This window comes from Harpia harpyja, chromosome 19 (genome assembly GCF_026419915.1).
Source record: "Harpia harpyja isolate bHarHar1 chromosome 19, bHarHar1 primary haplotype, whole genome shotgun sequence".
NCBI classification, from domain to species: Eukaryota; Metazoa; Chordata; class Aves; order Accipitriformes; family Accipitridae; genus Harpia; species Harpia harpyja.
Window position 1 is genome coordinate 20,255,652 of NC_068958.1, and position 71,051 is coordinate 20,326,702.

The following is a 71,051-nucleotide window of genomic DNA, read 5'->3' on the forward strand; positions in this document are numbered from 1 at the left end:
AACCGACCGACCCACTCTGGTGGAAATCTCAGCGGGAGAAAGTCCTGCAGCAGGATAAAGTGTTGGCAGCTTGGGGCTGGGTGACCCTTCTGGAGCTGGAACAGCAGTTTACTCAGTTTTGGTTTCAGACCTTTCCTCTAGAACTAAGACAGCACAGTGGATTATCAAAGCACGCAAGTGTTTTCTCCCAAAGAGAAAGTATTGACAATCAACTCCGACAACCGATTTTTCCTCTGCCAGCAGCTAATGCCTGAGGGCCCCTGCAGCTTCACAAATCCTCGTAGGAAGAGAAGAGACTCAAGTTCTTCAAAAATTTAAGAAAATCATTCAAAAGGTAGCTGCTAGGGAAAACGATCCCTGGTGGCAGGGTACACAATAGACCCCAGTCTCAGCTGTCTTCTGCAGGGTCACAAATTCAGACCGCACCTCTGACCTGCAGGGAAGTTCAGGACAACTGAGTGCAGATACTGCCAATTTCTACCAGTTCACCTGTGCTTTAAGACTCATTGCAAAACCTCAGCTCGAAAAAGAATCACCTCTGGGTATCCAACAAAGTAATCCGTTTCAATTTATTTATTTCTTTATTTTCAGCCATCAATCAGTTCACCAATTTCCATGAAGAAGTCATCCTCATCATTCTCTGGGTCCACATCCATTTCGTCTTCCTGTTTGCCTCCTGAGATTTCCCAAAGAAACTTCTCAAAGTCATCTTCTACAGAGAAGGGGGTTTCCCAGGCCCCTGAGAAGTTCAACCGGTGTTTCTTTACTGCTACTTGTGAAGAAGCTGAGGTCGAGCTTGTGACCTCTGACTGTGCCACAGAGTCTGCCTGGCTTCCAAGATGCAGTACAGGACTTGGAAGAACAAGAAAGAGAGCAAATCAGTGTATGACATTCCTTAAGCAGAGACATGTTTTCTGCAAACCAGCTCTTAAAACGGTAGTTAATCCCTCCTACACCTCAGCCTTACACAGGGATTGTTATTCAATTAACCTGGGGCTACTTTTAGAGTCCAATGTATCAGCAGGTACATTTTGCAGTTTGGGGATTTATCCGTGAAGACATAGCATCTGGGGTCTGGCAAAGAAGGTTCCATTTTTGTAGCCAGAGGTACTTGGCCACCTTTACTAATTTGACTGCAAAAAGGTTACCAAGTCAACCTCTGCAGGCGTTCAGAAAACCCAAGAAGCCACTGAAAAGCTGTACCAACTTGCAGCATTTTCAGACAAGAATCTGAATAAGCAGTCCAGCCAGCTGCTAGAAGCTTATTCTTTCAGACAAATTTTTCCTCTGCTGGATTTTGGCATGAATTATCTCAAAACCCTAATGTTTCCACGTGTGAAAAAAACACAACTCAGTTTCACGTGAAAGGCACACTGATCAAGAAAAAGAACAAGTTCTAGTTGTTACCTGGCTTGGGGTTCTTCTCTCCCACGTATGGAGAGGAGGCTGTCCTCTGGCAAAGCCGGAACAATGGCCTAGGAAGAAGCAAGGTGGTTTTTATGATACACAGGTCAAAGACTGCTTTGCAGATTCTTCCTCCACTGCTTCTCCTCTGGCATTGCTGAGCCCTAACCAAAATACAGAACCAGGGCACACCTGAAGAAAAGTTAGTATTCCCTTAAAGTTTACTAACGACCTTGGGTCTTCCTAAAGAACACGGCATTAATGGACGTAGCAGAGCGTTATGTAAACACTGCCATTCACCTCGTAAAAAGCAGAAAGGTACTACAAGCGTCCTGTCGACCACTTCTGGATTTAAAAGGGAACAGAGAGCCGGAGAACATTTCAGTCTTCCACCTGTTCTCCAAGAGGAGGGTACAACTTGGGCATCAATTTTACTAGGGACCCACTACTGCCTCAGTCGCTGTCCTTACCACAGCTGCTTTTTTAGCTGAAGGCTCCTTCCCGTCGCCACCAGTGGCACTCAATGGCTTCACAGCCGCCACGGCAGAGGGATGACTCTCGGCTGCCTTACGTTTCAGTGGCTGCTTTGTGGGGAAGGTGGCTTTCCCATCCAAAGGCTTCAGGCACACCTTCCGTTTGGCTAGAGGAAAAGGAAGAGAGAACTGATACCGTCTTGCTCTGCCTCAGGGGAAAAAAAAAACCAAACAACAAACAGGTTCTCTTAACAGTCCCACAATCCTTCTAGGTAAGTGTATTTAGCCAGCAGCTAAAGAGGACAGCTTCAGCACTCGAGCAAGAGGAATCAGGCAGGTGTTTTTAAATTAACTTTTAGGGCTGTATGAAAGCTCATGGAAAGGAAAAAGGTGAAGGCATACTTAATAGCCAGTTCTTATCTGTCTCTGTACTGGTCTGCTCAGAGGACAGTCCTAGCCTCTCCTTCAGAGACCTGGGGACTTGAACTACAAGAGAGAACAGAAAAAGTTAGGCAGACTGCATAAATCTCCATTTGGTGTTCGCATTTCGAAATGAGACCCATCACTTCACTGGGATTCAGAGCTACCTCGAGCCCTCAACCAACACGCAAAAAGAACCGTTAGAAGAAAGGACAAACAGCAAACCTAAACAGAAAATCTGTGCATCAAATCCAGATGTCTGCTTAGTAGCCGTACCTCTCTTTGCTGCTTTGTCAGCACTATCCAGAACCTCTGTCTTCTTCCCCAGCCTGTCAGCAAGGTTGCGCTTTAGCGGAAGGACACTTTTACCAGCTTCAGAAAGAGAGAAAACAAGCAATACTTTAAGAACGTTTCTCTGGAGGAGGATTTTAGAACAGTCAGCCACAAACTTCAATGCTTCCAGGGATCTTTGCTTATATTTGTCTTTCAGCTGCTAACCAAATTTGCCACTTCTGCCATCAACACACATCTCTGCCAAAATGTATTTTCCTCCTGCACGCAGCAAAAATACCCTTAAATATAGTTCACGTTTAGATGAGGGCACCCGAACAACGGCTCACAAAAAGCTCTTACCTGTGGAGGCTTTCCGTTTTCCCATCCTCTCGCCAAGGTTCAGTTGAATCACAGGCTCCTCCCCTAAAACAAAGAATAATCTCTTCAGTGCACACAAACCAGTAGCCAGTAAGAGCATTGTCCTTCTAGCCCACGTCCCAGCAAAAGACACTCTTCTGGTAGCCAAACCACAGAAACGAGTGACTACGAGTAGTAGTAGTGCCACACGTTTTTTGCCTTTCCAAGGAATTTGTGCAGATCCGAACACCACCACTTATACACAGACTCGTATCACGCTACTCTCCGCAAGTGCCACCGTCAGCCTCGTCAATGCTTCAGAAATTGGCTACTTGTATAATACCATCTTCTATAGGTCTTCCCTTTCATTACTCCCCGGGTTTTCCAGTTATCCCCTTATTTGCATACTGACACTTGTATTGACAAACCACTTCTGGATCTTTTATTGCAATACGACAAACTCAGCACCTACAAATGCCAAATATTTGCAATCAAACCAGGGCCTTTAAGCATAAAAGCAGGGTTTTAATTAGAAAAGGCAGCACCAGCAGGCTAACGTGTCTGAATTACCTTAATTATTACTTAACCTTGTGGTTGAGGAGCCATGAAATGGAAACAATAGCATTGGCTATTACCTTGCTTTGTAGACAGAGTCACAGTTCTCACTACCGTCCGTACAATTTCCTTTTCTGGCACAGGAACAGCCCGAGATTGGAGCGGAGGAACAGAAACTCCTGAAGGACCTTCTGATCAGAGCAAGCAAAACATAAGGATGTTCAGGGAAAAAAATAAAACCAACAAAAAACCAACCAACCAACCAAAACAGAAGAACTATCACAAAGACCAAAGACATTAGTTATCCATTACTGTCAAACACACAATGACCACTGCATGTAAATAAGAGAAATGAGCAATTTCCCTCTGATTTGCCCTTGGAATTCCAATCTAGAATATCAGCTGTTTGAGTTTAAGAAAACAGACTGCACGCCAAAGTAGCTCAAGGCCTGCAACTAAGCATGGAAGTCTGTCCCTCAAGCAGCTCTCAGCTGCATACACCTCCCAGTCTGAACCCAACAGCCCCCAAAAATTTCCTTTCTCGTGCCAAGAATTGTATTCACCAGTGCATAGCCAGCTATCCAGGTAGTATCAGAAGCTTAAAAACAAAAACAAAAAAACCAAAAGGATGAAGGTGAACAGAAGGCAGAAGGATAAGAAAGTAAGGGATATTAACTCACCACCTTGGTTTTTTGTTTTTTCCTTTAGTTTCTTCAATTTGATTTCTTTAACTGTTTTTATTCCAAAATTTAAATTGTCCTCTGAAAACAGAAAATCGTTAATGAAGCTGAGGCCTAAAGGCACATGTTGAAGAGCACACATCCTCAAGCTTCTTACAGCTCAGAACCCTTCCAAAGTCTTCCAAATAAACCCTCTCAACACTCCCCACAAGTAAAAAAAGCCATAGAACGGATGGGCATTTTGGTAAGCAATTGGCACCCCTCCTCCCATCCTACAGAGTAAAACCTGCACTTTTAAGCGTTTTAATCCATCTACATGATATTCGATTCCTCCGTCATTAGATATGGCTTCCCACAGTGTTTGAAAGGACACACTTGCAGGCTTTTAAACTCCACGCTGTGGCTCTCTTTTGTTTTACAAAAGTCAACAAGGAGGAGTTGACCTGTCTGACCCAAGGGACATACGACATTATTAGACAGGAATGAGCCCATGGAAATAACTGACTCCATCCAGCTACCCTATGTTCTACCGTACTTTTAGAACATAGTGCTTTGGAGTTAATCGTCAAGTTCTCCTTCCAATCCATCCTACTACAGCTGCTAGAATACCTTGCTTTGTATTACCGCTGCATTTCCTAGTGGAAATTATCCGTGATCCACTAGGGGCTTCTGTTGCCGGTTGCTGGACAGCTGTTTTAGTTTCACCTCCTTCTTCAGAAAGCTGGTCTGAAAGTCCAAAATAAACCTATTCAGTTAGGGAGCAGGGATTATACGAGACGTTTCATGCTTATGTAGCTCGTACAATGACGTTTCAGTCCACGGTTCACATTCTGTTCGTATTCTTAACTACAAGCAACTGTTTGTAGGAGGGTTTTTTTAAACAGCTATATTGACTTGACAAGCTCATATAAGCAAGAGCTATACCGGGGAAAAACTATTTAAGAGTCCAGACTCTCGTCCGTAGCTTTAAACGCTACACAGTTCAGGCATTCTGTCATTTATACATTCACCTCCAGTAGAAATGCCTTCAGGAAGTAAAAAGTACCCATCTTCATCATCATCTGCAGCATTGATTACAACTGGAGGATGCGTAGGACTTGGGACCTTTTCAGAGTTTTCCGCTTTCATCACCCCCCTCAGCGGCGGAGAGGGATTTGACTGGACAGAAAGTTTGTTTTGCTGCAGTGACGCCTGAGCCATTTTCACAGCATCTTCTGCAGACTCAGGGGGACTTGGAAGCGTAGCTAGAGGAAGACGAGGATCATCTCTCATTTGGCCATGTAAAACTTTCACCCCAACCTTGCACTCACTGTCTAGATAGGGTAGATAAGGTACATAACCCACCTGGCTACTGAATTCAGAGTTTCCTATTCCCCACCCCTATGAACACACTAGGAACAACGGCTTCCCTTCACACACTAATCTCGCCACCCTACCATCCAGAAAGGATTAAATGAGGGGAAAGCAACCTGAAGTGCAAAGATCACACAAAGCACAGAGAAGCTGAGCATGAAAGAAAAAATTACATACCAGAATTACAGTCCGTTTAGCTGAGAGCCTGCGACTGCACACTTCTCCCTACACTCATCAGTGAGCAGTTACCTGATGCCTTCTACGGCATTGTACCCACTCCTAAGTAATATTCAAAATTAATTCTTTAATGCTGAAAGAAAAAGGACCCAAGAAACTCACTTTTGCTTGGCGGGAAGAAGCGTCCGTCGACATAACGTCCTTTCGTGTGACGGAACGCACAGTTGGATTTTTGACAGCCAGCTGGTTGATTCTCCCAGTAGCAAGGAATCTCACTGCGTTTTTTCTGAAGACAGAAAGAAATAAAAGCTCATGGTAACACTCGCCTGAGATTTGCTAAGAGACATAGTTACACGTCATGCCAGAGACAGGGCTATTGCAGTGCACTGCGGAAACATCATTCCAAAGGGCAGTTATCACTGAAAGCATTTCAGGGCAGATCGACAAAGTTTGCGTAAGCTGTAACAACTACATATTATCCAGCTTTCCTGTCATTCTGTTGGAGAAGATGGGCGGCTCTCACACATCAGTTCAGGGTGGGTTAAACTAAGACAACGTGCAAAATACTGGGATTATTCAGAGGGAAAAAATGCCTTAAATTGCCTAGCTTGAATCTCTCTCAATTTACCTTTCAGAGCCTTATTTCCTTCCCATCTTCTCCCTCCCCACCCTGTGCTACCCCAAGACCTCAGAACAACGTCAGCACCTAATACAAAAATGTCTTGCTGAGATATACCTAAGAAATTGATTTTTCTTCTCCCAAATTCCTCCCACCCCCCTCCAAGTAACAGAAACCAGTATCATTTCAAAGCAAGTAAAGCTATCGCGTACAAGCACATTCAGTCTACCGACAGCAAGGAAAAATGCTTTCAGGGATTTCGTTTGAGAACACATCTTTAGGCAAACACTCACTTCGACTTCCATGTGTCTGAACCTGCAGCTAGTCCTGAAACAGCGACCCTCCCGCCACAGCCTGCACACTCTCTCATTGCCCAGAGCAGCCTCACAGTGGCGGAAGGAACAGCTGTCTCCCTGTAACCAAAAGGAAATCAACAAAAAGGAAATTAAAACAGTACAGCCTAAAAAATTATCCATGCTAGCAGAACTGGAAGCAGAATCTAACTGCTTATTCAGTTAACAGAAATCTGGATGTCCCCTCCCCCTCTGCCCCCTCCTCTCCTAAAAACTCAACAAGAAACCCCAAAGCAAAAGAAGCCCAAACATACCTTGTTACAGGTGGAATAGAAATAGAAGTAGCAGTCGTCTCCTTGCTTAGACATAATCGACACAGTCTGAGAACGAGCTCAGGTCCTAAGGGTTCGCTCTCAACAGGGACTTCCTCCAGTCCTGGCAAGAGCTGGCTTCGCTCTTTCTTGGACTGAAAGTCAATGCTTGATCAGTCAAATCTTCTTTTTCAAAGTAACCCTAAAGAAAGGTATCAGTAGGTGAAAAAAAAGAAACAGTCCTACTCCCTGGCCTAACCTTCCAGCTTGCTGACCTGCCTTTATCCTGTACCAAAGACCAAGAAGGGAACAAAACTTTGTTTTGCACCCCAACAAACGCACGAGGGGAGTATTATTGCACCTACCTGTGGGTACTTGTGGGTTATAAAGCACAAAGTATTCCACTTGGGCAGTCTCTCTTGCTGCTCTACTTTGTGCCTTTAATCGCTTACAAAAGTATTAAAGATGCTTAACGCCCCCCGTTTATTAGGATAGTCAGATCACAAGGAAGGCAGAGCACCAGGAACTACGTGTTCTCATCCCCCCTGTCAATCCGTCAGCCTTACCCCAGCTGCAAACAGCTGCTGATGATTTACCTGCTTGTTACCGCACTCCACTAGGCTGACAGCGCCCTAGGTGTCACAAGTTACATAGACAATGCTGCGTTATGATGCGTATGCAAACCACCCATCGGGTCGTCTGAAGCACAGAACAAGCTCTTGCTAACACATCTCATCTCTGGATGAGAATCTGAAGCCAAGTTGTCCAAAGCTGAAGCAGAAGAGTCAGAATTTCCACTCTTTACATTTGTTTTAGTCAACTCTACCTGTTAAATACTGTCTGAACATACATACACATACCTGTTTATACACACACCAAGAGCGAGTGACGATAAAGTCAGCAAGAGTGATAGTAAAGATTAGAATGTGGGGCTATTTGCCACAGCAGACTGCATAAAAAGTCTCTCATTTTGAGGGAACCCGTAAAAACAAAAGATTTACAGAACAGTTTGATGAATATGCCTTCAAGGCTGATGCTTTAGAACACGAGTGATTTTAGGGCCAGCACACAAACAGGCATGCCTATGTACACGCGTACAGTATAAACGTATCTATACACACGAGCATGCACAGCATATGTTGTATGATATCCCTATCGAGAGCAACTCTTAGCCCTAATCAGACACGCAGAGTTGCAATCAATTAACAGCAGGAAGACAGCAGATCGAGGATACAGCAAGCTTTGAGAGGCAGGGAAATGCTTCCTTTGCAAGTGGCGTGGCTGCACGGTACCAAGAATTTGGAATTACTTTGATTTTAGGAAAGAATTTGTTTTCTTTTTACATCAGAGCCAATGCTACAAGTTTGCCATCGTACGCTGTTCTCTAATCCATATATCCATCATCACGCATTGCAGCAAGATCACGGAAGGTTTGAAAAGATGGCTTAGGTCCAATTTGACAGCTGATGATTTTTTGGTGCCTCCAGAGCTGAAACTGATCTTCTTTAGCCACAAGCAGGTTTTTTGGATGCAAAGTCAGATACTTTGATTCTTACTGTTCTGAAGATACTAAATGCCACAAAACCTGCAGCCACACCAGATAAAGCTCAAATTCAAGCGGTTCTGACGCCTTCCATTCAGATGCTGCGCATTTCTGTGCAAGTATTTCTGACGCTTTTGGACAAAACGGCATGAAATAGTTCTTACAGCTTAATAACAAAAGGTTGGAACCTTCTACTCACACAAACACTAGCGGATTTTCCAGGATTTTCTTTTTTCCAGCAGGGAATTTTCCCAAATCTGAAATAAAGAGAGGACAAGTTGGGTTCTCATGTTAGTTTCTGGGTTTTGACTGCTTGGCAAAGGGAGTTGTTATGGGTTTGTGTGGCGGGGTTTTGGTAGCAGCGCAGGGGCTGCAGGGGTGGCTCCTGTGAGAAGCTGCTCGAAGCTCCCTCAGCTCGGAGTCGGACCCGCCTCTGGCCCAGGCCGACGCAATCAGCGACAGTGGTAGCGCCTCTGGGATAAACTATTTCAGAAGGGGAACCTGCAGCGAGCAGGGGGATTAGGAATGTGAGAGGAACAGCTCTGCAGACACCGGGGTCGGGGGGCAGGAGGGGCACCTGAGGAGGTTGATGCCCCTGCAGCCCCTGGAGGCGAAGGGTGGAGCAGAGGCCCCCCAAGATGGCCGTGGCTCCATGGGAAAGCCCGCGCTGGAGCAGCGTGTGGCTGAAGACCGGCCCGCGGAAAGGACCCACGCCAGGGAAGTTCGGGAAGAACTGAAGCCCGCGGAAAGGACCCACGCCAGGGAAGTTCGGGAAGAACTGAAGCCCGCGGAAAGGACCCACGCCAGGGAAGTTCGGGAAGAACTGAAGCCCGCGGAAAGGACCCACGCCAGGGAAGTTTGTGAGGAACTGCAGCCCGCGGCAGGGACGAGACCTTCCTGAAGGACAGTCTCCTGTGGGAGGGACCTCGCGGTGGAGCAGGGGACGAGCGCGGAGTCCTCCTCCCCCTGAGGAGGAAGGAGCGGCAGAGACAACCTGTGAGGAACCGACCCCAGCCCCCATTCCCCGCCGCCGGGGGAGCAGGGAGAGAAACCCGGGAGTGGAGTTGAGGCGGGAAGGAGGGAGGGGTGGGGGGCAGGTGTTCGCAGGTTTGGTTTGACTTCCTAATATCCTTGGCTTCTTTGGATTTGTAGTAAACTACATTGATTTTGTTTCTTCCCCAAGCTGAGCCTGTCTTTTGCCCGTGACCATAAGGGGTGAGTGATCTCTCCCAGTCCTTACCTCGACCCACGAGCCTGCCTTATGTTTTCTGCTCATCCCACCGTGGCCCGGGGCGGCAGGGGGAGAGGAGAGTGAGCAAGCGGCTGCGTGGTGCTTTGTTACCGGCTGGGCTTAAACCACAACAGGAGTAAGACCAGTTGTTAAGTGCAAGGTTTTCTTCCCTTCTTCAGTATTGATGGGACTATTCACTTTTGACCCTTAGCACCTTCAAAAACAGGCTCTTGTGTCATACAGATTCCTACGCATCTCCTGCTAGAAATTACTGGCGCTCCTTCAGGTAGAAGTCTGACAAGAAACATTCTTCCAAATGTGTTACTGATGCCATTGATAATTAAATTAAATTTCAAGCACGATTTCTGCAGTTTGCACAAGCCAACGCTTAAATGGATGGCAATTAAGGGACACTGCTTTGCCCAGCAGAGGCATTCCAATACAAATCAGGAGGAATTCACGGTCTAGAAGGCGCCATTTCTTTTCCCTAGGAAGTGAGAGACACCTGTATAGTGCAACTTTACTACATTCACCACCATGGGGGGAACAAGAGAAATCCCCTCAGACCTAGCTCTTTTCAGTGCCCAAGCAGCTCAGCATTTTGCGTGTTGCCTTCCATATTCCTGAGCAGGAGTTCGACTGGACCCCTCCAGCCACCCGGGCTGCAGAAAACGTGCAGCGCAGTCCATCCGTTGTTCCCCACATTTGAAAGACAAAGACTCGCCTCAGGCAGAGGCAGATTCTTTCTCCTTCACGTTCAACAAAACCACCAGCTCAGGAAACAGCAGGAACCGAGACCTAGCCAGTATCTGCTCACTGTACTCCAAACTCAACACTCTTCACACCTTTTGTGCTTTAAAGCCTTGCTACGGGGAAGGCTCACGCAGCCAGGATTCAGGCATCGCTCGGGTTACACAGACACACTGACACACCCAGCTCTTTCCTTGGTTTTGCTTTGGAGTGAATTTCCTCTGCGTCGTCCGGCACCAAGTTCATATATTCATCAAAGCCCTAAAAATCGGCAACAAAAGCCGTCGGTGAGCTACGTCCCCTGCTCTAAACTTCAGCAACAACGACACAAACTATCGTGAGCTGTGCTGACGTGGGCTGGACAATTAAGACTATTAATTGGAGAGGCACGAGGTCTTGCCACCCCCCATGCTAGTTTTTCCTGACAGGAAGAAACAGTTTTACCAATTTGAAGAACAACCAACAAAAACCCCAAGCCAAAGACATCCTGATACTCACAATGATGCAGCCTTCTAGCCCCATGTTCACTTGCTCAGAAAGCCACACCTGGATCCTGGACCTCTGCAAAATGATGGAGGGGGAGAGCACAACAGGAACATAAACACTCCACACAATTTTGTTCTCTCCTGTGCATTAACAACTCCTTGCTGCCGATAGCTTCGTAACACTCGAGGCAGTAACTCTCACGCGTGGTTTCGGTTACATCCTCGGTCATTTTTAAGGTGGTAGACTATTTTGGAAATACTCTCTGCCTTCACTGGCGAACACGCAACAGCACAGGCTTTAAAGACTGTCACGGAAAACATCCCTGCACACCCGACTGCAAGAGCAAACGCCTCTTACAAAGGTAACCCCTTAAGGTGAGGAGGAAAAACGCCCAACTCGGAACTAGCTGGTCTTCTCACGGATCGCAACGACGGCAAGTTCTTCAGTTCAACAGGAACCGGCTCCAAAAACCCCATCCTGAACTCGGAAAGACCCCTCCGGCGTGCCGCCCCGCTCCCCACACGGCTCTAAGGGCCCTGCGCAAGAAGCACCGGGACGTTCCTCTCACACGGGGCCGAAGCCGCGGCAGCCCGGCGGTACTCACGTTCTGCAGGTAGCGGAAGATGAGGATCTGGAGCGGAGCGTTAAGGACGCCCCACAGACAGACCACGCACCCGCACCCTTCCTGCGCCAGGGTTCGTTAAAAACCCTGTTAAGTGCTGTCATGGGGAACAGCTCAACTACCGGCGAAGGCGGAGGAGCCCAGGCTACGTTTAATACAGGACCTTCAGGAGAATACGAATATAAAGAGGGAAGAATAAAATATTTACAGAAACCATGGCGTACACCAAACCCCGTCTCCACGGGCAGAGCCTAGGCCGGGGACAGCGAAGGCTGACGACGGAGCAGGAGGAGGGAAGCAGCGAGGGGGAAGCCTTCCTCGCCGGGCTCTCGCGCGCTCTTCCTCTCTCCCGAAGTCTGCGCAGAAGTCTCAGCGGGAGAAAGTCCTGCAGCAGGATAAAGCGTCGGCAGCTTGGGGCTGGGTGACCCTTCTGGAGCCGGAACAGCAGTTTGCTCAGTTTTGGTTTCAGACCTTTCCTCTAGGAACTAAGACAGCACAGTGGATTATCAAAGCACACGAGCGTTTTCTCCCAGAGAGAAAGTATTGACAATCAACTCCGACAACCGATTTTTCCTCTGCCAGCAGCAAATGCCTGAGGGCCCCCGCAGCTTCACAAATCCTCGTAGGAAGAGAAGAGACTCAAGTTCTTCAAAAATTTAAGAAAATCATTCAAAAGGTAGCTGCTAGGGAAAACGATCCCTGGTGGCAGGGTACACAATAGACCCCAGTCTCAGCTGTCTTCTGCAGGGTCACAAATTCAGACCGCACCTCTGACCTGCAGGGAAGTTCAGGACAACTGAGTGCAGATACTGCCAATTTCTACCAGTTCACCTGTGCTTTAAGACTCATTGCAAAGCCTCAGCTCGAAAAAGAATCACCTCTGGGTATCCAACAAAATAATCAGTTGCAATTTATTTATTTCTTTCTTTATTTTCAGCCTTAAGACTATGCGGTTCAGATGTCCAGCATTTCAGCAAGTTCCATGAGGAGCTCATCCTCATCCTTCTCTGGGTCCGGGTCAATTATGTCTTCCAGTTTGCCTCCTGAGATTTCCCAAAGAAACTTCTCAAAGTCGTCTTCTACAGAGAAGGGGGCTTCCCAGGCCCCTGTGGAGCTCAGCTGCTGTGTCTTTACCGCTACTTGTGAGGAAGCTGAGGTCGAGCTTGTGACCTCTGACTGTGCCACAGAGTCTGCCTGGCTTCCAAGGTGCAGTTCAGGACTTGGAAGAACAAGAAAGAGAGCAAATCAGTGTATGACATTCCTTAAGCAGAGACATGTTTTCTGCAAACCAGCTCTTAAAACGGTAGTTAATCCCTCCTACACCTCAGCCTTACACAGGGATTGTTATTCAATTAACCTGGGGCTGCTTTTAGAGCCCAATGTATCAGCAGGTACATTTTGCAGTTTGGGGATTTATCCGCGAAGACACAGCATCTGGGGTCTGGCAAAGAAGGTTCCATTTTTGTAGCCAGAGGTACTTGGCCACCTTTACTAATTTGACTGCAAAATGTTACCAAGTCAACCTCTGCAGGCGTTCAGAAAACCCAAGAAGCCACTGAAAAGCTGTACCAACTTGCAGCATTTTCAGACAAGAATCTGAATAAGCAGTCCAGCCAGCTGCTAGAAGCTTATTCTTTCAGACAAATTTTTCCTCTGCTGGATTTTGGCATGAATTATCTCAAAACTCTAATGTTTCCACGTGTGAAAAAAACAAAACTCAGTTTCACGTGAAAGGCACACTGATCAAGAAAAAGAACAAGTTGTGGTTGTTACCTGGCTTGGGGTTTTTCTCTCCCACGTATGGAGAGGAGGCTGTCCTCTGGCAAAGCCGGAACAATGGCCTAGGAAGAAGCAAGATGGTTTTTATGATACACAGGTCAAAGACTGCTTTGCAGATTCTTCCTCCACTGCTTCTCCTCTGGCATTGCTGAGCCCTAACCAAAATACAGAACCAGGGCACACCTGAAGAAAAGTTAGTATTCCCTTAAAGTTTACTAACGACCTTGGGTCTTCCTAAAGAACACGGCATTAATGGACGTAGCAGAGTGTTATGTAAACACTGCCATTCACCTCGTAAAAAGCAGAAAGGTACTACAAGCGTCCTGTCGACCACTTCTGGATTTAAAAGGGAACAGAGAGCCGGAGAACATTTCAGTCTTCCACCTGTTCTCCAAGAGGAGCGTACAACTTGGGCATCAGTTTTACTAGGGACCCACTACTGCCTCAGTCGCTGTCCTTACCACAGCTGCTTTTTTAGCTGAAGGCTCCTTCCCGTCGCCACCAGTGGCACTCAATGGCTTCACAGCCGCCACGGCAGAGGGATGACTCTCGGCTGCCTTACGTTTCAGTGGCTGCTTTGTGGGGAAGGTGGCTTTCCCATCCAAAGGCTTCAGGCACACCTTCCGTTTGGCTAGAGGAAAAGGAAGAGAGAACTGATACCGTCTTGCTCTGCCTCGGGGAAAAAAAAAACAACAAACAAACAGGTTCTCTTAACAGTCCCACAATCCTTCTAGGTAAGTGTACTTAGCCAGCAGCTAAAGAGGACAGCTTCAGCACTCGAGCAAGAGGAATCAGGCAGGTGTTTTTAAATTAACTTTTAGGGCTGTATGAAAGCTCATGGAAAGGAAAAAGGTGAAGGCATACTTAATAGCCAGTTCTTATCTGTCTCTGTACTGGTCTGCTCAGAGGGCAGTCCTAGCCTCTCCTTCAGAGACCTGGGGACTTGAACTACAAGAGAGAACAGAAAAAGTTAGGCAGACTGCATAAATCTCCATTTGGTGTTCGCATTTCGAAATGAGACCCATCACTTCACTGGGATTCAGAGCTACCTCGAGCCCTCAACCAACACGCAAAAAGAACCGTTAGAAGAAAGGACAAACAGCAAACCTAAACAGAAAATCTGTGCATCAAACCCAGATGTCTGCTTAGTAGCCGTACCTCTCTTTGCTGCTTTGTCAGCACTATCCAGAACCTCTGTCTTCTTCCCCAGCCTGTCAGCAAGGTTGCGCTTTAGCGGAAGGACACTTTTACCAGCTTCAGAAAGAGAGAAAGCAAGCAATACTTTAAGAACGTTTCTCTGGAGGAGGATTTTAGAACAGTCAGCCACAAACTTCAATGCTTCCAGGGATCTTTGCTTATATTTGTCTTTCAGCTGCTAACCAAATTTGCCACTTCTGCCGTCAATACACATCTCTGCCAAAATGTATTTTCCTCCTGCACGCAGCAAAAATACCCTTAAATATAGTTCACGTTTAGATGAGGGCACCCGAACAACGGCTCACAAAAAGCTCTTACCTGTGGAGGCTTTCCGTTTTCCCATCCTCTCGCCAAGGTTCAGTTGAATCACAGGCTCCTCCCCTAAAACAAAGAATAATCTCTTCAGTGCACACAAACCAGTAGCCAGTAAAAGCATTGTCCTTCTAGCCCACATCCCAGCAAAAGACACTCTTCTGGTAGCCAAACCACAGAAACGAGTGACTACGAGTAGTAGTAGTGCCACACGTTTTTTGCCTTTCCAAGGAATTTGTGCAGATCTGAACACCACCACTTATACACAGACTCGTATCACGCTACTCTCCGCAAGTGCCACCGTCAGCCTCGTCAATGCTTCAGAAATTGGCTACTTGTATAATACCATCTTCTATAGGTCTTCCCTTTCATTACTCCCCGGGTTTTCCAGTTATCCCCTTATTTGCATACTGACACTTGTATTGACAAACCACTTCTGGATCTTTTATTGCAATACGACAAACTCAGCACCTACAAATGCCAAATATTTGCAATCAAACCAGGGCCTTTAAGCATAAAAGCAGGGTTTTAATTAGAAAAGGCAGCACCAGCAGGCTAACGTGTCTGAATTACCTTAATTATTACTTAACCTTTCGGTTGAGGAGCCATGAAATGGAAACAATAGCATTGGCTATTACCTTGCTTTGTAGACAGAGTCACAGTTCTCACTACCGTCCGTACAATTTCCTTTTCTGGCACAGGAACAGCCCGAGATTGGAGCGGAGGAACAGAAACTCCTGAAGGACCTTCTGATCAGAGCAAGCAAAACATAAGGATGTTTAGGGAAAAAAATAAAACCAACAAAAAACCAACCAACCAACCAAAACAGAAGAACTATCACAAAGACCAAAGACATTAGTTATCCATTACTGTCAAACACACAATGACCACTGCATGTAAATAAGAGAAATGAGCAATTTCCCTCTGATTTGCCCTTGGAATTCCAATCTAGAATATCAGCTGTTTGAGTTTAAGAAAACAGACTGCACGCCAAAGTAGCTCAAGGCCTGCAACTAAGCATGGAAGTCTGTCCCTCAAGCAGCTCTCAGCTGCATACACCTCCCAGTCTGAACCCAACAGCCCCCAAAAATTTCCTTTCTCGTGCCAAGAATTGTATTCACCAGTGCATAGCCAGCTATCCAGGTAGTATCAGAAGCTTAAAAACAAAAACAAAAAAACCAAAAGGATGAAGGTGAACAGAAGGCAGAAGGATAAGAAAGTAAGGGATATTAACTCACCACCTTGGTTTTTTGTTTTTTCCTTTAGTTTCTTCAATTTGATTTCTTTAACTGTTTTTATTCCAAAATTTAAATTGTCCTCTGAAAACAGAAAATCATTAATGAAGCTGAGGCCTAAAGGCACATGTTGAAGAGCACGCTTCCTCAAGCTTCTTACAGCTCAGAACCCTTCCAAAGTCTTCCAAATAAACCCTCTCAACACTCCCCACAAGTAAAAAAAGCCATAGAACGGATGGGCATTTTGGTAAGCAATTGGCACCCCTCCTCCCATCCTACAGAGTAAAACCTGCACTTTTAAGCGTTTTAATCCATCTACATGATATTAGATTCCTCCGTCATTAGACATGGCTTCCCACAGTGTTTGAAAGGACACACTTGCAGGCATTTAAACTCCACGCTGTGGCTCTATTTTGTTTTACAAAAGTCAACAAGGAGGAGTTGACCTGTCTGACCCAAGGGACATACGACATTATTAGACAGGAACGAGCCCATGGAAATAACTGACTCCATCCAGCTACCCTATGTTCTACCGTACTTTTAGAACATAGTGCTTTGGAGTTAATCGTCAAGTTCTCCTTCCAATCCATCCTACTACAGCTGCTAGAATACCTTGCTTTGTATTACCGCTGCATTTCCTAGTGGAAATTATCCGCGATCCACTAGGGGCTTCTGTTGCCGGTTGCTGGACAGCTGTTTTAGTTTCACCTCCTTCTTCAGAAAGCTGGTCTGAAAGTCCAAAATAAACCTATTCAGTTAGGGAGCAGGGATTATACAAGACGTTTCATGCTTATGTAGCTCGTACAATGACGTTTCAGTCCACGGTTCACATTCTGTTCGTATTCCTAACTACAAGCAACTGTTTGTAGGAGGGTTTTTTTTAAACAGCTATATTGACTTGACAAGCTCATATAAGCAAGAGCTATACCGGGGAAAAACTATTTAAGAGTCCAGACTCTCGTCCGTAGCTTTAAACGCTACACAGTTCAGGCATTCTGTCATTTATACATTCACCTCCAGTAGAAATGCCTTCAGGAAGTAAAAAGTACCCATCTTCATCATCATCTGCAGCATTGATTACAACTGGAGGATGCGTAGGACTTGGGACCTTTTCAGAGTTTTCCACTATCATCACCCCCCTCAGCTGCGGAGAGGGATTTGACTGGACAGAAAGTTTGTTTTGCTGCAGTGACGCCTGAGCCATTTTCACAGCATCTTCTGCAGACTCAGGGGGACTTGGAAGCGTAGCTAGAGGAAGACGAGGATCATCTCTCATTTGGCCATGTAAAACTTTCACCCCAACCTTGCACTCACTGTCTAGATAGGGTAGATAAGGTACATAACCCACCTGGCTACTGAATTCAGAGTTTCCTATTCCCCACCCCTACGAACACACCAGGAACAACCGCTTCCCTTCACACACTAATCTCGCCACCCGACCATCCAGAAAGGATTAAATGAGGGGAAAGCAACCTGAAGTGCAAAGATCACACAAAGCACAGAGAAGCTGAGCATGAAAGAAAAAATTACATACCAGAATTACAGTCCGTTTAGCTGAGAGCCTGCGACTGCACACTTCTCCCTACACTCATCAGTGAGCAGTTACCTGATGCCTTCTACGGCATTGTACCCACTCCTAAGTAATATTCAAAATTAATTCTTTAATGCTGAAAGAAAAAGGACCCAAGAAACTCACTTTTGCTTGGCGGGAAGAAGCGTCCGTCGACATAACGTCCTTTCGTGTGACGGAACGCACAGTTGGATTTTTGACAGCCAACTGCTTGATTCTCCCAGTGGCAAGGAATCTCACTGCGTTTTTTCTGAAGACAGAAAGAAATAAAAGCTCATGGTAACACTCGCCTGAGATTTGCTAAGAGACATAGTTACACGTCATGCCAGAGACAGGGCTATTGCAGTGCACTGCGGAAACATCATTCCAAAGGGCAGTTTATCACTGAAAGCATTTCAGGGCAGATCGACAAAGTTTGCGTAAGCTGTAACAACTACATATTATCTAGCTTTCCTGTCATTCCGTTGGAGAAGACGGGGGGCTCTCACACATCAGTTCAGGGTGGGTTAAACTAAGACAACGTGCAAAATACTGGGATTATTCAGAGGGAAAAAATGCCTTAAATTGCCTAGCTTGAATCTCTCTCAATTTACCTTTCAGAGCCTTATCTCCTTCCCATCTTCTCCCTCCCCACCCTGTGCTACCCCAAGACCTCAGAACAACGTCAGCACCTAATACAAAAATGTCTTGCTGAGATATACCTAAGAAATTGATTTTTCTTCTCCCAAATTCCTCCCACCCCCCTCCAAGTAACACAAACCAGTATCATTTTAAAGCAAGTAAAGCTATCACGTACAAGCACATTCAGTCTACCGACAGCAAGGAAAAATGCTTTCAGGGATTTCGTTTGAGAACACATCTTTAGGCAAACACTCACTTCGACTTCCATGTGTCTGAACCTGCAGCTAGTCCTGAAACAGCGACCCTCCCGCCACAGCCTGCACACTCTCTCATTGCCCAGAGCAGCCTCACAGTGGCGGAAGGAACAGCTGTCTCCCTGTAACCAAAAGGAAATCAACAAAAAGGAAATTAAAACAGTACAGCCTAAAAAATTATCCATGCTAGCAGAACTGGAAGCAGAATCTAACTGCTTATTCAGTTAACAGAAATCTGGATGTCCCCTCCCCCTCTGCCCCCTCCTCTCCTAAAAACTCAACAAGAAACCCCAAAGCAAAAGAAGCCCAAACATACCTTGTTACAGGTGGAATAGAAATAGAAGTAGCAGTCGTCTCCTTGCTTAGACATAATCGACACAGTCTGAGAACGAGCTCAGGTCCTAAGGGTTCGCTCTCAACAGGGACTTCCTCCAGTCCTGGCAAGAGCTGGCTTCGCTCTTTCTTGGACTGAAAGTCAATGCTTGATCAGTCAAATCTTCTTTTTCAAAGTAACCCTAAAGAAAGGTATCAGTAGGTGAAAAAAAAGAAACAGTCCTACTCCCTGGCCTAACCTTCCAGCTTGCTGACCTGCCTTTATCCTGTACCAAAGACCAAGAAGGGAACAAAACTTTGTTTTGCACCCCAACAAACGCACGAGGGGAGTATTATTGCACCTACCTGTGGGTACTTGTGGGTTATAAAGCACAAAGTATTCCACTTGGGCAGTCTCTCTTGCTGCTCTACTTTGTGCCTTTAATCGCTTACAAAAGTATTAAAGATGCTTAACGCCCCCCCTGTTTATTACGACAGTCAGATCACAAGGAAGGCAGAGCACCAGGAACTACGTGTTCTCATCCCCCCTGTCAATCTGTCAGCCTTACCCCAGCTGCAAACAGCTGCTGATGATTTACCTGCTTGTTACCGCACTCCACTAGGCTGACAGCGCCCTAGGTGTCACAAGTTACATAGACAATGCTGCGTTATGATGCGTATGCAAACCACCCATCGGGTCGTCTGAAGCACAGAACAAGCTCTTGCTAACACATCTCATCTCTGGATGAGAATCTGAAGCCAAGTTGTCCAAAGCTGAAGCAGAAGAGTCAGAATTTCCACTCTTTACATTTGTTTTAGTCAACTCTACCTGTTAAATACTGTCTGAACATACATACACATACCTGTTTATACACACACCAAGAGCGAGTGACGATAAAGTCAACAAGAGTGATAGTAAAGATTAGAATGTGGGGCTATTTGCCACAGCAGACTGCATAAAAAGTCTCTCATTTTGAGGGAACCCGTAAAAACAAAAGATCTACAGAACGGTTTGATGAATATGCCTTCAAGGCTGATGCTTTAGAACACGAGTGATTTTAGGGCCAGCACACAAACAGGCATGCCTATGTACACGCGTACAGTATAAACGTATCTATACACACGAGCGTGCACAGCATATGTTGTATGATATCCCTATCGAGAGCAACTCTTAGCCCTAATCAGACACGCAGAGTTGCAATCAATTAACAGCAGGAAGACAGCAGATCGAGGATACAGCAAGCTTTGAGAGGCAGGGAAATGCTTCCTTTGCAAGTGGCGTGGCTGCACGGTACCAAGAATTTGGAATTACTTTGATTTTAGGAAAGAATTTGTTTTCTTTTTACATCAGAGCCAATGCTACAAGTTTGCCATCGTACGCTGTTCTCTAATCCATATATCCATCATCACGCATTGCAGCAAGATCACGGAAGGTTTGAAAAGATGGCTTAGGTCCAATTTGACAGCTGATGATTTTTTGGTGCCTCCAGAGCTGAAACTGATCTTCTTTAGCCACAAGCAGGTTTTTTGGATGCAAAGTCAGATACTTTGATTCTTACTGTTCTGAAGATACTAAATGCCACAAAACCTGCAGCCACACCAGATAAAGCTCAAATTCAAGCGGTTCTGACGCCTTCCATTCAGATGCTGCGCATTTCTGTGCAAGTATTTCTGACGCTTTTGGACAAAACGGCATGAAATAGTTCTTACAGCTTAATAACAAAAGGTTGGAACCTTCTACTCACACAAACACTAGCGGATTTTCCAGGATTTTCTTTTTTCCAGCAGGGAATTTTCCCAAATCTGAAATAAAGAGAGGACAAGTTGGGTTCTCATGTTAGTTTCTGGGTTTTGACTGCTTGGCAAAGGGAGTTGTTATGGGTTTGTGTGGCGGGGTTTTGGTAGCAGCGCAGGGGCTGCAGGGGTGGCTCCTGTGAGAAGCTGCTCGAAGCTCCCTCAGCTCGGAGTCGGACCCGCCTCTGGCCCAGGCCGACGCAATCAGCGACAGTGGTAGCGCCTCTGGGATAAACTATTTCAGAAGGGGAACCTGCAGCGAGCAGGGGGATTAGGAATGTGAGAGGAACAGCTCTGCAGACACCGGGGTCGGGGGGCAGGAGGGGCACCTGAGGAGGTTGATGCCCCTGCAGCCCCTGGAGGCGAACGGTGGAGCAGAGGCCCCCCAAGATGGCCGTGGCTCCATGGGAAAGCCCGCGCTGGAGCAGCGTGTGGCTGAAGACCGGCCCGCGGAAAGGACCCACGCCAGGGAAGTTCGGGAAGAACTGAAGCCCGCGGAAAGGACCCACGCCAGGGAAGTTCGGGAAGAACTGAAGCCCGCGGAAAGGACCCACGCCAGGGAAGTTTGTGAGGAACTGCAGCCCGCGGCAAGGACGAGACCTTCCTGAAGGACAGTCTCCTGTGGGAGGGACCTCGCGGTGGAGCAGGGGACGAGCGCGGAGTCCTCCTCCCCCTGAGGAGGAAGGAGCGGCAGAGACAACCTGTGAGGAACCGACCCCAGCCCCCATTCCCCGCCGCCGGGGGAGCAGGGAGAGAAACCCGGGAGTGGAGTTGAGGCGGGAAGGAGGGAGGGGTGGGGGGCAGGTGTTTGCAGGTTTGGTTTGACTTCCTAATATCCTTGGCTTCTTTGGATTTGTAGTAAACTACATTGATTTTGTTTCTTCCCCAAGCTGAGCCTGTCTTTTGCCCGTGACCATAAGGGGTGAGTGATCTCTCCCAGTCCTTACCTCGACCCACGAGCCTGCCTTATGTTTTCTGCTCATCCCACCGTGGCCCGGGGCGGCAGGGGGAGAGGAGAGTGAGCAAGCGGCTGCGTGGTGCTTTGTTACCGGCTGGGCTTAAACCACAACAGGAGTAAGACCAGTTGTTAAGTGCAAGGTTTTCTTCCCTTCTTCAGTATTGATGGGACTATTCACTTTTGACCCTTAGCACCTTCAAAAACAGGCTCTTGTGTCATACAGATTCCTACGCATCTCCTGCTAGAAATTACTGGCGCTCCTTCAGGTAGAAGTCTGACAAGAAACATTCTTCCAAATGTGTTGCTGATGCCATTGATAATTAAATTAAATTTCAAGCACGATTTCTGCAGTTTGCACAAGCCAACGCTTAAATGGGTGGCAATTAAGGGACACTGCTTTGCCCAGCAGAGGCATTCCAATACAAATCAGGAGGAATTCACGGTCTAGAAGGCGCCATTTCTTTTCCCTAGGAAGTGAGAGACACCTGTATAGTGCAACTTTACTACATTCACCACCATGGGGGGAACAAGAGAAATCCCCTCAGACCTAGCTCTTTTCAGTGCCCAAGCAGCTCAGCATTTTGCGTGTTGCCTTCCATATTCCTGAGCAGGAGTTCGACTGGACCCCTCCAGCCACCCGGGCTGCAGAAAACGTGCAGCGCAGTCCATCCGTTGTTCCCCACATTTGAAAGACAAAGACTCGCCTCAGGCAGAGGCAGATTCTTTCTCCTTCACGTTCAACAAAACCACCAGCTCAGGAAACAGCAGGAACCGAGACCTAGCCAGTATCTGCTCACTGTACTCCAAACTCAACACTCTTCACACCTTTTGTGCTTTAAAGCCTTGCTACGGGGAAGGCTCACGCAGCCAGGATTCAGGCATCGCTCGGGTTACACAGACACACTGACATACCCAGCTCTTTCCTTGGTTTTGCTTTGGAGTGAATTTCCTCTGCGTCGTCCGGCACCAAGTTCATATATTCATCAAAGCCCTAAAAATCAGCAACAAAAGCCGTCGGTGAGCTACGTCCCCTGCTCTAAACTTCAGCAACAACGACACAAACTATCGTGAGCTGTGCTGACGTGGGCTGGACAATTAAGACTATTAATTGGAGAGGCACGAGGTCTTGCCACCCCCCATGCTAGTTTTTCCTGACAGGAAGAAACAGTTTTATCAATTTGAAGAACAACCAACAAAAACCCCAAGCCAAAGACATCCTGATACTCACAATGATGCAGCCTTCTAGCCCCATGTTCACTTGCTCAGAAAGCCACACCTGGATCCTGGACCTCTGCAAAATGATGGAGGGGGAGAGCACAACAGGAACATAAACACTCCACACAATTTTGTTCTCTCCTGTGCATTAACAACTCCTTGCTGCCGATAGCTTCGTAACACTCGAGGCAGTAACTCTCACGCGTGGTTTCGGTTACATCCTCGGTCATTTTTAAGGTGGTAGACTATTTTGGAAATACTCTCTGCCTTCACTGGCGGACACGCAACAGCACAGGCTTTAAAGACTGTCACGGAAAACATCCCTGCACACCCAACTGCAAGAGCAAACGCCTCTTACAAAGGTAACCCCTTAAGGTGAGAAGGAAAAACGCCCAAATCGGAACTAGTTGGTCTTCTCACGGATCGCAACGACAGCAAGTTCTTCAGTTCAACAGGAACCGGCTCCAAAAACCCCATCCTGAACTCGGAAAGACCCCTCCGGCGTGCCGCCCCGCTCCCCACACGGCTCTAAGGGCCCTGCGCAAGAAGCACCGGGACGTTCCTCTCACACGGGGCCGAAGCCGCGGCAGCCCGGCGGTACTCACGTTCTGCAGGTAGCGGAAGATGAGGATCTGGAGCGGAGCGTTAAGGACGCCCCACAGACAGACCACGCACCCACACCCTTCCTGCGCCAGGGTTCGTTAAAAACCCTGTTAAGTGCTGTCATGGGGAACAGCTCAACTACTGGCGAAGGCGGAGGAGCCCAGGCTACGTTTAATACAGGACCTTCAGGAGAATACGAATATAAGAGGGAAGAATAAAATATTTACAGAAACCATGGCGTACACCAAACCCCGTCTCCACGGGCAGAGCCTAGGCCGGGGACAGCGAAGGCTGACGACGGAGCAGGAGGAGGGAAGCAGCGAGGGGGAAGCCTTCCTCGCCGGGCTCTCGCGCGCTCTTCCTCTCTCCCGAAGTCTGCGCAGAAGTCTCAGCGGGAGAAAGTCCTGCAGCAGGATAAAGCGTCGGCAGCTTGGGGCTGGGTGACCCTTCTGGAGCCGGAACAGCAGTTTGCTCAGTTTTGGTTTCAGACCTTTCCTCTAGGAACTAAGACAGCACAGTGGATTATCAAAGCACGCAAGTGTTTTCTCCCAGAGAGAAAGCATTGACAATCAACTCTGACAACTGATTTTTCCTCTGCCAGCAGCAAATGCCTGAGGGCCCCCGCAGCTTCACAAATCCTCGTAGGAAGAGAAGAGACTCAAGTTCTTCAAAAATTTAAGAAAATCATTCAAAAGGTAGCTGCTAGGGAAAATGATCCCTAGTGGCAGGGTACACAATAGACCCCAGTCTCAGCTGTCTTCTGCAGGGTCACAAATTCAGACCGCACCTCTGACCTGCAGGGAAGTTCAGGACAACTGAGTGCAGATACTGCCAATTTCTACCAGTTCACCTGTGCTTTAAGACTCATTGCAAAGCCTCAGCTCGAAAAAGAATCACCTCTGGGTATCCAACAAAATAATCAGTTGCAATTTATTTATTTATTTCTTTATTTTCAGCCTTAAGACTATGCGGTTCAGATGTCCAGCATTTCAGCAAGTTCCATGAGGAGCTCATCCTCATCCTTCTCTGGGTCTGGGTCAATTATGTCTTCCAGTTTGCCTCCTGAGATTTCCCAAAGAAACTTCTCAAAGTCGTCTTCTACAGAGAAGGGGGCTTCCCAGGCCCCTGTGGAGCTCAGCTGGTGTGTCTTTACCGCTACTTGTGTGGAAGCTGAGGTCGAGCTTGTGACCTCTGACTGTGCCACAGAGTCTGCCTGGCTTCCAAGGTGCAGTTCAGGACTTGGAAGAACAAGAAAGAGAGCAAATCAGTGTATGACATTCCTTAAGCAGAGACATGTTTTCTGCAAACCAGCTCTTAAAACGGTAGTTAATCCCTCCTACACCTCAGCCTTACACAGGGATTGTTATTCAATTAACCTGGGGCTACTTTTAGAGCCCAATGTATCAGCAGGTACATTTTGCAGTTTGGGGATTTATCCGCGAAGACACAGCATCTGGGGTCTGGCAAAGAAGGTTCCATTTTTGTAGCCAGAGGTACTTGGCCACCTTTACTAATTTGACTGCAAAAAGGTTACCAAGTCAACCTCTGCAGGCGTTCAGAAAACCCAAGAAGCCACTGAAAAGCTGTACCAACTTGCAGCATTTTCAGACAAGAATCTGAATAAGCAGTCCAGCCAGCTGCTAGAAGCTTATTCTTTCAGACAAATTTTTCCTCTGCTGGATTTTGGCATGAATTATCTCAAAACTCTAATTTTTCCACGTGTGAAAAAAACCACAACTCAGTTTCACGTGAAAGGCACACTGATCAAGAAAAAGAACAAGTTGTGGTTGTTACCTGGCTTGGGGTTTTTCTCTCCCACGTACGGAGAGGAGGCTGTCCTCTGGCAAAGCCGGAACAATGGCCTAGGAAGAAGCAAGGTGGTTTTTATGATACACAGGTCAAAGACTGCTTTGCAGATTCTTCCTCCACTGCTTCTCCTCTGGCATTGCTGAGCCCTAACCAAAATACAGAACCAGGGCACACCTGAAGAAAAGTTAGTATTCCCTTAAAGTTTACTAACGACCTTGGGTCTTCCTAAAGAACACGGCATTAATGGACGTAGCAGAGCGTTATGTAAACACTGCCATTCACCTCGTAAAAAGCAGAAAGGTACTACAAGCGTCCTGTCGACCACTTCTGGATTTAAAAGGGAACAGAGACCCGGAGAACATTTCAGTCTTCCACCTGTTCTCCAAGAGGAGCGTACAACTTGGGCATCAATTTTACTAGGGACCCACTACTGCCTCAGTCGCTGTCCTTACCACAGCTGCTTTTTTAGCTGAAGGCTCCTTCCCGTCGCCACCAGTGGCACTCAATGGCTTCACAGCCGCCACGGCAGAGGGATGACTCTCGGCTGCCTTACGTTTCAGTGGCTGCTTTGTGGGGAAGGTGGCTTTCCCATCCAAAGGCTTCAGGCACACCTTCCGTTTGGCTAGAGGAAAAGGAAGAGAGAACTGATACCGTCTTGCTCTGCCTCAGGGGAAAAAAAAAACCAAACAACAAACAGGTTCTCTTAACAGTCCCACAATCCTTCTAGGTAAGTGCATTTAGCCAGCAGCTAAAGAGGACAGCTTCAGCACTCGAGCAAGAGGAATCAGGCAGGTGTTTTTAAATTAACTTTTAGGGCTGTATGAAAGCTCATGGAAAGGAAAAAGGTGAAGGCATACTTAATAGCCAGTTCTTATCTGTCTCTGTACTGGTCTGCTCAGAGGACAGTCCTAGCCTCTCCTTCAGAGACCTGGGGACTTGAACTACAAGAGAGAACAGGAAAAGTTAGGCAGACTGCATAAATCTCCATTTGGTGTTCGCATTTCGAAATGAGACCCATCACTTCACTGGGATTCAGAGCTACCTCGAGCCCTCAACCAACACGCAAAAAGAACCGTTAGAAGAAAGGACAAACAGCAAACCTAAACAGAAAATCTGTGCATCAAACCCAGATGTCTGCTCAGTAGCCGTACCTCTCTTTGCTGCTTTGTCAGCACTATCCAGAACCTCTGTCTTCTTCCCCAGCCTGTCAGCAAGGTTGCGCTTTAGCGGAAGGACACTTTTACCAGCTTCAGAAAGAGAGAAAACAAGCAATACTTTAAGAACGTTTCTCTGGAGGAGGATTTTAGAACAGTCAGCCACAAACTTCAATGCTTCCAGGGATCTTTGCTTATATTTGTCTTTCAGCTGCTAACCAAATTTGCCACTTCTGCCGTCAACATACATCTCTACCAAAATGTATTTTCCTCCTGCACGCAGCAAAAATACCCTTAAATATAGTTCACGTTTAGATGAGGGCACCCGAACAACGGCTCACAAAAAGCTCTTACCTGTGGAGGCTTTCCGTTTTCCCATCCTCTCGCCAAGGTTCAGTTGAATCACAGGCTCCTCCCCTAAAACAAAGAATAATCTCTTCAGTGCACACAAACCAGTAGCCAGTAAAAGCATTGTCCTTCTAGCCCACGTCCCAGCAAAAGACACTCTTCTGGTAGCCAAACAGAAACGAGTGACTACGAGTAGTAGTAGTGCCACACGTTTTTTGCCTTTCCAAGGAATTTGTGCAGATCTGAACACCACCACTTATACACAGACTCGTATCACGCTACTCTCCGCAAGTGCCACCGTCAGCCTCGTCAATGCTTCAGAAATTGGCTACTTGTATAATACCATCTTCTATAGGTCTTCCCTTTCATTACTCCCCGGGTTTTCTGGTTATCCCCTTATTTGCATACCGACACTTGTATTGACAAGTAGCCTCTCTCTCTGCTGCTGCTGCACTTAACCCAACCACTACTTCTGCCACATGCTGTCCACACATTAGCTCATTCACAAATCTCACTCAACTTCAGGAACATGAAAGTCCAATTAAGCACATTGGAGAGTCTGTAAGATGCTGTAATACGTGAAGAGCTACGGCTTCATGTCAGGCTGATAAAAAACACTTCTGGATCTTTTATTGCAATACAACAAACTCAGCACCTACAAATGCCAAATATTTGCAATCAAACCAGGGCCTTTAAGCATAAAAGCAGGGTTTTAATTAGAAAAGGCAGCACCAGCAGGCTAACGTGTCTGAATTATCTTAATTATTACTTAACCTTGTGGTTGAGGAGCCATGAAATGGAAACAATAGTATTCACTATAAGTAGGGGATATTAACTCACCACCTTGCTTTTTTGTTTTTTCCTTTAGTTTCTCCAATTTGATTTCTTCAAGTGTTTTTATTCCAAAATTTAAATTGTCCTCTGAAAACAGAAAATCATTAATGAAGCTGAGGCCTAAAGGCACATGTTGAAGAGCACACATCCTCAAGCTTCTTACAGCTCAGAACCCTTCCAAAGTCTTCCAAATAAACCCTCTCAACACTCCCCACAAGTAAAAAAAGCCATAGAACGGATGGGCATTTTGGTAAGCAATTGGCACCCCTCCTCCCATCCTACAGAGTAAAACCTGCACTTTTAAGCGTTTTAATCCATCTACATGATATTCGATTCCTCTGTCATTAGACATGGCTTCCCACAGTGTTTGAAAGGACGCATTTGCAGGCATTTAAGCTCCACGCTGTGGCTCTATTTTGTTTTACAAAAGTCAACAAGGAGGAGTTGACCTGTCTGACCCAAGGGACATACGACATTATTAGACAGGAACGAGCTCATGGAAATAACTGACTCCATCCAGCTACCCTATGTTCTACCGTACTTTTAGAACATAGTGCTTTGGAGTTAATCGTCAAGTTCTCCTTCCAATCCATCCTACTACAGCTGCTAGAATACCTTGCTTTGTATTACCGCTGCATTTCCTAGTGGAAATTATCCGCGATCCACTAGGGGCTTCTGTTGCCGGTTGCTGGACAGCTGTTTTAGTTTCACCTCCTTCTTCAGAAAGCTGGTCTGAAAGTCCAAAATAAACCTATTCAGTTAGGGAGCAGGGATTATACGAGACGTTTCATGCTTATGTAGCTCGTACAATGACGTTTCAGTCCACGGTTCACATTCTGTTCGTATTCTTAACTACAAGCAACTGTTTGTAGGAGGGTTTTTTTAAACAGCTATATTGACTTGACAAGCTCATATAAGCAAGAGCTATACCGGGGAAAAACTATTTAAGAGTCCAGACTCTCGTCCGTAGCTTTAAACGCTACACGGTTCAGGCATTCTGTCATTTATACATTCACCTCCAGTAGAAATGCCTTCAGGAAGTAAAAAGTACCCATCTTCGTCATCATCTGCAGCATTGATTACAACTGGAGGATGTGTAGGACTTGGGACCTTTTCAGAGTTTTCCACTATCATCACCCCCCTCAGCTGCGGAGAGGGATTTGACTGGACAGAAAGTTTGTTTTGCTGCAGTGACGCCTGAGCCATTTTCACAGCATCTTCTGCAGACTCAGGGGGACTTGGAAGCGTAGCTAGAGGAAGATGAGGATCATCTCTCATTTGGCCATGTAAAACTTTCACCCCAACCTTGCACTCACTGTCTAGATAGGGTAGATAAGGTACATAACCCACCTGGCTACTGAATTCAGAGTTTCCTATTCCCCACCCCTATGAACACACTAGGAACAACGGCTTCCCTTCACACACTAATCTCGCCACCCGACCATCCAGAAAGGATTAAATGAGGGGAAAGCAACCTGAAGTGCAAAGATCACACAAAGCACAGAGAAGCTGAGCATGAAAGAAAAAATTACATACCAGAATTACAGTCCGTTTAGCTGAGAGCCTGCGACTGCACACTTCTCCCTACACTCATCAGTGAGCAGTTACCTGATGCCTTCTACGGCATTGTACCCACTCCTAAGTAATATTCAAAATTAATTCTTTAATGCTGAAAGAAAAAGGACCCAAGAAACTCACTTTTGCTTGGCGGGAAGAAGCGTCCGTCGACATAACGTCCTTTCGTGTGACGGAACGCGCAGTTGGATTTTTGACAGCCAGCTGGTTGATTCTCCCAGTAGCAAGGAATCTCACTGCGTTTTTTCTGAAGACAGAAAGAAATAAAAGCTCATGGTAACACTCGCCTGAGATTTGCTAAGAGACATAGTTACACGTCATGCCAGAGACAGGGCTATTGCAGTGCACTGCGGAAACATCATTCCAAAGGGCAGTTTATCACTGAAAGCATTTCAGGGCAGATCGACAAAGTTTGCGTAAGCTGTAACAACTACATATTATCCAGCTTTCCTGTCATTCCGTTGGAGAAGACGGGGGCTCTCACACATCAGTTCAGGGTGGGTTAAACTAAGACAACGTGCAAAATACTGAGATTATTCAGAGGGAAAAAATGCCTTAAATTGCCTAGCTTGAATCTCTCTCAATTTATCTTTCAGAGCCTTATTTCCTTCCCATCTTCTCCCTCCCCACCCTGTGCTACCCCAAGACCTCAGAACAACGTCAGCACCTAATACAAAAATGTCTTGCTGAGATATACCTAAGAAATTGATTTTTCTTCCCCCAACTTCCTCCCACCCCCCTCCAAGTAACAGAAACCAGTATCATTTTAAAGCAAGTAAAGCTATCACGTACAAGCACATTCAGTCTACCGACAGCAAGGAAAAATGCTTTCAGGGATTTCGTTTGAGAACACATCTTTAGGCAAACACTCACTTCGACTTCCATGTGTCTGAACCTGCAGGTAGCCTTGAAACAGCGACCCTCCCGCCACAGCCTGCACACTCTCTCATTGCCCAGAGCAGCCTCACAGTGGCGGAAGGAACAGCTGTCTCCCTGTAACCAAAAGGAAATCAACAAAAAGGAAATTAAAACAGTACAGCCTAAAAAATTATCCATGCTAGCAGAACTGGAAGCAGAATCTAACTGCTTATTCAGTTAACAGAAATCTGGATGTCCCCTCCCCCTCTGCCCCCTCCTCTCCTAAAAACTCAACAAGAAACCCCAAAGCAAAAGAAGCCCAAACATACCTTGTTACAGGTGGAATAGAAATAGAAGTAGCAGTCGTCTCCTTGCTTAGACATAATCGACAAAGTCTGAGAACGAGCTCAGGTCCTAAGGGTTCGCTCTCAACAGGGACTTCCTCCAGTCCTGGCAAGAGCTGGCTTCGCTCTTTCTTGGACTGAAAGTCTCCTGATGGCTTGATCAGTCAAATCTTCTTTTTCAAAGTAACCCTAAAGAAAGGTATCAGTAGGTGAAAAAGAAGAAACAGTCCTACTCCCTGGCCTAACCTTCCAGCTTGCTGACCTGCCTTTATCCTGTACCAAAGACCAAGAAGGGAACAAAACTTTGTTTTGCACCCCAACAAACGCACGAGGGGAGTATTATTGCACCTACCTGTGGGTACTTGTGGGTTATAAAGCACAAAGTATTCCACTTGGGCAGTCTCTCTTGCTGCTCTACTTTGTGCCTTTAATCGCTTACAAAAGTATTAAAGATGCTTAACGCCCCCCCTGTTTATTACGACAGTCAGATCACAAGGAAGGCAGAGCACCAGGAACTACGTGTTCTCATCCCCCCTGTCAATCCGTCAGCCTTACCCCAGCTGCAAACAGCTGCTGATGATTTACCTGCTTGTTACCGCACTCCACTAGGCTGACAGCGCCCTAGGTGTCACAAGTTACATAGACAATGCTGCGTTATGATGCGTATGCAAACCACCCATCGGGTCGTCTGAAGCACAGAACAAGCTCTTGCTAACACATCTCATCTCTGGATGAGAATCTGAAGCCAAGTTGTCCAAAGCTGAAGCAGAAGAGTCAGAATTTCCACTCTTTACATTTGTTTTAGTCAACTCTACCTGTTAAATACTGTCTGAACATACATACACATACCTGTTTATACACACACCAAGAGCGAGTGACGATAAAGTCAACAAGAGTGATAGTAAAGATTAGAATGTGGGGCTATTTGCCACAGCAGACTGCATAAAAAGTCTCTCATTTTGAGGGAACCCGTAAAAACAAAAGATCTACAGAACGGTTTGATGAATATGCCTTCAAGGCTGATGCTTTAGAACACGAGTGATTTTAGGGCCAGCACACAAACAGGCATGCCTATGTACACGCGTACAGTATAAACGTATCTATACACACGAGCGTGCACAGCATATGTTGTATGATATCCCTATCGAGAGCAACTCTTAGCCCTAATCAGACACGCAGAGTTGCAATCAATTAACAGCAGGAAGACAGCAGATCGAGGATACAGCAAGCTTTGAGAGGCAGGGAAATGCTTCCTTTGCAAGTGGCGTGGCTGCACGGTACCAAGAATTTGGAATTACTTTGATTTTAGGAAAGAATTTGTTTTCTTTTTACATCAGAGCCAATGCTACAAGTTTGCCATCGTACGCTGTTCTCTAATCCATATATCCATCATCACGCATTGCAGCAAGATCACGGAAGGTTTGAAAAGATGGCTTAGGTCCAATTTGACAGCTGATGATTTTTTGGTGCCTCCAGAGCTGAAACTGATCTTCTTTAGCCACAAGCAGGTTTTTTGGATGCAAAGTCAGATACTTTGATTCTTACTGTTCTGAAGATACTAAATGCCACAAAACCTGCAGCCACACCAGATAAAGCTCAAATTCAAGCGGTTCTGACGCCTTCCATTCAGATGCTGCGCATTTCTGTGCAAGTATTTCTGACGCTTTTGGACAAAACGGCATGAAATAGTTCTTACAGCTTAATAACAAAAGGTTGGAACCTTCTACTCACACAAACACTAGCGGATTTTCCAGGATTTTCTTTTTTCCAGCAGGGAATTTTCCCAAATCTGAAATAAAGAGAGGACAAGTTGGGTTCTCATGTTAGTTTCTGGGTTTTGACTGCTTGGCAAAGGGAGTTGTTATGGGTTTGTGTGGCGGGGTTTTGGTAGCAGCGCAGGGGCTGCAGGGGTGGCTCCTGTGAGAAGCTGCTCGAAGCTCCCTCAGCTCGGAGTCGGACCCGCCTCTGGCCCAGGCCGACGCAATCAGCGACAGTGGTAGCGCCTCTGGGATAAACTATTTCAGAAGGGGAACCTGCAGCGAGCAGGGGGATTAGGAATGTGAGAGGAACAGCTCTGCAGACACCGGGGTCGGGGGGCAGGAGGGGCACCTGAGGAGGTTGATGCCCCTGCAGCCCCTGGAGGCGAACGGTGGAGCAGAGGCCCCCCAAGATGGCCGTGGCTCCATGGGAAAGCCCGCGCTGGAGCAGCGTGTGGCTGAAGACCGGCCCGCGGAAAGGACCCACGCCAGGGAAGTTCGGGAAGAACTGAAGCCCGCGGAAAGGACCCACGCCAGGGAAGTTCGGGAAGAACTGAAGCCCGCGGAAAGGACCCACGCCAGGGAAGTTTGTGAGGAACTGCAGCCCGCGGCAAGGACGAGACCTTCCTGAAGGACAGTCTCCTGTGGGAGGGACCTCGCGGTGGAGCAGGGGACGAGCGCGGAGTCCTCCTCCCCCTGAGGAGGAAGGAGCGGCAGAGACAACCTGTGAGGAACCGACCCCAGCCCCCATTCCCCGCCGCCGGGGGAGCAGGGAGAGAAACCCGGGAGTGGAGTTGAGGCGGGAAGGAGGGAGGGGTGGGGGGCAGGTGTTCGCAGGTTTGGTTTGACTTCCTAATATCCTTGGCTTCTTTGGATTTGTAGTAAACTACATTGATTTTGTTTCTTCCCCAAGCTGAGCCTGTCTTTTGCCCGTGACCATAAGGGGTGAGTGATCTCTCCCAGTCCTTACCTCGACCCACGAGCCTGCCTTATGTTTTCTGCTCATCCCACCGTGGCCCGGGGCGGCAGGGGGAGAGGAGAGTGAGCAAGCGGCTGCGTGGTGCTTTGTTACCGGCTGGGCTTAAACCACAACAGGAGTAAGACCAGTTGTTAAGTGCAAGGTTTTCTTCCCTTCTTCAGTATTGATGGGACTATTCACTTTTGACCCTTAGCACCTTCAAAAACAGGCTCTTGTGTCATACAGATTCCTACGCATCTCCTGCTAGAAATTACTGGCGCTCCTTCAGGTAGAAGTCTGACAAGAAACATTCTTCCAAATGTGTTGCTGATGCCATTGATAATTAAATTAAATTTCAAGCACGATTTCTGCAGTTTGCACAAGCCAACGCTTAAATGGGTGGCAATTAAGGGACACTGCTTTGCCCAGCAGAGGCATTCCAATACAAATCAGGAGGAATTCACGGTCTAGAAGGCGCCATTTCTTTTCCCTAGGAAGTGAGAGACACCTGTATAGTGCAACTTTACTACATTCACCACCATGGGGGGAACAAGAGAAATCCCCTCAGACCTAGCTCTTTTCAGTGCCCAAGCAGCTCAGCATTTTGCGTGTTGCCTTCCATATTCCTGAGCAGGAGTTCGACTGGACCCCTCCAGCCACCCGGGCTGCAGAAAACGTGCAGCGCAGTCCATCCGTTGTTCCCCACATTTGAAAGACAAAGACTCGCCTCAGGCAGAGGCAGATTCTTTCTCCTTCACGTTCAACAAAACCACCAGCTCAGGAAACAGCAGGAACCGAGACCTAGCCAGTATCTGCTCACTGTACTCCAAACTCAACACTCTTCACACCTTTTGTGCTTTAAAGCCTTGCTACGGGGAAGGCTCACGCAGCCAGGATTCAGGCATCGCTCGGGTTACACAGACACACTGACATACCCAGCTCTTTCCTTGGTTTTGCTTTGGAGTGAATTTCCTCTGCGTCATCTGGCACCAAGTTCATATATTCATCAAAGCCCTAAAAATCAGCAACAAAAGCCGTCGGTGAGCTACGTCCCCTGCTCTAAACTTCAGCAACAACGACACAAACTATCGTGAGCTGTGCTGACGTGGGCTGGACAATTAAGACTATTAATTGGAGAGGCACGAGGTCTTGCCACCCCCCCATGCTAGTTTTTCCTGACAGGAAGAAACAGTTTTATCAATTTGAAGAACAACCAACAAAAACCCCAAGCCAAAGACATCCTGATACTCACAATGATGCAGCCTTCTAGCCCCATGTTCACTTGCTCAGAAAGCCACACCTGGATCCTGGACCTCTGCAAAATGATGGAGGGGGAGAGCACAACAGGAACATAAACACTCCACACAATTTTGTTCTCTCCTGTGCATTAACAACTCCTTGCTGCCGATAGCTTCGTAACACTCGAGGCAGTAACTCTCACGCGTGGTTTCGGTTACATCCTCGGTCATTTTTAAGGTGGTAGACTATTTTGGAAATACTCTCTGCCTTCACTGGCGGACACGCAACAGCACAGGCTTTAAAGACTGTCACGGAAAACATCCCTGCACACCCGACTGCAAGAGCAAACGCCTCTTACAAAGGTAACCCCTTAAGGTGAGAAGGAAAAACGCCCAAATCGGAACTAGTTGGTCTTCTCACGGATCGCAACGACAGCAAGTTCTTCAGTTCAACAGGAACCGGCTCCAAAAACCCCATCCTGAACTCGGAAAGACCCCTCCGGCGTGCCGCCCCGCTCCCCACACGGCTCTAAGGGCCCTGCGCAAGAAGCACCGGGACGTTCCTCTCACACGGGGCCGAAGCCGCGGCAGCCCGGCGGTACTCACGTTCTGCAGGTAGCGGAAGATGAGGATCTGGAGCGGAGCGTTAAGGACGCCCCACAGACAGACCACGTACCCACACCCTTCCTGCGCCAGGGTTCGTTAAAAACCCTGTTAAGTGCTGTCATGGGGAACAGCTCAACTACCGGCGAAGGCGGAGGAGCCCAGGCTACGTTTAATACAGGACCTTCAGGAGAATACGAATATAAGAGGGAAGAATAAAATATTTACAGAAACCATGGCGTACACCAAACCCCGTCTCCACGGGCAGAGCCTAGGCTGGGGACAGCGAAGGCTGACGACGGAGCAGGAGGAGGGAAGCAGCGAGGGGGAAGCCTTCCTCGCCGGGCTCTCGCGCGCTCTTCCTCTCTCCCGAAGTCTGCGCAGAAGTCTCAGCGGGAGAAAGTCCTGCAGCAGGATAAAGCGTCGGCAGCTTGGGGCTGGGTGACCCTTCTGGAGCCGGAACAGCAGTTTGCTCAGTTTTGGTTTCAGACCTTTCCTCTAGGAACTAAGACAGCACAGTGGATTATCAAAGCACGCAAGTGTTTTCTCCCAGAGAGAAAGCATTGACAATCAACTCTGACAACTGATTTTTCCTCTGCCAGCAGCAAATGCCTGAGGGCCCCCGCAGCTTCACAAATCCTCGTAGGAAGAGAAGAGACTCAAGTTCTTCAAAAATTTAAGAAAATCATTCAAAAGGTAGCTGCTAGGGAAAATGATCCCTAGTGGCAGGGTACACAATAGACCCCAGTCTCAGCTGTCTTCTGCAGGGTCACAAATTCAGACCGCACCTCTGACCTGCAGGGAAGTTCAGGACAACTGAGTGCAGATACTGCCAATTTCTACCAGTTCACCTGTGCTTTAAGACTCATTGCAAAGCCTCAGCTCGAAAAAGAATCACCTCTGGGTATCCAACAAAATAATCAGTTGCAATTTATTTATTTATTTCTTTATTTTCAGCCTTAAGACTATGCGGTTCAGATGTCCAGCATTTCAGCAAGTTCCATGAGGAGCTCATCCTCATCCTTCTCTGGGTCTGGGTCAATTATGTCTTCCAGTTTGCCTCCTGAGATTTCCCAAAGAAACTTCTCAAAGTCGTCTTCTACAGAGAAGGGGGCTTCCCAGGCCCCTGTGGAGCTCAGCTGGTGTGTCTTTACCGCTACTTGTGTGGAAGCTGAGGTCGAGCTTGTGACCTCTGACTGTGCCACAGAGTCTGCCTGGCTTCCAAGGTGCAGTTCAGGACTTGGAAGAACAAGAAAGAGAGCAAATCAGTGTATGACATTCCTTAAGCAGAGACATGTTTTCTGCAAGCCAGCTCTTAAAACGGTAGTTAATCCCTCCTACACCTCAGCCTTACACAGGGATTGTTATTCAATTAACCTGGGGCTACTTTTAGAGCCCAATGTATCAGCAGGTACATTTTGCAGTTTGGGGATTTATCCGCGAAGACACAGCATCTGGGGTCTGGCAAAGAAGGTTCCATTTTTGTAGCCAGAGGTACTTGGCCACCTTTACTAATTTGACTGCAAAAAGGTTACCAAGTCAACCTCTGCAGGCGTTCAGAAAACCCAAGAAGCCACTGAAAAGCTGTACCAACTTGCAGCATTTTCAGACAAGAATCTGAATAAGCAGTCCAGCCAGCTGCTAGAAGCTTATTCTTTCAGACAAATTTTTCCTCTGCTGGATTTTGGCATGAATTATCTCAAAACTCTAATTTTTCCACGTGTGAAAAAAACCACAACTCAGTTTCACGTGAAAGGCACACTGATCAAGAAAAAGAACAAGTTGTGGTTGTTACCTGGCTTGGGGTTTTTCTCTCCCACGTATGGAGAGGAGGCTGTCCTCTGGCAAAGCCGGAACAATGGCCTAGGAAGAAGCAAGGTGGTTTTTATGATACACAGGTCAAAGACTGCTTTGCAGATTCTTCCTCCACTGCTTCTCCTCTGGCATTGCTGAGCCCTAACCAAAATACAGAACCAGGGCACACCTGAAGAAAAGTTAGTATTCCCTTAAAGTTTACTAACGACCTTGGGTCTTCCTAAAGAACACAGCATTAATGGACGTAGCAGAGCGTTATGTAAACACTGCCATTCACCTCGTAAAAAGCAGAAAGGTACTACAAGCGTCCTGTCGACCACTTCTGGATTTAAAAGGGAACAGAGACCCGGAGAACATTTCAGTCTTCCACCTGTTCTCCAAGAGGAGCGTACAACTTGGGCATCAATTTTACTAGGGACCCACTACTGCCTCAGTCGCTGTCCTTACCACAGCTGCTTTTTTAGCTGAAGGCTCCTTCCCGTCGCCACCAGTGGCACTCAATGGCTTCACAGCCGCCACGGCAGAGGGATGACTCTCGGCTGCCTTACGTTTCAGTGGCTGCTTTGTGGGGAAGGTGGCTTTCCCATCCAAAGGCTTCAGGCACACCTTCCGTTTGGCTAGAGGAAAAGGAAGAGAGAACTGATACCGTCTTGCTCTGCCTCAGGGGAAAAAAAAAACCAAACAACAAACAGGTTCTCTTAACAGTCCCACAATCCTTCTAGGTAAGTGCATTTAGCCAGCAGCTAAAGAGGACAGCTTCAGCACTCGAGCAAGAGGAATCAGGCAGGTGTTTTTAAATTAACTTTTAGGGCTGTATGAAAGCTCATGGAAAGGAAAAAGGTGAAGGCATACTTAATAGCCAGTTCTTATCTGTCTCTGTACTGGTCTGCTCAGAGGACAGTCCTAGCCTCTCCTTCAGAGACCTGGGGACTTGAACTACAAGAGAGAACAGGAAAAGTTAGGCAGACTGCATAAATCTCCATTTGGTGTTCGCATTTCGAAATGAGACCCATCACTTCACTGGGATTCAGAGCTACCTCGAGCCCTCAACCAACACGCAAAAAGAACCGTTAGAAGAAAGGACAAACAGCAAACCTAAACAGAAAATCTGTGCATCAAACCCAGATGTCTGCTCAGTAGCCGTACCTCTCTTTGCTGCTTTGTCAGCACTATCCAGAACCTCTGTCTTCTTCCCCAGCCTGTCAGCAAGGTTGCGCTTTAGCGGAAGGACACTTTTACCAGCTTCAGAAAGAGAGAAAACAAGCAATACTTTAAGAACGTTTCTCTGGAGGAGGATTTTAGAACAGTCAGCCACAAACTTCAATGCTTCCAGGGATCTTTGCTTATATTTGTCTTTCAGCTGCTAACCAAATTTGCCACTTCTGCCGTCAACATACATCTCTGCCAAAATGTATTTTCCTCCTGCACGCAGCAAAAATACCCTTAAATATAGTTCACGTTTAGATGAGGGCACCCGAACAACGGCTCACAAAAAGCTCTTACCTGTGGAGGCTTTCCATTTTCCCATCCTCTCGCCAAGGTTCAGTTGAATCACAGGCTCCTCCCCTAAAACAAAGAATAATCTCTTCAGTGCACACAAACCAGTAGCCAGTAAAAGCATTGTCCTTCTAGCCCACGTCCCAGCAAAAGACACTCTTCTGGTAGCCAAACCGAAACGAGTGACTACGAGTAGTAGTAGTGCCACACGTTTTTTGCCTTTCCAAGGAATTTGTGCAGATCTGAACACCACCACTTATACACAGACTCGTATCACGCTACTCTCCGCAAGTGCCACCGTCAGCCTCGTCAATGCTTCAAAAATTGGCTACTTGTATAATACCATCTTCTATAGGTCTTCCCTTTCATTACTCCCCGGGTTTTCCGGTTATCCCCTTATTTGCATACCGACACTTGTATTGACAGTAGCCTCTCTCTCTGCTGCTACTGCACTTAACCCAACCACTACTTCTGCCACATGCTGTCCACACATTAGCTCATTCACAAATCTCACTCAACTTCAGGAACATGAAAGTCCAATTAAGCACATTGGAGAGTCTGTAAGATGCTGTAATACGTGAAGAGCTACGGCTTCATGTCAGGCTGATAAAAAACACTTCTGGATCTTTTATTGCAATACAACAAACTCAGCACCTACAAATGCCAAATATTTGCAATCAAACCAGGGCCTTTAAGCATAAAAGCAGGGTTTTAATTAGAAAAGGCAGCACCAGCAGGCTAACGTGTCTGAATTATCTTAATTATTACTTAACCTTGTGGTTGAGGAGCCATGAAATGGAAACAACAGTATTCACTATAAGTAGGGGATATTAACTCACCACCTTGCTTTTTTGTTTTTTCCTTTAGTTTCTCCAATTTGATTTCTTCAAGTGTTTTTATTCCAAAATTTAAATTGTCCTCTGAAAACAGAAAATCATTAATGAAGCTGAGGCCTAAAGGCACATGTTGAAGAGCACACATCCTCAAGCTTCTTACACCTCAGAACCCTTCCAAAGTCTTCCAAATAAACCCTCTCAACACTCCCCACAAGTAAAAAAAGCCATAGAACGGATGGGCATTTTGGTAAGCAATTGGCACCCCTCCTCCCATCCTACAGAGTAAAACCTGCACTTTTAAGCGTTTTAATCCATCTACATGATATTCGATTCCTCTGTCATTAGACATGGCTTCCCACAGTGTTTGAAAGGACGCATTTGCAGGCATTTAAGCTCCACGCTGTGGCTCTATTTTGTTTTACAAAAGTCAACAAGGAGGAGTTGACCTGTCTGACCCAAGGGACATACGACATTATTAGACAGGAACGAGCTCATGGAAATAACTGACTCCATCCAGCTACCCTATGTTCTACCGTACTTTTAGAACATAGTGCTTTGGAGTTAATCGTCAAGTTCTCCTTCCAATCCATCCTACTACAGCTGCTAGAATACCTTGCTTTGTATTAGCGCTGCATTTCCTAGTGGAAATTATCCGCGATCCACTAGGGGCTTCTGTTGCCGGTTGCTGGACAACTGTTTTAGTTTCACCTCCTTCTTCAGAAAGCTGGTCTGAAAGTCCAAAATAAACCTATTCAGTTAGGGAGCAGGGATTATACAAGACGTTTCATGCTTATGTAGCTCGTACAATGACGTTTCAGTCCACGGTTCACATTCTGTTCGTATTCTTAACTACAAGCAACTGTTTGTAGGAGGGTTTTTTTAAACAGCTATATTGACTTGACAAGCTCATATAAGCAAGAGCTATACCGGGGAAAAACTATTTAAGAGTCCAGACTCTCGTCCGTAGCTTTAAACGCTACACAGTTCAGGCATTCTCTCATTTATACATTCACCTCCAGTAGAAGTGCCTTCAGGAAGTAAAAAGTACCCATCTTCATCATCATCTGCAGCATTGATTACAACTGGAGGATGCGTAGGACTTGGGACCTTTTCAGAGTTTTCCACTATCATCACCCCCCTCAGCTGCGGAGAGGGATTTGACTGGACAGAAAGTTTGTTTTGCTGCAGTGACGCCTGAGCCATTTTCACAGCATCTTCTGCAGACTCAGGGGGACTTGGAAGCGTAGCTAGAGGAAGATGAGGATCATCTCTCATTTGGCCATGTAAAACTTTCACCCCAACCTTGCACTCACTGTCTAGATAGGGTAGATAAGGTACATAACCCACCTGGCTACTGAATTCAGAGTTTCCTATTCCCCACCCCTACGAACACACTAGGAACAACGGCTTCCCTTCACACACTAATCTCGCCACCCGACCATCCAGAAAGGATTAAATGAGGGGAAAGCAACCTGAAGTGCAAAGATCACACAAAGCACAGAGAAGCTGAGCATGAAAGAAAAAATTACATACCAGAATTACAGTCCGTTTAGCTGAGAGCCTGCGACTGCACACTTCTCCCTACACTCATCAGTGAGCAGTTACCTGATGCCTTCTACGGCATTGTACCCACTCCTAAGTAATATTCAAAATTAATTCTTTAATGCTGAAAGAAAAAGGACCCAAGAAACTCACTTTTGCTTGGCGGGAAGAAGCGTCCGTCGACATAACGTCCTTTCGTGTGACGGAACGCACAGTTGGATTTTTGACAGCCAGCTGGTTGATTCTCCCAGTAGCAAGGAATCTCACTGCGTTTTTTCTGAAGACAGAAAGAAATAAAAGCTCATGGTAACACTCGCCTGAGATTTGCTAAGAGACATAGTTACACGTCATGCCAGAGACAGGGCTATTGCAGTGCACTGCGGAAACATCATTCCAAAGGGCAGTTATCACTGAAAGCATTTCAGGGCAGATCGACAAAGTTTGCGTAAGCTGTAACAACTACATATTATCCAGCTTTCCTGTCATTCCGTTGGAGAAGATGGGCGGCTCTCACGCATCAGTTCAGGGTGGGTTAAACTAAGACAACGTGCAAAATACTGGGATTTTTCAGAGGGAAAAAATGCCTTAAATTGCCTAGCTTGAATCTCTCTCAATTTACCTTTCAGAGCCTTATCTCCTTCCCATCTTCTCCCTCCCCACCCTGTGCTACCCCAAGACCTCAGAACAACGTCAGCACCTAATACAAAAATGTCTTGCTGAGATATACCTAAGAAATTGATTTTTCTTCCCCCAAATTCCTCCCACCCCCCTCCAAGTAACACAAACCAGTATCATTTTAAAGCAAGTAAAGCTATCACGTACAAGCACATTCAGTCTACCGACAGCAAGGAAAAATGCTTTCAGGGATTTCGTTTGAGAACACATCTTTAGGCAAACACTCACTTCGACTTCCATGTGTCTGAACCTGCAGGTAGTCCCGAAACAGCGACCCTCCCGCCACAGCCTGCACACTCTCTCATTGCCCAGAGCAGCCTCACAGTGGCGGAAGGAACAGCTGTCTCCCTGTAACCAAAAGGAAATCAACAAAAAGGAAATTAAAACAGTACAGCCTAAAAAATTATCCATGCTAGCAGAACTGGAAGCAGAATCTAACTGCTTATTCAGTTAACAGAAATCTGGATGTCCCCTCCCCCTCTGCCCCCTCCTCTCCTAAAAACTCAACAAGAAACCCCAAAGCAAAAGAAGCCCAAACATACCTTGTTACAGGTGGAATAGAAATAGAAGTAGCAGTCGTCTCCTTGCTTAGACATAATCGACAAAGTCTGAGAACGAGCTCAGGTCCTAAGGGTTCGCTCTCAACAGGGACTTCCTCCAGTCCTGGCAAGAGCTGGCTTCGCTCTTTCTTGGACTGAAAGTCTCCTGATGGCTTGATCAGTCAAATCTTCTTTTTCAAAGTAACCCTAAAGAAAGGTATCAGTAGGTGAAAAAGAAGAAACAGTCCTACTCCCTGGCCTAACCTTCCAGCTTGCTGACCTGCCTTTATCCTGTACCAAAGACCAAGAAGGGAACAAAACTTTGTTTTGCACCCCAACAAACGCACGAGGGGAGTATTATTGCACCTACCTGTGGGTACTTGTGGGTTATAAAGCACAAAGTATTCCACTTGGGCAGTCTCTCTTGCTGCTCTACTTTGTGCCTTTAATCGCTTACAAAAGTATTAAAGATGCTTAACGCCCCCCCTGTTTATTACGACAGTCAGATCACAAGGAAGGCAGAGCACCAGGAACTACGTGTTCTCATCCCCCCTGTCAATCTGTCAGCCTTACCCCAGCTGCAAACAGCTGCTGATGATCTACCTGCTTGTTACCGCACTCCACTAGGCTGACAGCGCCCTAGGTGTCACAAGTTACATAGACAATGCTGCGTTATGATGCGTATGCAAACCACCCATCGGGTCGTCTGAAGCACAGAACAAGCTCTTGCTAACACATCTCATCTCTGGATGAGAATCTGAAGCCAAGTTGTCCAAAGCTGAAGCAGAAGAGTCAGAATTTCCACTCTTTACATTTGTTTTAGTCAACTCTACCTGTTAAATACTGTCTGAACATACATACACATACCTGTTTATACACACACCAAGAGCGAGTGACGATAAAGTCAGCAAGAGTGATAGTAAAGATTAGAATGTGGGGCTATTTGCCACAGCAGACTGCATAAAAAGTCTCTCATTTTGAGGGAACCCGTAAAAACAAAAGATCTACAGAACAGTTTGATGAATATGCCTTCAAGGCTGATGCTTTAGAACACGAGTGATTTTAGGGCCAGCACACAAACAGGCATGCCTATGTACACGCGTACAGTATAAACGTATCTATACACACGAGCGTGCACAGCATATGTTGTATGATATCCCTATCGAGAGCAACTCTTAGCCCTAATCAGACACACAGAGTTGCAATCAATTAACAGCAGGAAGACAGCAGATCGAGGATACAGCAAGCTTTGAGAGGCAGGGAAATGCTTCCTTTGCAAGTGGCGTGGCTGCACGGTACCAAGAATTTGGAATTACTTTGATTTTAGGAAAGAATTTGTTTTCTTTTTACATCAGAGCCAATGCTACAAGTTTGCCATCGTACGCTGTTCTCTAATCCATATATCCATCATCACGCATTGCAGCAAGATCACGGAAGGTTTGAAAAGATGGCTTAGGTCCAATTTGACAGCTGATGATTTTTTGGTGCCTCCAGAGCTGAAACTGATCTTCTTTAGCCACAAGCAGGTTTTTTGGATGCAAAGTCAGATACTTTGATTCTTACTGTTCTGAAGATACTAAATGCCACAAAACCTGCAGCCACACCAGATAAAGCTCAAATTCAAGCGGTTCTGACGCCTTCCATTCAGATGCTGCGCATTTCTGTGCAAGTATTTCTGACGCTTTTGGACAAAACGGCATGAAATAGTTCTTACAGCTTAATAACAAAAGGTTGGAACCTTCTACTCACACAAACACTAGCGGATTTTCCAGGATTTTCTTTTTTCCAGCAGGGAATTTTCCCAAATCTGAAATAAAGAGAGGACAAGTTGGGTTCTCATGTTAGTTTCTGGGTTTTGACTGCTTGGCAAAGGGAGTTGTTATGGGTTTGTGTGGCGGGGTTTTGGTAGCAGCGCAGGGGCTGCAGGGGTGGCTCCTGTGAGAAGCTGCTCGAAGCTCCCTCAGCTCGGAGTCGGACCCGCCTCTGGCCCAGGCCGACGCAATCAGCGACAGTGGTAGCGCCTCTGGGATAAACTATTTCAGAAGGGGAACCTGCAGCGAGCAGGGGGATTAGGAATGTGAGAGGAACAGCTCTGCAGACACCGGGGTCGGGGGGCAGGAGGGGCACCTGAGGAGGTTGATGCCCCTGCAGCCCCTGGAGGCGAACGGTGGAGCAGAGGCCCCCCAAGATGGCCGTGGCTCCATGGGAAAGCCCGCGCTGGAGCAGCGTGTGGCTGAAGACCGGCCCGCGGAAAGGACCCACGCCAGGGAAGTTCGGGAAGAACTGAAGCCCGCGGAAAGGACCCACGCCAGGGAAGTTCGGGAAGAACTGAAGCCCGCGGAAAGGACCCACGCCAGGGAAGTTTGTGAGGAACTGCAGCCCGCGGCAAGGACGAGACCTTCCTGAAGGACAGTCTCCTGTGGGAGGGACCTCGCGGTGGAGCAGGGGACGAGCGCGGAGTCCTCCTCCCCCTGAGGAGGAAGGAGCGGCAGAGACAACCTGTGAGGAACCGACCCCAGCCCCCATTCCCCGCCGCCGGGGGAGCAGGGAGAGAAACCCGGGAGTGGAGTTGAGGCGGGAAGGAGGGAGGGGTGGGGGGCAGGTGTTCGCAGGTTTGGTTTGACTTCCTAACATCCTTGGCTTCTTTGGATTTGTAGTAAACTACATTGATTTTGTTTCTTCCCCAAGCTGAGCCTGTCTTTTGCCCGTGACCATAAGGGGTGAGTGATCTCTCCCAGTCCTTACCTCGACCCACGAGCCTGCCTTATGTTTTCTGCTCATCCCACCGTGGCCCGGGGCGGCAGGGGGAGAGGAGAGTGAGCAAGCGGCTGCGTGGTGCTTTGTTACCGGCTGGGCTTAAACCACAACAGGAGTAAGACCAGTTGTTAAGTGCAAGGTTTTCTTCCCTTCTTCAGTATTGATGGGACTATTCACTTTTGACCCTTAGCACCTTCAAAAACAGGCTCTTGTGTCATACAGATTCCTACGCATCTCCTGCTAGAAATTACTGGCGCTCCTTCAGGTAGAAGTCTGACAAGAAACATTCTTCCAAATGTGTTGCTGATGCCATTGATAATTAAATTAAATTTCAAGCACGATTTCTGCAGTTTGCACAAGCCAACGCTTAAATGGGTGGCAATTAAGGGACACTGCTTTGCCCAGCAGAGGCATTCCAATACAAATCAGGAGGAATTCACGGTCTAGAAGGCGCCATTTCTTTTCCCTAGGAAGTGAGAGACACCTGTATAGTGCAACTTTACTACATTCACCACCATGGGGGGAACAAGAGAAATCCCCTCAGACCTAGCTCTTTTCAGTGCCCAAGCAGCTCAGCATTTTGCGTGTTGCCTTCCATATTCCTGAGCAGGAGTTCGACTGGACCCCTCCAGCCACCCGGGCTGCAGAAAACGTGCAGCGCAGTCCATCCGTTGTTCCCCACATTTGAAAGACAAAGACTCGCCTCAGGCAGAGGCAGATTCTTTCTCCTTCACGTTCAACAAAACCACCAGCTCAGGAAACAGCAGGAACCGAGACCTAGCCAGTATCTGCTCACTGTACTCCAAACTCAACACTCTTCACACCTTTTGTGCTTTAAAGCCTTGCTACGGGGAAGGCTCACGCAGCCAGGATTCAGGCATCGCTCGGGTTACACAGACACACTGACATACCCGGCTCTTTCCTTGGTTTTGCTTTGGAGTGAATTTCCTCTGCGTCGTCCGGCACCAAGTTCATATATTCATCAAAGCCCTAAAAATCAGCAACAAAAGCCGTCGGTGAGCTACGTCCCCTGCTCTAAACTTCAGCAACAACGACACAAACTATCGTGAGCTGTGCTGACGTGGGCTGGACAATTAAGACTATTAATTGGAGAGGCACGAGGTCTTGCCACCCCCCATGCTAGTTTTTCCTGACAGGAAGAAACAGTTTTATCAATTTGAAGAACAACCAACAAAAACCCCAAGCCAAAGACATCCTGATACTCACAATGATGCAGCCTTCTAGCCCCATGTTCACTTGCTCAGAAAGCCACACCTGGATCCTGGACCTCTGCAAAATGATGGAGGGGGAGAGCACAACAGGAACATAAACACTCCACACAATTTTGTTCTCTCCTGTGCATTAACAACTCCTTGCTGCCGATAGCTTCGTAACACTCGAGGCAGTAACTCTCACGCGTGGTTTCGGTTACATCCTCGGTCATTTTTAAGGTGGTAGACTATTTTGGAAATACTCTCTGCCTTCACTGGCGAACACGCAACAGCACAGGCTTTAAAGACTGTCACGGAAAACATCCCTGCACACCCAACTGCAAGAGCAAACGCCTCTTACAAAGGTAACCCCTTAAGGTGAGAAGGAAAAACGCCCAAATCGGAACTAGTTGGTCTTCTCACGGATCGCAACGACAGCAAGTTCTTCAGTTCAACAGGAACCGGCTCCAAAAACCCCATCCTGAACTCGGAAAGACCCCTCCGGCGTGCCGCCCCGCTCCCCACACGGCTCTAAGGGCCCTGCGCAAGAAGCACCGGGACGTGCCTCTCACACGGGGCCGAAGCCGCGGCAGCCCGGCGGTACTCACGTTCTGCAGGTAGCGGAAGATGAGGATCTGGAGCGGAGCGTTAAGGACGCCCCACAGACAGACCACGCACCCACACCCTTCCTGCGCCAGGGTTCGTTAAAAACCCTGTTAAGTGCTGTCATGGGGAACAGCTCAACTACCGGCGAAGGCGGAGGAGCCCAGGCTACGTTTAATACAGGACCTTCAGGAGAATACGAATATAAGAGGGAAGAATAAAATATTTACAGAAACCATGGCGTACACCAAACCCCGTCTCCACGGGCAGAGCCTAGGCCGGGGGCAGCGAAGGCTGACGACGGAGCAGGAGGAGGGAAGCAGCGAGGGGGAAGCCTTCCTCGCCGGGCTCTCGCGCGCTCTTCCTCTCTCCCGAAGTCTGCGCAGAAGTCTCAGCGGGAGAAAGTCCTGCAGCAGGATAAAGCGTCGGCAGCTTGGGGCTGGGTGACCCTTCTGGAGCCGGAACAGCAGTTTGCTCAGTTTTGGTTTCAGACCTTTCCTCTAGGAACTAAGACAGCACAGTGGATTATCAAAGCACGCAAGTGTTTTCTCCCAGAGAGAAAGCATTGACAATCAACTCTGACAACTGATTTTTCCTCTGCCAGCAGCAAATGCCTGAGGGCCCCCGCAGCTTCACAAATCCTCGTAGGAAGAGAAGAGACTCAAGTTCTTCAAAAATTTAAGAAAATCATTCAAAAGGTAGCTGCTAGGGAAAATGATCCCTAGTGGCAGGGTACACAATAGACCCCAGTCTCAGCTGTCTTCTGCAGGGTCACAAATTCAGACCGCACCTCTGACCTGCAGGGAAGTTCAGGACAACTGAGTGCAGATACTGCCAATTTCTACCAGTTCACCTGTGCTTTAAGACTCATTGCAAAGCCTCAGCTCGAAAAAGAATCACCTCTGGGTATCCAACAAAATAATCAGTTGCAATTTATTTATTTATTTCTTTATTTTCAGCCTTAAGACTATGCGGTTCAGATGTCCAGCATTTCAGCAAGTTCCATGAGGAGCTCATCCTCATCCTTCTCTGGGTCTGGGTCAATTATGTCTTCCAGTTTGCCTCCTGAGATTTCCCAAAGAAACTTCTCAAAGTCGTCTTCTACAGAGAAGGGGGCTTCCCAGGCCCCTGTGGAGCTCAGCTGGTGTGTCTTTACCGCTACTTGTGTGGAAGCTGAGGTCGAGCTTGTGACCTCTGACTGTGCCACAGAGTCTGCCTGGCTTCCAAGGTGCAGTTCAGGACTTGGAAGAACAAGAAAGAGAGCAAATCAGTGTATGACATTCCTTAAGCAGAGACATGTTTTCTGCAAGCCAGCTCTTAAAACGGTAGTTAATCCCTCCTACACCTCAGCCTTACACAGGGATTGTTATTCAATTAACCTGGGGCTACTTTTAGAGCCCAATGTATCAGCAGGTACATTTTGCAGTTTGGGGATTTATCCGCGAAGACACAGCATCTGGGGTCTGGCAAAGAAGGTTCCATTTTTGTAGCCAGAGGTACTTGGCCACCTTTACTAATTTGACTGCAAAAAGGTTACCAAGTCAACCTCTGCAGGCGTTCAGAAAACCCAAGAAGCCACTGAAAAGCTGTACCAACTTGCAGCATTTTCAGACAAGAATCTGAATAAGCAGTCCAGCCAGCTGCTAGAAGCTTATTCTTTCAGACAAATTTTTCCTCTGCTGGATTTTGGCATGAATTATCTCAAAACTCTAATTTTTCCACGTGTGAAAAAAACCACAACTCAGTTTCACGTGAAAGGCACACTGATCAAGAAAAAGAACAAGTTGTGGTTGTTACCTGGCTTGGGGTTTTTCTCTCCCACGTATGGAGAGGAGGCTGTCCTCTGGCAAAGCCGGAACAATGGCCTAGGAAGAAGCAAGGTGGTTTTTATGATACACAGGTCAAAGACTGCTTTGCAGATTCTTCCTCCACTGCTTCTCCTCTGGCATTGCTGAGCCCTAACCAAAATACAGAACCAGGGCACACCTGAAGAAAAGTTAGTATTCCCTTAAAGTTTACTAACGACCTTGGGTCTTCCTAAAGAACACGGCATTAATGGACGTAGCAGAGTGTTATGTAAACACTGCCATTCACCTCGTAAAAAGCAGAAAGGTACTACAAGCGTCCTGTCGACCACTTCTGGATTTAAAAGGGAACAGAGACCCGGAGAACATTTCAGTCTTCCACCTGTTCTCCAAGAGGAGCGTACAACTTGGGCATCAATTTTACTAGGGACCCACTACTGCCTCAGTCGCTGTCCTTACCACAGCTGCTTTTTTAGCTGAAGGCTCCTTCCCGTCGCCACCAGTGGCACTCAATGGCTTCACAGCCGCCACGGCAGAGGGATGACTCTCGGCTGCCTTACGTTTCAGTGGCTGCTTTGTGGGGAAGGTGGCTTTCCCATCCAAAGGCTTCAGGCACACCTTCCGTTTGGCTAGAGGAAAAGGAAGAGAGAACTGATACCGTCTTGCTCTGCCTCAGGGGAAAAAAAAAACCAAACAACAAACAGGTTCTCTTAACAGTCCCACAATCCTTCTAGGTAAGTGCATTTAGCCAGCAGCTAAAGAGGACAGCTTCAGCACTCGAGCAAGAGGAATCAGGCAGGTGTTTTTAAATTAACTTTTAGGGCTGTATGAAAGCTCATGGAAAGGAAAAAGGTGAAGGCATACTTAATAGCCAGTTCTTATCTGTCTCTGTACTGGTCTGCTCAGAGGACAGTCCTAGCCTCTCCTTCAGAGACCTGGGGACTTGAACTACAAGAGAGAACAGGAAAAGTTAGGCAGACTGCATAAATCTCCATTTGGTGTTCGCATTTCGAAATGAGACCCATCACTTCACTGGGATTCAGAGCTACCTCGAGCCCTCAACCAACACGCAAAAAGAACCGTTAGAAGAAAGGACAAACAGCAAACCTAAACAGAAAATCTGTGCATCAAACCCAGATGTCTGCTCAGTAGCCGTACCTCTCTTTGCTGCTTTGTCAGCACTATCCAGAACCTCTGTCTTCTTCCCCAGCCTGTCAGCAAGGTTGCGCTTTAGCGGAAGGACACTTTTACCAGCTTCAGAAAGAGAGAAAACAAGCAATACTTTAAGAACGTTTCTCTGGAGGAGGATTTTAGAACAGTCAGCCACAAACTTCAATGCTTCCAGGGATCTTTGCTTATATTTGTCTTTCAGCTGCTAACCAAATTTGCCACTTCTGCCGTCAACATACATCTCTGCCAAAATGTATTTTCCTCCTGCACGCAGCAAAAATACCCTTAAATATAGTTCACGTTTAGATGAGGGCACCCGAACAACGGCTCACAAAAAGCTCTTACCTGTGGAGGCTTTCCGTTTTCCCATCCTCTCGCCAAGGTTCAGTTGAATCACAGGCTCCTCCCCTAAAACAAAGAATAATCTCTTCAGTGCACACAAACCAGTAGCCAGTAAAAGCATTGTCCTTCTAGCCCACGTCCCAGCAAAAGACACTCTTCTGGTAGCCAAACCACAGAAACGAGTGACTACGAGTAGTAGTAGTGCCACACGTTTTTTGCCTTTCCAAGGAATTTGTGCAGATCTGAACACCACCACTTATACACAGACTCGTATCACGCTACTCTCCGCAAGTGCCACCGTCAGCCTCTTCAATGCTTCAAAAATTGGCTACTTGTATAATACCATCTTCTATAGGTCTTCCCTTTCATTACTCCCCGGGTTTTCCGGTTATCCCCTTATTTGCATACCGACACTTGTATTGACAGTAGCCTCTCTCTCTGCTGCTACTGCACTTAACCCAACCACTACTTCTGCCACATGCTGTCCACACATTAGCTCATTCACAAATCTCACTCAACTTCAGGAACATGAAAGTCCAATTAAGCACATTGGAGAGTCTGTAAGATGCTGTAATACGTGAAGAGCTACGGCTTCATGTCAGGCTGATAAAAAACACTTCTGGATCTTTTATTGCAATACAACAAACTCAGCACCTACAAATGCCAAATATTTGCAATCAAACCAGGGCCTTTAAGCATAAAAGCAGGGTTTTAATTAGAAAAGGCAGCACCAGCAGGCTAACGTGTCTGAATTATCTTAATTATTACTTAACCTTGTGGTTGAGGAGCCATGAAATGGAAACAATAGTATTCACTATAAGTAGGGGATATTAACTCACCACCTTGCTTTTTTGTTTTTTCCTTTAGTTTCTCCAATTTGATTTCTTCAAGTGTTTTTATTCCAAAATTTAAATTGTCCTCTGAAAACAGAAAATCATTAATGAAGCTGAGGCCTAAAGGCACATGTTGAAGAGCACACATCCTCAAGCTTCTTACACCTCAGAACCCTTCCAAAGTCTTCCAAATAAACCCTCTCAACACTCCCCACAAGTAAAAAAAGCCATAGAACGGATGGGCATTTTGGTAAGCAATTGGCACCCCTCCTCCCATCCTACAGAGTAAAACCTGCACTTTTAAGCGTTTTAATCCATCTACATGATATTCGATTCCTCTGTCATTAGACATGGCTTCCCACAGTGTTTGAAAGGACGCATTTGCAGGCATTTAAGCTCCACGCTGTGGCTCTATTTTGTTTTACAAAAGTCAACAAGGAGGAGTTGACCTGTCTGACCCAAGGGACATACGACATTATTAGACAGGAACAAGCTCATGGAAATAACTGACTCCATCCAGCTACCCTATGTTCTACCGTACTTTTAGAACATAGTGCTTTGGAGTTAATCGTCAAGTTCTCCTTCCAATCCATCCTACTACAGCTGCTAGAATACCTTGCTTTGTATTAGCGCTGCATTTCCTAGTGGAAATTATCCGCGATCCACTAGGGGCTTCTGTTGCCGGTTGCTGGACAACTGTTTTAGTTTCACCTCCTTCTTCAGAAAGCTGGTCTGAAAGTCCAAAATAAACCTATTCAGTTAGGGAGCAGGGATTATACGAGACGTTTCATGCTTATGTAGCTCGTACAATGACGTTTCAGTCCACGGTTCACATTCTGTTCGTATTCTTAACTACAAGCAACTGTTTGTAGGAGGGTTTTTTTAAACAGCTATATTGACTTGACAAGCTCATATAAGCAAGAGCTATACCGGGGAAAAACTATTTAAGAGTCCAGACTCTCGTCCGTAGCTTTAAACGCTACACGGTTCAGGCATTCTGTCATTTATACATTCACCTCCAGTAGAAGTGCCTTCAGGAAGTAAAAAGTACCCATCTTCATCATCATCTGCAGCATTGATTACAACTGGAGGATGCGTAGGACTTGGGACCTTTTCAGAGTTTTCCACTATCATCACCCCCCTCAGCTGCGGAGAGGGATTTGACTGGACAGAAAGTTTGTTTTGCTGCAGTGACGCCTGAGCCATTTTCACAGCATCTTCTGCAGACTCAGGGGGACTTGGAAGCGTAGCTAGAGGAAGATGAGGATCATCTCTCATTTGGCCATGTAAAACTTTCACCCCAACCTTGCACTCACTGTCTAGATAGGGTAGATAAGGTACATAACCCACCTGGCTACTGAATTCAGAGTTTCCTATTCCCCACCCCTACGAACACACCAGGAACAACGGCTTCCCTTCACACACTAATCTCGCCACCCGACCATCCAGAAAGGATTAAATGAGGGGAAAGCAACCTGAAGTGCAAAGATCACACAAAGCACAGAGAAGCTGAGCATGAAAGAAAAAATTACATACCAGAATTACAGTCCGTTTAGCTGAGAGCCTGCGACTGCACACTTCTCCCTACACTCATCAGTGAGCAGTTACCTGATGCCTTCTACGGCATTGTACCCACTCCTAAGTAATATTCAAAATTAATTCTTTAATGCTGAAAGAAAAAGGACCCAAGAAACTCACTTTTGCTTGGCGGGAAGAAGCGTCCGTCGACATAACGTCCTTTCGTGTGACGGAACGCACAGTTGGATTTTTGACAGCCAGCTGGTTGATTCTCCCAGTAGCAAGGAATCTCTCTGCGTTTTTTCTGAAGACAGAAAGAAATAAAAGCTCATGGTAACACTCGCCTGAGATTTGCTAAGAGACATAGTTACACGTCATGCCAGAGACAGGGCTATTGCAGTGCACTGCGGAAACATCATTCCAAAGGGCAGTTATCACTGAAAGCATTTCAGGGCAGATCGACAAAGTTTGCGTAAGCTGTAACAACTACATATTATCCAGCTTTCCTGTCATTCCGTTGGAGAAGATGGGCGGCTCTCACACATCAGTTCAGGGTGGGTTAAACTAAGACAACGTGCAAAATACTGGGATTTTTCAGAGGGAAAAAATGCCTTAAATTGCCTAGCTTGAATCTCTCTCAATTTACCTTTCAGAGCCTTATCTCCTTCCCATCTTCTCCCTCCCCACCCTGTGCTACCCCAAGACCTCAGAACAACGTCAGCACCTAATACAAAAATGTCTTGCTGAGATATACCTAAGAAATTGATTTTTCTTCCCCCAAATTCCTCCCACCCCCCTCCAAGTAACACAAACCAGTATCATTTTAAAGCAAGTAAAGCTATCACGTACAAGCACATTCAGTCTACCGACAGCAAGGAAAAATGCTTTCAGGGATTTCGTTTGAGAACACATCTTTAGGCAAACACTCACTTCGACTTCCATGTGTCTGAACCTGCAGCTAGTCCTGAAACAGCGACCCTCCCGCCACAGCCTGCACACTCTCTCATTGCCCAGAGCAGCCTCACAGTGGCGGAAGGAACAGCTGTCTCCCTGTAACCAAAAGGAAATCAACAAAAAGGAAATTAAAACAGTACAGCCTAAAAAATTATCCATGCTAGCAGAACTGGAAGCAGAATCTAACTGCTTATTCAGTTAACAGAAATCTGGATGTCCCCTCCCCCTCTGCCCCCTCCTCTCCTAAAAACTCAACAAGAAACCCCAAAGCAAAAGAAGCCCAAACATACCTTGTTACAGGTGGAATAGAAATAGAAGTAGCAGTCGTCTCCTTGCTTAGACATAATCGACACTCTGAGAACGAGCTCAGGTCCTAAGGGTTCGCTCTCAACAGGGACTTCCTCCAATCCTGGCAAGAGCTGGCTTTGCTCTTTCTTGGACTGAAAGTCTCCTGATGGCTTGATCAGTCAAATCTTCTTTTTCAAAGTAACCCTAAAGAAAGGTATCAGTAGGTGAAAAAGAAGAAACAGTCCTACTCCCTGGCCTAACCTTCCAGCTTGCTGACCTGCCTTTATCCTGTACCAAAGACCAAGAAGGGAACAAAACTTTGTTTTGCACCCCAACAAACGCACGAGGGGAGTATTATTGCACCTACCTGTGGGTACTTGTGGGTTATAAAGCACAAAGTATTCCACTTGGGCAGTCTCTCTTGCTGCTCTACTTTGTGCCTTTAATCGCTTACAAAAGTATTAAAGATGCTTAACGCCCCCCCTGTTTATTACGACAGTCAGATCACAAGGAAGGCAGAGCACCAGGAACTACGTGTTCTCATCCCCCCTGTCAATCTGTCAGCCTTACCCCAGCTGCAAACAGCTGCTGATGATCTACCTGCTTGTTACCGCACTCCACTAGGCTGACAGCGCCCTAGGTGTCACAAGTTACATAGACAATGCTGCGTTATGATGCGTATGCAAACCACCCATCGGGTCGTCTGAAGCACAGAACAAGCTCTTGCTAACACATCTCATCTCTGGATGAGAATCTGAAGCCAAGTTGTCCAAAGCTGAAGCAGAAGAGTCAGAATTTCCACTCTTTACATTTGTTTTAGTCAACTCTACCTGTTAAATACTGTCTGAACATACATACACATACCTGTTTATACACACACCAAGAGCGAGTGACGATAAAGTCAGCAAGAGTGATAGTAAAGATTAGAATGTGGGGCTATTTGCCACAGCAGACTGCATAAAAAGTCTCTCATTTTGAGGGAACCCGTAAAAACAAAAGATCTACAGAACAGTTTGATGAATATGCCTTCAAGGCTGATGCTTTAGAACACGAGTGATTTTAGGGCCAGCACACAAACAGGCATGCCTATGTACACGCGTACAGTATAAACGTATCTATACACACGAGCGTGCACAGCATATGTTGTATGATATCCCTATCGAGAGCAACTCTTAGCCCTAATCAGACACGCAGAGTTGCAATCAATTAACAGCAGGAAGACAGCAGATCGAGGATACAGCAAGCTTTGAGAGGCAGGGAAATGCTTCCTTTGCAAGTGGCGTGGCTGCACGGTACCAAGAATTTGGAATTACTTTGATTTTAGGAAAGAATTTGTTTTCTTTTTACATCAGAGCCAATGCTACAAGTTTGCCATCGTACGCTGTTCTCTAATCCATATATCCATCATCACGCATTGCAGCAAGATCACGGAAGGTTTGAAAAGATGGCTTAGGTCCAATTTGACAGCTGATGATTTTTTGGTGCCTCCAGAGCTGAAACTGATCTTCTTTAGCCACAAGCAGGTTTTTTGGATGCAAAGTCAGATACTTTGATTCTTACTGTTCTGAAGATACTAAATGCCACAAAACCTGCAGCCACACCAGATAAAGCTCAAATTCAAGCGGTTCTGACGCCTTCCATTCAGATGCTGCGCATTTCTGTGCAAGTATTTCTGACGCTTTTGGACAAAACGGCATGAAATAGTTCTTACAGCTTAATAACAAAAGGTTGGAACCTTCTACTCACACAAACACTAGCGGATTTTCCAGGATTTTCTTTTTTCCAGCAGGGAATTTTCCCAAATCTGAAATAAAGAGAGGACAAGTTGGGTTCTCATGTTAGTTTCTGGGTTTTGACTGCTTGGCAAAGGGAGTTGTTATGGGTTTGTGTGGCGGGGTTTTGGTAGCAGCGCAGGGGCTGCAGGGGTGGCTCCTGTGAGAAGCTGCTCGAAGCTCCCTCAGCTCGGAGTCGGACCCGCCTCTGGCCCAGGCCGACGCAATCAGCGACAGTGGTAGCGCCTCTGGGATAAACTATTTCAGAAGGGGAACCTGCAGCGAGCAGGGGGATTAGGAATGTGAGAGGAACAGCTCTGCAGACACCGGGGTCGGGGGGCAGGAGGGGCACCTGAGGAGGTTGATGCCCCTGCAGCCCCTGGAGGCGAACGGTGGAGCAGAGGCCCCCCAAGATGGCCGTGGCTCCATGGGAAAGCCCGCGCTGGAGCAGCGTGTGGCTGAAGACCGGCCCGCGGAAAGGACCCACGCCAGGGAAGTTCGGGAAGAACTGAAGCCCGCGGAAAGGACCCACGCCAGGGAAGTTTGTGAGGAACTGCAGCCCGCGGCAAGGACGAGACCTTCCTGAAGGACAGTCTCCTGTGGGAGGGACCTCGCGGTGGAGCAGGGGACGAGCGCGGAGTCCTCCTCCCCCTGAGGAGGAAGGAGCGGCAGAGACAACCTGTGAGGAACCGACCCCAGCCCCCATTCCCCGCCGCCGGGGGAGCAGGGAGAGAAACCCGGGAGTGGAGTTGAGGCGGGAAGGAGGGAGGGGTGGGGGGCAGGTGTTCGCAGGTTTGGTTTGACTTCCTAATATCCTTGGCTTCTTTGGATTTGTAGTAAACTACATTGATTTTGTTTCTTCCCCAAGCTGAGCCTGTCTTTTGCCCGTGACCATAAGGGGTGAGTGATCTCTCCCAGTCCTTACCTCGACCCACGAGCCTGCCTTATGTTTTCTGCTCATCCCACCGTGGCCCGGGGCGGCAGGGGGAGAGGAGAGTGAGCAAGCGGCTGCGTGGTGCTTTGTTACCGGCTGGGCTTAAACCACAACAGGAGTAAGACCAGTTGTTAAGTGCAAGGTTTTCTTCCCTTCTTCAGTATTGATGGGACTATTCACTTTTGACCCTTAGCACCTTCAAAAACAGGCTCTTGTGTCATACAGATTCCTACGCATCTCCTGCTAGAAATTACTGGCGCTCCTTCAGGTAGAAGTCTGACAAGAAACATTCTTCCAAATGTGTTGCTGATGCCATTGATAATTAAATTAAATTTCAAGCACGATTTCTGCAGTTTGCACAAGCCAACGCTTAAATGGGTGGCAATTAAGGGACACTGCTTTGCCCAGCAGAGGCATTCCAATACAAATCAGGAGGAATTCACGGTCTAGAAGGCGCCATTTCTTTTCCCTAGGAAGTGAGAGACACCTGTATAGTGCAACTTTACTACATTCACCACCATGGGGGGAACAAGAGAAATCCCCTCAGACCTAGCTCTTTTCAGTGCCCAAGCAGCTCAGCATTTTGCGTGTTGCCTTCCATATTCCTGAGCAGGAGTTCGACTGGACCCCTCCAGCCACCCGGGCTGCAGAAAACGTGCAGCGCAGTCCATCCGTTGTTCCCCACATTTGAAAGACAAAGACTCGCCTCAGGCAGAGGCAGATTCTTTCTCCTTCACGTTCAACAAAACCACCAGCTCAGGAAACAGCAGGAACCGAGACCTAGCCAGTATCTGCTCACTGTACTCCAAACTCAACACTCTTCACACCTTTTGTGCTTTAAAGCCTTGCTACGGGGAAGGCTCACGCAGCCAGGATTCAGGCATCGCTCGGGTTACACAGACACACTGACATACCCAGCTCTTTCCTTGGTTTTGCTTTGGAGTGAATTTCCTCTGCGTCGTCCGGCACCAAGTTCATATATTCATCAAAGCCCTAAAAATCAGCAACAAAAGCCGTCGGTGAGCTACGTCCCCTGCTCTAAACTTCAGCAACAACGACACAAACTATCGTGAGCTGTGCTGACGTGGGCTGGACAATTAAGACTATTAATTGGAGAGGCACGAGGTCTTGCCACCCCCCATGCTAGTTTTTCCTGACAGGAAGAAACAGTTTTATCAATTTGAAGAACAACCAACAAAAACCCCAAGCCAAAGACATCCTGATACTCACAATGATGCAGCCTTCTAGCCCCATGTTCACTTGCTCAGAAAGCCACACCTGGATCCTGGACCTCTGCAAAATGATGGAGGGGGAGAGCACAACAGGAACATAAACACTCCACACAATTTTGTTCTCTCCTGTGCATTAACAACTCCTTGCTGCCGATAGCTTCGTAACACTCGAGGCAGTAACTCTCACGCGTGGTTTCGGTTACATCCTCGGTCATTTTTAAGGTGGTAGACTATTTTGGAAATACTCTCTGCCTTCACTGGCGGACACGCAACAGCACAGGCTTTAAAGACTGTCACGGAAAACATCCCTGCACACCCGACTGCAAGAGCAAACGCCTCTTACAAAGGTAACCCCTTAAGGTGAGAAGGAAAAACGCCCAAATCGGAACTAGTTGGTCTTCTCACGGATCGCAACGACAGCAAGTTCTTCAGTTCAACAGGAACCGGCTCCAAAAACCCCATCCTGAACTCGGAAAGACCCCTCCGGCGTGCCGCCCCGCTCCCCACACGGCTCTAAGAGCCCTGCGCAAGAAGCACCGGGACGTTCCTCTCACACGGGGCCGAAGCCACGGCAGCCCGGCGGTACTCACGTTCTGCAGGTAGCGGAAGATGAGGATCTGGAGCGGAGCGTTAAGGACGCCCCACAGACAGACCACGCACCCACACCCTTCCTGCGCCAGGGTTCGTTAAAAACCCTGTTAAGTGCTGTCATGGGGAACAGCTCAACTACCGGCGAAGGCGGAGGAGCCCAGGCTACGTTTAATACAGGACCTTCAGGAGAATACGAATATAAGAGGGAAGAATAAAATATTTACAGAAACCATGGCGTACACCAAACCCCGTCTCCACGGGCAGAGCCTAGGCCGGGGACAGCGAAGGCTGACGACGGAGCAGGAGGAGGGAAGCAGCGAGGGGGAAGCCTTCCTCGCCGGGCTCTCGCGCGCTCTTCCTCTCTCCCGAAGTCTGCGCAGAAGTCTCAGCGGGAGAAAGTCCTGCAGCAGGATAAAGCGTCGGCAGCTTGGGGCTGGGTGACCCTTCTGGAGCCGGAACAGCAGTTTGCTCAGTTTTGGTTTCAGACCTTTCCTCTAGGAACTAAGACAGCACAGTGGATTATCAAAGCACACGAGCGTTTTCTCCCAGAGAGAAAGTATTGACAATCAACTCCGACAACCGATTTTTCCTCTGCCAGCAGCAAATGCCTGAGGGCCCCCGCAGCTTCACAAATCCTCGTAGGAAGAGAAGAGACTCAAGTTCTTCAAAAATTTAAGAAAATCATTCAAAAGGTAGCTGCTAGGGAAAACGATCCCTGGTGGCAGGGTACACAATAGACCCCAGTCTCAGCTGTCTTCTGCAGGGTCACAAATTCAGACCGCACCTCTGACCTGCAGGGAAGTTCAGGACAACTGAGTGCAGATACTGCCAATTTCTACCAGTTCACCTGTGCTTTAAGACTCATTGCAAAGCCTCAGCTCGAAAAAGAATCACCTCTGGGTATCCAACAAAATAATCAGTTGCAATTTATTTATTTATTTCTTTATTTTCAGCCTTAAGACTATGCGGTTCAGATGTCCAGCATTTCAGCAAGTTCCATGAGGAGCTCATCCTCATCCTTCTCTGGGTCCGGGTCAATTATGTCTTCCAGTTTGCCTCCTGAGATTTCCCAAAGAAACTTCTCAAAGTCATCTTCTACAGAGAAGGGGGCTTCCCAGGCCCCTGTGGAGCTCAGCTGGTGTGTCTTTACCGCTACTTGTGTGGAAGCTGAGGTCGAGCTTGTGACCTCTGACTGTGCCACAGAGTCTGCCTGGCTTCCAAGGTGCAGTTCAGGACTTGGAAGAACAAGAAAGAGAGCAAATCAGTGTATGACATTCCTTAAGCAGAGACATGTTTTCTGCAAACCAGCTCTTAAAACGGTAGTTAATCCCTCCTACACCTCAGCCTTACACAGGGATTGTTATTCAATTAACCTGGGGCTGCTTTTAGAGTCCAATGTATCAGCAGGTACATTTTGCAGTTTGGGGATTTATCCGCAAAGACACAGCATCTGGGGTCTGGCAAAGAAGGCTCCATTTTTGTAGCCAGAGGTACTTGGCCACCTTTACTAATTTGACTGCAAAATGTTACCAAGTCAACCTCTGCAGGCGTTCAGAAAACCCAAGAAGCCACTGAAAAGCTGTACCAACTTGCAGCATTTTCAGACAAGAATCTGAATAAGCAGTCCAGCCAGCTGCTAGAAGCTTATTCTTTCAGACAAATTTTTCCTCTGCTGGATTTTGGCATGAATTATCTCAAAACTCTAATTTTTCCACGTGTGAAAAAAACACAACTCAGTTTCACGTGAAAGGCACACTGATCAAGAAAAAGAACAAGTTGTGGTTGTTACCTGGCTTGGGGTTTTTCTCTCCCACGTATGGAGAGGAGGCTGTCCTCTGGCAAAGCCGGAACAATGGCCTAGGAAGAAGCAAGGTGGTTTTTATGATACACAGGTCAAAGACTGCTTTGCAGATTCTTCCTCCACTGCTTCTCCTCTGGCATTGCTGAGCCCTAACCAAAATACAGAACCAGGGCACACCTGAAGAAAAGTTAGTATTCCCTTAAAGTTTACTAACGACCTTGGGTCTTCCTAAAGAACACAGCATTAATGGACGTAGCAGAGCGTTATGTAAACACTGCCATTCACCTCGTAAAAAGCAGAAAGGTACTACAAGCGTCCTGTCGACCACTTCTGGATTTAAAAGGGAACAGAGACCCGGAGAACATTTCAGTCTTCCACCTGTTCTCCAAGAGGAGCGTACAACTTGGGCATCAATTTTACTAGGGACCCACTACTGCCTCAGTCGCTGTCCTTACCACAGCTGCTTTTTTAGCTGAAGGCTCCTTCCCGTCGCCACCAGTGGCACTCAATGGCTTCACAGCCGCCACGGCAGAGGGATGACTCTCGGCTGCCTTACGTTTCAGTGGCTGCTTTGTGGGGAAGGTGGCTTTCCCATCCAAAGGCTTCAGGCACACCTTCCGTTTGGCTAGAGGAAAAGGAAGAGAGAACTGATACCGTCTTGCTCTGCCTCAGGGGGAAAAAAAACCAACAAACAAACAGGTTCTCTTAACAGTCCCACAATCCTTCTAGGTAAGTGTACTTAGCCAGCAGCTAAAGAGGACAGCTTCAGCACTCGAGCAAGAGGAATCAGGCAGGTGTTTTTAAATTAACTTTTAGGGCTGTATGAAAGCTCATGGAAAGGAAAAAGGTGAAGGCATACTTAATAGCCAGTTCTTATCTGTCTCTGTACTGGTCTGCTCAGAGGACAGTCCTAGCCTCTCCTTCAGAGACCTGGGGACTTGAACTACAAGAGAGAACAGAAAAAGTTAGGCAGACTGCATAAATCTCCATTTGGTGTTCGCATTTCGAAATGAGACCCATCACTTCACTGGGATTCAGAGCTACCTCGAGCCCTCAACCAACGCGCAAAAAGAACCGTTAGAAGAAAGGACAAACAGCAAACCTAAACAGAAAATCTGTGCATCAAATCCAGATGTCTGCTCAGTAGCCGTACCTCTCTTTGCTGCTTTGTCAGCACTATCCAGAACCTCTGTCTTCTTCCCCAGCCTGTCAGCAAGGTTGCGCTTTAGCGGAAGGACACTTTTACCAGCTTCAGAAAGAGAGAAAGCAAGCAATACTTTAAGAACGTTTCTCTGGAGGAGGATTTTAGAACAGTCAGCCACAAACTTCAATGCTTCCAGGGATCTTTGCTTATATTTGTCTTTCAGCTGCTAACCAAATTTGCCACTTCTGCCGTCAATACACATCTCTGCCAAAATGTATTTTCCTCATGCACGCAGCAAAAATACCCTTAAATATAGTTCACGTTTAGATGAGGACACCCGAACAACGGCTCACAAAAAGCTCTTACCTGTGGAGGCTTTCCGTTTTCCCATCCTCTCGCCAAGGTTCAGTTGAATCACAGGCTCCTCCCCTAAAACAAAGAATAATCTCTTCAGTGCACACAAACCAGTAGCCAGTAAAAGCATTGTCCTTCTAGCCCACGTCCCAGCAAAAGACACTCTTCTGGTAGCCAAACCACAGAAACGAGTGACTACGAGTAGTAGTAGTGCCACACGTTTTTTGCCTTTCCAAGGAATTTGTGCAGATCTGAACACCACCACTTATACACAGACTCGTATCGTGCTACTCTCCGCAAGTGCCACCGTCAGCCTCGTCAATGCTTCAGAAATTGGCTACTTGTATAATACCATCTTCTATAGGTCTTCCCTTTCATTACTCCCCGGGTTTTCTGGTTATCCCCTTATTTGCATACCGACACTTGTATTGACAGTAGCCTCTCTCTCTGCTGCTGCTGCACTTAACCCAACCACTACTTCTGCCACATGCTGTCCACACATTAGCTCATTCACAAATCTCACTCAACTTCAGGAACATGAAAGTCCAATTAAGCACATTGGAGAGTCTGTAAGATGCTGTAATACGTGAAGAGCTACGGCTTCATGTCAGGCTGATAAAAAACACTTCTGGATCTTTTATTGCAATACAACAAACTCAGCACCTACAAATGCCAAATATTTGCAATCAAACCAGGGCCTTTAAGCATAAAAGCAGGGTTTTAATTAGAAAAGGCAGCACCAGCAGGCTAACGTGTCTGAATTATCTTAATTATTACTTAACCTTGTGGTTGAGGAGCCATGAAATGGAAACAATAGTATTCACTATAAGTAGGGGATATTAACTCACCACCTTGCTTTTTTGTTTTTTCCTTTAGTTTCTCCAATTTGATTTCTTCAAGTGTTTTTATTCCAAAATTTAAATTGTCCTCTGAAAACAGAAAATCATTAATGAAGCTGAGGCCTAAAGGCACATGTTGAAGAGCACACATCCTCAAGCTTCTTACAGCTCAGAACCCTTCCAAAGTCTTCCAAATAAACCCTCTCAACACTCCCCACAAGTAAAAAAAGCCATAGAACGGATGGGCATTTTGGTAAGCAATTGGCACCCCTCCTCCCATCCTACAGAGTAAAACCTGCACTTTTAAGCGTTTTAATCCATCTACATGATATTAGATTCCTCCGTCATTAGACATGGCTTCCCATAGTGTTTGAAAGGACACATTTGCAGGCATTTAAGCTCCACGCTGTGGCTCTATTTTGTTTTACAAAAGTCAACAAGGAGGAGTTGACCTGTCTGACCCAAGGGACATACGACATTATTAGACAGGAACGAGCTCATGGAAATAACTGACTCCATCCAGCTACCCTATGTTCTACCGTACTTTTAGAACATAGTGCTTTGGAGTTAATCGTCAAGTTCTCCTTCCAATCCATCCTACTACAGCTGCTAGAATACCTTGCTTTGTATTACCGCTGCATTTCCTAGTGGAAATTATCCGCGATCCACTAGGGGCTTCTGTTGCCGGTTGCTGGACAGCTGTTTTAGTTTCACCTCCTTCTTCAGAAAGCTGGTCTGAAAGTCCAAAATAAACCTATTCAGTTAGGGAGCAGGGATTATACGAGACGTTTCATGCTCATGTAGCTCGTACAATGACGTTTCAGTCCACGGTTCACATTCTGTTCGTATTCTTAACTACAAGCAACTGTTTGTAGGAGGGTTTTTTTAAACAGCTATATTGACTTGACAAGCTCATATAAGCAAGAGCTATACCGGGGAAAAACTATTTAAGAGTCCAGACTCTCGTCCGTAGCTTTAAACGCTACACGGTTCAGGCATTCTGTCATTTATACATTCACCTCCAGTAGAAATGCCTTCAGGAAGTAAAAAGTACCCATCTTCGTCATCATCTGCAGCATTGATTACAACTGGAGGATGTGTAGGACTTGGGACCTTTTCAGAGTTTTCCACTATCATCACCCCCCTCAGCTGCGGAGAGGGATTTGACTGGACAGAAAGTTTGTTTTGCTGCAGTGACGCCTGAGCCATTTTCACAGCATCTTCTGCAGACTCAGGGGGACTTGGAAGCGTAGCTAGAGGAAGATGAGGATCATCTCTCATTTGGCCATGTAAAACTTTCACCCCAACCTTGCACTCACTGTCTAGATAGGGTAGATAAGGTACATAACCCACCTGGCTACTGAATTCAGAGTTTCCTATTCCCCACCCCTACGAACACACTAGGAACAACGGCTTCCCTTCACACACTAATCTCGCCACCCGACCATCCAGAAAGGATTAAATGAGGGGAAAGCAACCTGAAGTGCAAAGATCACACAAAGCACAGAGAAGCTGAGCATGAAAGAAAAAATTACATACCAGAATTACAGTCCGTTTAGCTGAGAGCCTGCGACTGCACACTTCTCCCTACACTCATCAGTGAGCAGTTACCTGATGCCTTCTACGGCATTGTACCCACTCCTAAGTAATATTCAAAATTAATTCTTTAATGCTGAAAGAAAAAGGACCCAAGAAACTCACTTTTGCTTGGCGGGAAGAAGCGTCCGTCGACATAACGTCCTTTCGTGTGACGGAACGCGCAGTTGGATTTTTGACAGCCAGCTGGTTGATTCTCCCAGTAGCAAGGAATCTCACTGCGTTTTTTCTGAAGACAGAAAGAAATAAAAGCTCATGGTAACACTCGCCTGAGATTTGCTAAGAGACATAGTTACACGTCATGCCAGAGACAGGGCTATTGCAGTGCACTGCGGAAACATCATTCCAAAGGGCAGTTTATCACTGAAAGCATTTCAGGGCAGATCGACAAAGTTTGCGTAAGCTGTAACAACTACATATTATCCAGCTTTCCTGTCATTCCGTTGGAGAAGACGGGGGCTCTCACACATCAGTTCAGGGTGGGTTAAACTAAGACAACGTGCAAAATACTGAGATTATTCAGAGGGAAAAAATGCCTTAAATTGCCTAGCTTGAATCTCTCTCAATTTATCTTTCAGAGCCTTATTTCCTTCCCATCTTCTCCCTCCCCACCCTGTGCTACCCCAAGACCTCAGAACAACGTCAGCACCTAATACAAAAATGTCTTGCTGAGATATACCTAAGAAATTGATTTTTCTTCCCCCAACTTCCTCCCACCCCCCTCCAAGTAACAGAAACCAGTATCATTTTAAAGCAAGTAAAGCTATCGCGTACAAGCACATTCAGTCTACCGACAGCAAGGAAAAATGCTTTCAGGGATTTCGTTTGAGAACACATCTTTAGGCAAACACTCACTTCGACTTCCATGTGTCTGAACCTGCAGGTAGCCTTGAAACAGCGACCCTCCCGCCACAGCCTGCACACTCTCTCATTGCCCAGAGCAGCCTCACAGTGGCGGAAGGAACAGCTGTCTCCCTGTAACCAAAAGGAAATCAACAAAAAGGAAATTAAAACAGTACAGCCTAAAAAATTATCCATGCTAGCAGAACTGGAAGCAGAATCTAACTGCTTATTCAGTTAACAGAAATCTGGATGTCCCCTCCCCCTCTGCCCCCTCCTCTCCTAAAAACTCAACAAGAAACCCCAAAGCAAAAGAAGCCCAAACATACCTTGTTACAGGTGGAATAGAAATAGAAGTAGCAGTCGTCTCCTTGCTTAGACATAATCGACAAAGTCTGAGAACGAGCTCAGGTCCTAAGGGTTCGCTCTCAACAGGGACTTCCTCCAGTCCTGGCAAGAGCTGGCTTCGCTCTTTCTTGGACTGAAAGTCTCCTGATGGCTTGATCAGTCAAATCTTCTTTTTCAAAGTAACCCTAAAGAAAGGTATCAGTAGGTGAAAAAGAAGAAACAGTCCTACTCCCTGGCCTAACCTTCCAGCTTGCTGACCTGCCTTTATCCTGTACCAAAGACCAAGAAGGGAACAAAACTTTGTTTTGCACCCCAACAAACGCACGAGGGGAGTATTATTGCACCTACCTGTGGGTACTTGTGGGTTATAAAGCACAAAGTATTCCACTTGGGCAGTCTCTCTTGCTGCTCTACTTTGTGCCTTTAATCGCTTACAAAAGTATTAAAGATGCTTAACGCCCCCCCTGTTTATTACGACAGTCAGATCACAAGGAAGGCAGAGCACCAGGAACTACGTGTTCTCATCCCCCCTGTCAATCCGTCAGCCTTACCCCAGCTGCAAACAGCTGATGATGATTTACCTGCTTGTTACCGCACTCCACTAGGCTGACAGCGCCCTAGGTGTCACAAGTTACATAGACAATGCTGCGTTATGATGCGTATGCAAACCACCCATCGGGTCGTCTGAAGCACAGAACAAGCTCTTGCTAACACATCTCATCTCTGGATGAGAATCTGAAGCCAAGTTGTCCAAAGCTGAAGCAGAAGAGTCAGAATTTCCACTCTTTACATTTGTTTTAGTCAACTCTACCTGTTAAATACTGTCTGAACATACATACACATACCTGTTTATACACACACCAAGAGCGAGTGACGATAAAGTCAGCAAGAGTGATAGTAAAGATTAGAATGTGGGGCTATTTGCCACAGCAGACTGCATAAAAAGTCTCTCATTTTGAGGGAACCCGTAAAAACAAAAGATCTACAGAACGGTTTGATGAATATGCCTTCAAGGCTGATGCTTTAGAACACGAGTGATTTTAGGGCCAGCACACAAACAGGCATGCCTATGTACACGCGTACAGTATAAACGTATCTATACACACGAGCGTGCACAGCATATGTTGTATGATATCCCTATCGAGAGCAACTCTTAGCCCTAATCAGACACGCAGAGTTGCAATCAATTAACAGCAGGAAGACAGCAGATCGAGGATACAGCAAGCTTTGAGAGGCAGGGAAATGCTTCCTTTGCAAGTGGCGTGGCTGCACGGTACCAAGAATTTGGAATTACTTTGATTTTAGGAAAGAATTTGTTTTCTTTTTACATCAGAGCCAATGCTACAAGTTTGCCATCGTACGCTGTTCTCTAATCCATATATCCATCATCACGCATTGCAGCAAGATCACGGAAGGTTTGAAAAGATGGCTTAGGTCCAATTTGACAGCTGATGATTTTTTGGTGCCTCCAGAGCTGAAACTGATCTTCTTTAGCCACAAGCAGGTTTTTTGGATGCAAAGTCAGATACTTTGATTCTTACTGTTCTGAAGATACTAAATGCCACAAAACCTGCAGCCACACCAGATAAAGCTCAAATTCAAGCGGTTCTGACGCCTTCCATTCAGATGCTGCGCATTTCTGTGCAAGTATTTCTGACGCTTTTGGACAAAACGGCATGAAATAGTTCTTACAGCTTAATAACAAAAGGTTGGAACCTTCTACTCACACAAACACTAGCGGATTTTCCAGGATTTTCTTTTTTCCAGCAGGGAATTTTCCCAAATCTGAAATAAAGAGAGGACAAGTTGGGTTCTCATGTTAGTTTCTGGGTTTTGACTGCTTGGCAAAGGGAGTTGTTATGGGTTTGTGTGGCGGGGTTTTGGTAGCAGCGCAGGGGCTGCAGGGGTGGCTCCTGTGAGAAGCTGCTCGAAGCTCCCTCAGCTCGGAGTCGGACCCGCCTCTGGCCCAGGCCGACGCAATCAGCGACAGTGGTAGCGCCTCTGGGATAAACTATTTCAGAAGGGGAACCTGCAGCGAGCAGGGGGATTAGGAATGTGAGAGGAACAGCTCTGCAGACACCGGGGTCGGGGGGCAGGAGGGGCACCTGAGGAGGTTGATGCCCCTGCAGCCCCTGGAGGCGAACGGTGGAGCAGAGGCCCCCCAAGATGGCCGTGGCTCCATGGGAAAGCCCGCGCTGGAGCAGCGTGTGGCTGAAGACCGGCCCGCGGAAAGGACCCACGCCAGGGAAGTTCGGGAAGAACTGAAGCCCGCGGAAAGGACCCACGCCAGGGAAGTTCGGGAAGAACTGAAGCCCGCGGAAAGGACCCACGCCAGGGAAGTTTGTGAGGAACTGCAGCCCGCGGCAAGGACGAGACCTTCCTGAAGGACAGTCTCCTGTGGGAGGGACCTCGCGGTGGAGCAGGGGACGAGCGCGGAGTCCTCCTCCCCCTGAGGAGGAAGGAGCGGCAGAGACAACCTGTGAGGAACCGACCCCAGCCCCCATTCCCCGCCGCCGGGGGAGCAGGGAGAGAAACCCGGGAGTGGAGTTGAGGCGGGAAGGAGGGAGGGGTGGGGGGCAGGTGTTCGCAGGTTTGGTTTGACTTCCTAATATCCTTGGCTTCTTTGGATTTGTAGTAAACTACATTGATTTTGTTTCTTCCCCAAGCTGAGCCTGTCTTTTGCCCGTGACCATAAGGGGTGAGTGATCTCTCCCAGTCCTTACCTCGACCCACGAGCCTGCCTTATGTTTTCTGCTCATCCCACCGTGGCCCGGGGCGGCAGGGGGAGAGGAGAGTGAGCAAGCGGCTGCGTGGTGCTTTGTTACCGGCTGGGCTTAAACCACAACAGGAGTAAGACCAGTTGTTAAGTGCAAGGTTTTCTTCCCTTCTTCAGTATTGATGGGACTATTCACTTTTGACCCTTAGCACCTTCAAAAACAGGCTCTTGTGTCATACAGATTCCTACGCATCTCCTGCTAGAAATTACTGGCGCTCCTTCAGGTAGAAGTCTGACAAGAAACATTCTTCCAAATGTGTTGCTGATGCCATTGATAATTAAATTAAATTTCAAGCACGATTTCTGCAGTTTGCACAAGCCAACGCTTAAATGGGTGGCAATTAAGGGACACTGCTTTGCCCAGCAGAGGCATTCCAATACAAATCAGGAGGAATTCACGGTCTAGAAGGCGCCATTTCTTTTCCCTAGGAAGTGAGAGACACCTGTATAGTGCAACTTTACTACATTCACCACCATGGGGGGAACAAGAGAAATCCCCTCAGACCTAGCTCTTTTCAGTGCCCAAGCAGCTCAGCATTTTGCGTGTTGCCTTCCATATTCCTGAGCAGGAGTTCGACTGGACCCCTCCAGCCACCCGGGCTGCAGAAAACGTGCAGCGCAGTCCATCCGTTGTTCCCCACATTTGAAAGACAAAGACTCGCCTCAGGCAGAGGCAGATTCTTTCTCCTTCACGTTCAACAAAACCACCAGCTCAGGAAACAGCAGGAACCGAGACCTAGCCAGTATCTGCTCACTGTACTCCAAACTCAACACTCTTCACACCTTTTGTGCTTTAAAGCCTTGCTACGGGGAAGGCTCACGCAGCCAGGATTCAGGCATCGCTCGGGTTACACAGACACACTGACATACCCAGCTCTTTCCTTGGTTTTGCTTTGGAGTGAATTTCCTCTGCGTCGTCCGGCACCAAGTTCATATATTCATCAAAGCCCTAAAAATCAGCAACAAAAGCCGTCGGTGAGCTACGTCCCCTGCTCTAAACTTCAGCAACAACGACACAAACTATCGTGAGCTGTGCTGACGTGGGCTGGACAATTAAGACTATTAATTGGAGAGGCACGAGGTCTTGCCACCCCCCATGCTAGTTTTTCCTGACAGGAAGAAACAGTTTTATCAATTTGAAGAACAACCAACAAAAACCCCAAGCCAAAGACATCCTGATACTCACAATGATGCAGCCTTCTAGCCCCATGTTCACTTGCTCAGAAAGCCACACCTGGATCCTGGACCTCTGCAAAATGATGGAGGGGGAGAGCACAACAGGAACATAAACACTCCACACAATTTTGTTCTCTCCTGTGCATTAACAACTCCTTGCTGCCGATAGCTTCGTAACACTCGAGGCAGTAACTCTCACGCGTGGTTTCGGTTACATCCTCGGTCATTTTTAAGGTGGTAGACTATTTTGGAAATACTCTCTGCCTTCACTGGCGGACACGCAACAGCACAGGCTTTAAAGACTGTCACGGAAAACATCCCTGCACACCCAACTGCAAGAGCAAACGCCTCTTACAAAGGTAACCCCTTAAGGTGAGAAGGAAAAACGCCCAAATCGGAACTAGTTGGTCTTCTCACGGATCGCAACGACAGCAAGTTCTTCAGTTCAACAGGAACCGGCTCCAAAAACCCCATCCTGAACTCGGAAAGACCCCTCCGGCGTGCCGCCCCGCTCCCCACACGGCTCTAAGGGCCCTGCGCAAGAAGCACCGGGACGTTCCTCTCACACGGGGCCGAAGCCGCGGCAGCCCGGCGGTACTCACGTTCTGCAGGTAGCGGAAGATGAGGATCTGGAGCGGAGCGTTAAGGACGCCCCACAGACAGACCACGCACCCACACCCTTCCTGCGCCAGGGTTCGTTAAAAACCCTGTTAAGTGCTGTCATGGGGAACAGCTCAACTACTGGCGAAGGCGGAGGAGCCCAGGCTACGTTTAATACAGGACCTTCAGGAGAATACGAATATAAGAGGGAAGAATAAAATATTTACAGAAACCATGGCGTACACCAAACCCCGTCTCCACGGGCAGAGCCTAGGCCGGGGACAGCGAAGGCTGACGACGGAGCAGGAGGAGGGAAGCAGCGAGGGGGAAGCCTTCCTCGCCGGGCTCTCGCGCGCTCTTCCTCTCTCCCGAAGTCTGCGCAGAAGTCTCAGCGGGAGAAAGTCCTGCAGCAGGATAAAGCGTCGGCAGCTTGGGGCTGGGTGACCCTTCTGGAGCCGGAACAGCAGTTTGCTCAGTTTTGGTTTCAGACCTTTCCTCTAGGAACTAAGACAGCACAGTGGATTATCAAAGCACGCAAGTGTTTTCTCCCAGAGAGAAAGCATTGACAATCAACTCTGACAACTGATTTTTCCTCTGCCAGCAGCAAATGCCTGAGGGCCCCCGCAGCTTCACAAATCCTCGTAGGAAGAGAAGAGACTCAAGTTCTTCAAAAATTTAAGAAAATCATTCAAAAGGTAGCTGCTAGGGAAAATGATCCCTAGTGGCAGGGTACACAATAGACCCCAGTCTCAGCTGTCTTCTGCAGGGTCACAAATTCAGACCGCACCTCTGACCTGCAGGGAAGTTCAGGACAACTGAGTGCAGATACTGCCAATTTCTACCAGTTCACCTGTGCTTTAAGACTCATTGCAAAGCCTCAGCTCGAAAAAGAATCACCTCTGGGTATCCAACAAAATAATCAGTTGCAATTTATTTATTTCTTTCTTTATTTTCAGCCTTAAGACTATGCGGTTCAGATGTCCAGCATTTCAGCAAGTTCCATGAGGAGCTCATCCTCATCCTTCTCTGGGTCTGGGTCAATTATGTCTTCCAGTTTGCCTCCTGAGATTTCCCAAAGAAACTTCTCAAAGTCGTCTTCTACAGAGAAGGGGGCTTCCCAGGCCCCTGTGGAGCTCAGCTGGTGTGTCTTTACCGCTACTTGTGTGGAAGCTGAGGTCGAGCTTGTGACCTCTGACTGTGCCACAGAGTCTGCCTGGCTTCCAAGGTGCAGTTCAGGACTTGGAAGAACAAGAAAGAGAGCAAATCAGTGTATGACATTCCTTAAGCAGAGACATGTTTTCTGCAAACCAGCTCTTAAAACGGTAGTTAATCCCTCCTACACCTCAGCCTTACACAGGGATTGTTATTCAATTAACCTGGGGCTACTTTTAGAGCCCAATGTATCAGCAGGTACATTTTGCAGTTTGGGGATTTATCCGCGAAGACACAGCATCTGGGGTCTGGCAAAGAAGGTTCCATTTTTGTAGCCAGAGGTACTTGGCCACCTTTACTAATTTGACTGCAAAAAGGTTACCAAGTCAACCTCTGCAGGCGTTCAGAAAACCCAAGAAGCCACTGAAAAGCTGTACCAACTTGCAGCATTTTCAGACAAGAATCTGAATAAGCAGTCCAGCCAGCTGCTAGAAGCTTATTCTTTCAGACAAATTTTTCCTCTGCTGGATTTTGGCATGAATTATCTCAAAACTCTAATTTTTCCACGTGTGAAAAAAACCACAACTCAGTTTCACGTGAAAGGCACACTGATCAAGAAAAAGAACAAGTTGTGGT

At 47.1% G+C, this 71,051-nt stretch overlaps 2 protein-coding genes across 2 annotated transcripts; both read right to left on the reverse strand.

Annotated features, from left to right (window-relative positions):
• Window positions 1-529: 529 nt before the first annotated feature.
• LOC128154232 (zinc finger CCCH domain-containing protein 11A-like) lies at window positions 530-7,070 on the reverse strand. Its single transcript, XM_052814496.1, has 12 exons — window positions 6,919-7,070; window positions 6,605-6,724; window positions 5,855-5,978; window positions 5,188-5,406; window positions 4,772-4,888; window positions 4,163-4,243; window positions 3,563-3,673; window positions 2,931-2,993; window positions 2,485-2,669; window positions 1,875-2,039; window positions 1,408-1,475; window positions 530-852 (listed from the first exon to the last, which is right to left on the reverse strand). Exons 1-12 carry the CDS (start codon window positions 6,970-6,972, stop codon window positions 588-590), a joined length of 1,572 nt encoding a protein of 523 aa, XP_052670456.1. The 5' UTR covers window positions 6,973-7,070; the 3' UTR covers window positions 530-587.
• A 5,430-nt stretch (window positions 7,071-12,500) lies between these two features.
• LOC128154233 (zinc finger CCCH domain-containing protein 11A-like) lies at window positions 12,501-18,978 on the reverse strand. Its single transcript, XM_052814498.1, has 13 exons — window positions 18,832-18,978; window positions 18,518-18,637; window positions 17,767-17,890; window positions 17,100-17,318; window positions 16,683-16,799; window positions 16,074-16,154; window positions 15,474-15,584; window positions 14,842-14,904; window positions 14,485-14,580; window positions 14,216-14,274; window positions 13,788-13,952; window positions 13,321-13,388; window positions 12,501-12,766 (listed from the first exon to the last, which is right to left on the reverse strand). The coding sequence occupies exons 1-13, from the start codon at window positions 18,883-18,885 to the stop codon at window positions 12,502-12,504; spliced, it is 1,542 nt and encodes a 513-aa protein (XP_052670458.1). The 5' UTR covers window positions 18,886-18,978; the 3' UTR covers window position 12,501.
• Between the last annotated feature and the right edge of the window lie 52,073 nt (window positions 18,979-71,051).

Bases quoted from the DNA above. Each gene is read 5' to 3' on its own strand.
- LOC128154233 (XM_052814498.1), bottom strand. From the start codon at position 18,885: ATGTCTAAGCAAGGAGACGACTGCTACTTCTATTTCTATTCCACCTGT. The intron at 17,319-17,766 runs GTGAGTTTCTTG...GTCTTCCTCTAG, and splicing joins CTTCTTCCCGCCAAGCAAAA to CTACGCTTCCAAGTCCCCCT. The intron at 16,155-16,682 runs GTATTCTAGCAG...TTCTGTTTTCAG, and splicing joins CAGCGGTAATACAAAGCAAG to AGGACAATTTAAATTTTGGA.
- LOC128154232 (XM_052814496.1), bottom strand. From the start codon at position 6,972: ATGTCTAAGCAAGGAGACGACTGCTACTTCTATTTCTATTCCACCTGT. The intron at 5,407-5,854 runs GTGAGTTTCTTG...GTCTTCCTCTAG, and splicing joins CTTCTTCCCGCCAAGCAAAA to CTACGCTTCCAAGTCCCCCT. The intron at 4,889-5,187 runs GCATTTCTACTG...TTGGACTTTCAG, and splicing joins GTACTTTTTACTTCCTGAAG to ACCAGCTTTCTGAAGAAGGA.